The 72,089-nt window shown below is 37.7% G+C and overlaps 1 long non-coding RNA gene across 1 annotated transcript; it reads left to right on the forward strand.

The window, feature by feature from the left end:
• Positions 1-10,886: 10,886 nt before the first annotated feature.
• On the forward strand, positions 10,887-17,835 carry LOC109144117. Its single transcript, XR_002044635.3, has 2 exons — positions 10,887-11,004; positions 15,030-17,835. It is a non-coding gene; the product is annotated as an uncharacterized LOC109144117 (long non-coding RNA).
• Positions 17,836-72,089: the final 54,254 nt, after the last annotated feature.

Here is a 72,089-nt window from a genome sequence, read left to right on the forward strand (position 1 = left end):
ATGATAGCTTTTGCCTTAGCTACTTCCTAATGAACAGCAACATCTTTGTTTTCTTATTTGAAGTTTCTCTGAATATTTCACCATAATATCAAATAATTGTTGCTGAAGGGTAGTTAATGACCCAATACATAGCTATTATAGCAAAATTATGTCTGTTAAGGAAGCGGACTTTAAAAGAATAATTAAACAATTTTCATGGAGCCCTGGATGGTGGAAGTGCAGCTCCTTAGCATGATATTTATTTAAGCACATTTTAGGAGCAATTTAAGTCAGACATTTGTTTTTCTCTAATGGACACTGGAAGTTCTCCACCACTGAACAAACAGATTTTCTCAGTTCTAGTTGTTGTGTTCCTGAGCAGTGTTTCTCTTGAAAGGGTTTCCTACCAGCTGTGGACTTACAATTTATTATGTAATGGTGAAGGTCTAATGTCTTAATTAACAGACTGTTAATTATGTTAATGGTGCTTAGGAAAAGATTACTATGAAATTTAGTTAATAGTCCTTTGCAGTGCTAAACCATCGTAATATAGAGATATGAAGATATCACCATGGTGTCTCTTAGTAAAAGAGAAGATGAAGAAATGAAAAGGATACAGTGCTTACTGCTGAAACCTTACAAAAAGAAAAAGTGACATTTCAAAATAAATAATTTAATTGGAGTCATACTAGAAATCTTGCTACAGCCCATCCAGCCTCTGGTACTATTATGTTTTTCCCATTGTCACTGATAGTCTTTCAGAACATGATAGCATTCAAGGTGTAAAAACTGGGTAAGTATAGAAATAATGAGAATGAAAATCCCTGAGGTAAAGCCATATCACGACATATTTCACTACAAGGAATAACATAGGCAGGTATTTCCATGAGTAATGTGCTAATAAAGTAGTGTGTTTGTAAAACTAGATTGAATGGAGCAAACTAGAGAGGGTTTAATAAGACATATGATATTATTATAGACCTTATTTGTGCTTATTTGCAAGTCCTTGATAAATTTGCACTTGGGATATTTGGTACCTAATGGCAATTCTGGAGTCACTTGAAAGAAGTGAAAAACCCAGGTGAAGATGTCCATGAGAAAACAACAGATAGTTCCACAAGGTAAAAACCCACAGTGTTTTTTTGAGTCTTACATATACAGTGCACATCTTTATGTTGGGTAGTAAGCTGGATGATTTTAATTTGGATTTATTAATCTTTTCAATTATTCAAACTTGGCACATATACTCTGTCAATTAGAAAAATGTAGTGTTATAAAAAATGTACTTTAATAAAAATTTTCTTTAAACTAATTGTTTCAGGATTTTCAAGAAAAAGAATAAGGGCAACTAATTTCCCTGTCTTGCTACCCTTGCTCCACCTCACCTTCAGGTTTCAAACAACAAATCAGTATTAATTAGGAGTCAGTTAGTTACTGGGTATTATACTTAGCATGCTATAAACTAGGAGTTCACAGGATGGACCTCTGGATACAGAATCACAGAATGGTTTGGATTGAAAGGGACTTTAAAGATCATCTAGTTCCAACCTCCTGTCATGGGCAGGGACATCTTCCCAGGGACCAGGTTGCTCAAAGCCCCATCCAACCTGTCCTTGAACACTTCCAAGGATGGGGCATCCACAGCTTCTCTGGACAACTGTTCCAGTACCTCACTGCCCTCACAGTGAAGAATTTCTTCCTAATAGTCTAAACCTACCTCTTTCAGCTTAAACCCATTCCCCCTTGTCCTGCCACTACATGCCCCATCTCTCTCAGCTTGTCCTCATAGGAGAGGTGCTCCAGCCCTCTGATCATCCTTGTGGCACTCCCCTGTGCTTACAGCAGGATTAGTACAGAAGGTTTCTCAGAGCCATGACCAGACATCTTTTGAGTATCTCCAAGCGGGGAGATTCCAAAACATCTCTGGGCAACCTGTTCTGATGTTTGACCAACCTCATAACAAAAAGTCTCTTACTTATATTTAGATGGAATTTTCTATATTTTGTGGCCATTTCCTTTGATCCACTGGACACAACCAAGAAAAATGTGGCTTTGTCTTTTTTACACCCTCCTGTCAGGTGTATCATTGATAAGATTCCTTTGATGCTTCTCTTCTCCAGGCTGAACAGTCCCCATTCTTTGAGCATTGTCTTGTGTGAAAGATGGTCCAACCCCTTAATCACCTTTGTGTCCCTTTGCTGAATGCACTTCAGTGCATCCATGCCTGTCTTGTACTGGCAGCTCAGCAGTGGACACAATGCCTGGCTGTGTCTCCCCAGGGCTGAGCAGAGGGGAAGGATCATCTCCCCTGACCTGCTGGCAGCATTCCTAGTGCAGCCTAGGAGGCTGCTGGCCTGATTCACTGCAAGGGCATATCGCTGGTCTGTGTTCAACCTGGTGTCCACAAGGACCCCACAGCCCTTTTATGGCGAGCTGCTTTCCATCCAGTTAGCCCCATGCTGGTGCATTGAGTTATTTTTATACTTTAAATTAACTTTTTTTAAAAAAGCTAAAAGCAAATATTTCAGCCTTTCTCTTAAAAAAACCCCAAACATTTCTGCTTTTCTTTTTTTTTTTCTCCATAAAAGGGTCAGAACAGTAGCTGAGCTTCAGCAACATGGTAAAACACCCCTGAGAACACTAAAGCAGCATTATGTGTAACCTTATATATACCATAAGGAAACTTGGAATTAAAATATGCAGAAATGAAGGATTGTGATAAACAGTTGAAACTTCTAATGAGAAAAAAGACATGGATGATTGTGTACTAAAGACAGTTTAAGTTATATCTCTTACTTTTATATGAGGTTTTAGTTGTAGGTTTTGGGGTTTTTTTAGAATTACTCAAATAGCACAGCATATGTTGCTCAGTTTTCAGTATTAGACATTGTCTTTCAGGGTCAACTGAAAAAATGCAAAGGAATCAATGATATAGTCCTAGGGCCAGTTCTGGCATATTTGGAAGCAGAGATGGGGCTGCTCCTAGGAATTTTTTGAGGGCTAAATGTGCAGTTGACAACAGCTGGAAATGCATTAACTGCAGCCATTGTAATTGAGACTGCAAACAAGAAGTGGAGGAGGCATAATTTTCTTGTTTGGATTTGCCACTAACTTTGTTATGAGAAAACTTGGGCAACTAAAGGCACTACAACAATGCACCAGACATTTCACATTTTGTTGACACACTGTTGGAAACCAAAAGGCTGTCTAGCATCTCAAGCAAGATAACATTAATTATGAAAAACAATCTGATGAGAATCCATCATATCCCTGCTCAAACATTCCATTGCAATGCAAAAGATTGTAAGAGCTGAATTAATTAGTATACACTGCCAATGGCATATGCCAATGAGGATATCTAGTAGGAAATCAAGTTATGAACTTGTAAAAGCAGGTGCACTGGTAGCTCATGATAGAGAGAGATTTGGTTGGTGAAAATCTACAATTGAAAGACCAAATCTTCAACTGAAGATTATTATTTCAGGTTTTCTATATGATGTGATGGCTGAAGTATTGGCTATAAAGGCAGAGCCAGTATCTGTCAAAGGAGGTGTGCTTCTGGGCACCTGGAACAGTATGATAGAGAGTGCAAAGAACAGTTATATTGAACAGAAACATCTTGGAACTAGCAGGACAAAAGGAAGTAAAACAAGAATTAATATAGAGGATGGACTGGAGACTTTTTCATTTGGTTAGGTTTTGCTCCTAAAAGATTTGATGGCAAGGAAAGGATCTATAATCAGGATATTTGGTTTTTTGTCCTGGGCGCCTTACTGTGATTTGAATACGTGTAGTGTAGAGTGAATATGTGCATCCAGAGCGTAGACAGTTTGTTTTATGATGCCTTCTCTTTTGGCCTCAAAAACAATAAGAGTATTTCCACTGTACATTTTCAGAACTTGATGAGATTTAAAAGCATTCTTCCCATGTGAGAGCATCATATGAAGAAAGGAATTACCAAGCCAGAGCACAAAAAATTTTTTTTGCCAGATAAAACAAAAGGAATATTCACCTCTTCAACAGCATGCTTAAGAGTTTAATTTATACACAACATAATTGATCTGAATCATAACAAAACTGAATAAATACCTTGGAGATTTCAAAGAAAATGTTAGCATTATTACTCAACTCAAATACCAAGTGATGGTAATATAAAAATATTTATTTTCATAACATGTTGCAAACATGACAGCTTGATAATAGTCTTGATAATTATAGCTGACATTTTCTTTGAAAAATAATAAACAGTATGATCTCCTGGAGCAATTACACAAATGATTATCGGGAATGTGCCCTGAGATATTCACAGAGAGTGGCACTCAGAATGGGGCCAGGGTTCCTCCAAGGCTGGTGTCGTGGGTTGACAACTGCCTCCCATCTCTCAGTGAGCAAATAAGAACCTGAGCCTGAGAAGTGAGAAAAGAAGGACTTTCAGAAAAGACATAATGATTACTGAAAAAGGTTGAGAATTACTGTGCTTCAAGTAAAACACAGGAAGCCACAATGCCATTTTTTGTTCAAATAAAGCTGATCCATTATGTTACACAGAGCTCACAGAAATGTATTAAGCACTTAAGGATTCCTCAGTATGAAGAGCTGTACTGCATATCTCATCAGTTAAATATTTATTTCTGAGGACAGCTAAGGACAATACTTTTATGTGCAGAAGTGATAATGCTGTAAATGCAGACAAATGATGGTAAAATCCCTGTAGAATGGGAAAGCTTCAAGTACAACAATGTTTCACAAGAAATCTTGGAAATCTTGAATGCCTCATGTCTTGAGCAATGAGGGGAAGTCAATATAGATAATTTTTAACATACTGTACAGTGCTTTGCACATTACCAAATGTGGGTGAATGAATGTCTGTGCACAGCAACTGTAATACATTGCACAAATCTTAGGGCTGCGAGCTCATTGTTTGTTTGTAACAAAAAAAGCCATGAGTACCTATGCCACTATGCAGCATTTCTGAAGTTCAGATGCTTACTGTTATGGGGGTTAGGAACTTAAGAGCCTAATCACAAGACTTTTGTAGAAATTTTTTGAGTAATCTTCATTAATTTGCATAATTTATTTTATTAATTTATTGTATTAATTGTGTTTAATTAATCGTAAATTGATCACATAATTTATTAATTCACATTCATTTCTATCTAAATGAATACAGTTTTTTTATAAATAAATAGTCCCTTTATAAGTAGTTTCGTTTATGAACAAAACCTGATTATTAAAACCATGTATTTATGTTTGTGAAACTGCAGTTTGATGTTTAATAACTGAAAATATAATGTTGCAGTAGAGTAGTAATAATGGCTAAAACTGTCTATAAAAAGTTTTGTTGGAAGTACAGTACTATGTGGGCAATCCCTGTGCTGAAATGCATGTTTGGCCCTCCTTTTCCATCATTGAAGAGAAACTATGGAATGTAAGGGATAATATTTTGCTCTTTATATTAAACTTTTCCATTTGAGAACACGTTGGGGTTTTTTTTCCCCTCCATGACTGTTTCTGAAAATAAAAGGTGGCAAGGCCCAATTGTGTGTATGGTTTATGGTCTAGTGGTAGTTCTGCATAGGAAGAAATTGCCTGCTCGACACAATGAAAATAAGTCAGTAGAGCCCCAAGAATGTGTTGTCAGCAGCACTGTGGGGTAGTGCAGTGTCATATTCAGCCTCACACATGTAGCTTGGGGAAACATGCTGATGGAGAAAGTTGAAAACTTACATATGGAGAAGAGCATGCCTTTCACCAGCAGTCAAAAGTGTCACCATTGTCTCTTCATCACACCTGCTACAGATCACAAGGCTGTAAAGAGGATGGTTTGGGCCAAGTTGATGTAAGGACAAGAAAAAATGGGCACAAACTGAAAGACAGGAAACATTTTTTAATGTGAGGGTGACTAAGGACATTGTGGAATCTCCATCCTTAGAGATGTTAAAAAGCTGTCTGGACTTTGCCCTGGACAACTTGCATCTGGTGGCCCTGCTTGAGCAGGGGGTTGGACCAGATAACTGACAGAGGTCCTTTCCAACCTTGACCACACTCTCACTCTGCAAAGACATCCTGGAGGTCATCTATGTGGATGAAATTCAAGAAGGTACAAGAAGGTTTCTTGTACCTTCTGCTCTCAGTACAAGAAACAGTATTACAGTCAAAGGCTGTGATGTGGTCAGAATTTCTTGGCAATGCATATTTCTGTTTTGACTCCAGACCAAACATATACCTTAAAGACATGATATTTGTAAGAAAATCTTAATCTTTTTCATCAGTTCACACTCTCAGAAAATTCAGGTATTCTAATCTTCTGAGTCAGAGGAACAGATCTTTTCACCTGACTGTTTACTGGTATTATTCATGTACACTATTATAGGCAAACTTGACAATACTCGTATATAAAAAAGCACAGGTCAGACGTTTGTTGTACAGGTAATGCAAAATATTTCAGTGTAGGTGTAGTAACCACAGGAGAGCATAAAGGAGAAGGTCAGTAGTTTGCTGCTGAGTATTTAGTCTATTGAACATAATAACATTTGGGTGGACTTATTAATTGCACAGTCCAGATTTCAATTTCTCTTCTGACTGGGTGCAAAATGTGGGTACCTTTAAGTAACTAATTTGTACAGACAACTGTGATAATTATTACCTGAAAGAGAGATTGCAGAAATACCTGATCAGTTACATAAGCCACTGAACTTTCTGAACTATTAAAACTTCTTAATTTGTGAAACTGGACTGTGTAGAAAGAAGAGAATAGACAAAAGGAATTTAAATGAGCCCAGATAGATTTGCATAATGTGGGAATATCGCTACATTTTAATATCTATTATAATGTTTCTGATACTTAATAAAATCAGGTAAGTGCCAGATTTTAGTAAAGGTCATCATAGTGCATTTTCATTTTATAGCTACAACATTTCCCCATTTATTAAGATTATTTTAAACTGAATGAATTAAATGAATGAATGACATACTACAGAGGTAAATATTAAGGAAGGAGAATTATTATTTAAGTTAAAGGATGGTATTGGCAAAAGATCAAATGACTGTAAATTGGCCATGAATAAATTTAGAGGGGAAATTGGAAGAAGGCTCCTTATCTGTCCAAGAAGTATGTTTCTGGAACTGTCTGGCAAAGAGGGAGGGGACTGAGTAATCTAAACTGTTTTATAAGTAATGTGATATGCTTTGGAAAGGGATCACATAACTAAACATGAGATCTCATGGAGTGAGATTTGTCAGAGGATCCTGGGAAGTCATTTCATCCTGGGGCACAAGTTTGCAGTGACAGTTTTCAGATATGTGGTGTGTCAGTATTCCCAAAGAGGTCCCTTAGAAATGCTATTGCCAGAAATTCATATAATCATGTCCATGTTGCTGAGTTTCTATTCAGCACTGGTTAGAAATATCAGTTTCCTATCTTGATCTATATTTGGCTTTCTTTGGGTCTGCATTCACTGTCCTCTGAAGCATTGGAGGTTAGCAAGTGGACAAAGATGGCGTGAAATTGTACCTTTAATGGCTTTGCATCCTTAGGTGTCTGGTTGCTGTCCCTGATCACATAGTCCGTGTAAAACTGGCAGGTGCCAGGTACGAGCTTAAGTGAAAATTCTTTCCTGAATTTAAATTAGCAGCAGTCCTGCAGTCTGTGTCTATCTTAGGACTCTCTCTGAGTTTTATTTAGCAACTAAATCACAGGGACCTGTGGTATTAGCAAGATGCTCTCTGCTTTTACCTAGGGCATAGTTCAGGCTTGGCTTTCTGAAGGAGTGCTGGGAAGATTTTTTTTTATCCTTTACTGAGTGGTATAGATGTTTTCAGACTCTTTTCAAACCAGACAGCTGTGGCATGGCTGCCTGAAATTTGGAAAACTGGACACTGTGAAATGGCTAATTTCTCCAGTCCTTGGTTCTCAAATAAGGTAATCATCTTATTTTAAACAGAAAGTTTAGATTCCATTTCTTAACACGTAATACACATTCCTTAATTTTCTAATTCTGTAACCATTTTCTTACAGAATTTTTGCTTCTTGATCATCTTTCTTCACATTGGCAATCCCTACTTAACTATATGATTATGTGGGTGAAAGGAGACACCTGAAATGGAAGGTTTGCCTTTGATTCTGATGCAAGAGGGAAGAAAAGAGGATACAATGTAATCAGTATTTATCAGTGGTTAAGCCTTTGCTCCTAAGAACAATGATCCCATGGAAGCCAGGTTGTGAAGTCTAATGACAAAGCTGAAAAGACAAAATTGCTTTGTACTTGCTTATGACACCTGCCTTTAGCAGTGTTTTGAGCTTCAAATCTAAAAAACTAACAAAATGTCCTCCTGAATAAAGTCAGTTCTCACCCTTTTGTGAAATACTGCAGGCAGTGTCTTCAATACCACCCACTGTCTGTTCATCTGAGGCCCACAGCTAACCAGCAGCACTGCCGATACCAATATCATAACTTCCAGTTCTCATCTCTGTGTGTTATGTATTGACTGTGGTTATATCATGATGAAATTATGATTCGTAGTGTTCCTGTTTTTCATAATGTTCTCCCATTAAATACCATGAAATTGTGAGTGCAATATGAAATAATTCTGACCTTTTTTTCCTTCAGATTTGTCAAAGGACTCCAAAATGACAGGCAAAGGCTATTAACTTATGTATAGTCTTGATTAAGAGAATCTGCTATGATGGCCGCTGCTTTTCCCCCTCTAGATTTTCTTAAATCTGATCTTCTTCACCGTTCTGGCTTACAACTTCTTCAGGGTGAGGGAAAACAACTCCTCCTATTCCCTGTTGCAGAAATGAACTTTACAGTGCAAAGGCTGTCTAAACCCACATTCCAGCTGCCACTGAAAATTTTAGCATATTACAGCAAATAAACCAGTCTGCTGCTGAAAAATAAATTAGAATTAGAAGTGGTCAGAAATGCTTTGCCCTGCTCATTTGCCTATGATATATGTGATGAATTTCAGTAAAAGAGGTTTTGATCACAATTTCCATCAAAACTTCACTTTCCAACAACAACATTTGAGTAGTTTGCCAGACCTATATAGCTTCTTGATTAGGAAAAAATCTAGTTTGGACAGAGGATTGAGATATGTAGTTCTTTTAATTTGTTTTCAAGGACATGAACTATATTGTAAGGGATATGAGGGAGAAAAGTAAAAAAAGGCCTAAGGGCTCCAATACAGTAAAAAGAGTTTCAGATGGCAGAAATGAAAATTAAAGCATGCAGGAGAAATTAAACTGGAAAACATATACTAAGTGGGATGGAAAGAGAAGTAAAGCTAAAAGAGACTTTAGGGAAGAGAGAGGACAGCAAATTAGACATGAATTTGTAATCTGATATTGAAGCAAAACGAGGCAATGAAATTTGAGCTATTTATACAAAGAAGTGCATCATAAAAATACTCCAAGTAAATGAAATAAACATTTTGCATCTAGCTTTCCCTATAGTGGGTTTATAATCCCATTTTATAACTAGAATTGCAAATATAGAGTGCAAAAAGGGGGAAGGGCTGGCTGGGTCTGGTAAAATATAGGCCATGTGAGTAGTATCCATCTTGCCTGATTTTGCATGTCTAGAAGTTAATTGACATCAAAAGAGCTGCCTGTCTTAAGAGGAGACACATCACCCTTTGGATCTGTCTGTTTGTACAGAGTGTCTCAAGGGTGACCAATTTAGACAGCTGAACTTTTCCATAGCTAAGTTTTAAAGAGGTGAATCATGTATTTTTGTTTCTAAAAGTCCTGAGAGAACTGAGATGAGAATGACACGAAAGGTCTAGCATGTCTAGAAAGGCCTGCAAGGTTTGAAAAACTACTAAGACTGAAGATCTCATAGCAGTTAATAAGTATAGAAAAAAAATGAAAGCTTTGAGGAATGTGAAAAAATATTTGAGGTATAAATGTACATAACCAGTAAAAGGGGATTGAGGGGGATTTAGTAGCTTGCAGCTGGTACACGAAACACACAGTCCAGTTCAGGTGAAGGAAATGAAGAAGCTGCAGGGAGAAAGTTTGATCCTTCAGTAAGATGCTTCTTTTTTTTTCCACCTTCTCACAGCTGTGATTTAGTATTGCAGCACTGTCAAAGCCTTTCAGTCAGTTTAACTGCAAAATGGAAGGATATTCAAGTTGTTACAACTCAGAGAGCCATTTAATAGGTGCCTTCCTTAAACTGACTCACTATCTGAGTATGTGGCATCTGGGTGCCATGGTCAAACTCAGATGAGCTGCAACACTTTGCACACAAAACCAAGTTTCTCAGAAAAACACTGCTTTTATGGGAAACCATTTCCTATGTCAAAATTGTTGATTTCCTGTTCTTTTGCATTCTATTTATTACAGATACAAAGAAGATATGTTAACCCTCAGGGTTTCATGATAACTAACATTTCATAGAAAAATCTGTGTATTTTTTGTGTAAATTGTTACTTTATTTGTAACAAAATTGGAAATATATTCTTTTTATGGTAGTTTTGACAAGATGAGGTACTTTGTTTAGTTTTGCTTTTTTTTGAATTGTACATTTCCTTTTTGTTGAAGCGTAAATGATTTTATTGCTATCAATTTAATTTAGCTAGCATCTTTTTAAGCAATTCATTGCTTTTGCTTACTGAAATATCAGTTTTGTCAACTTTAAACATGTTGACTTACACTTATGATGAAGGAACTCAAATTGAGGCTGACATAATTAAGCTCTGAGGATGTCACTCCCTTGCCCTTCCATAACCCTGTGAAGCTGAACCATCCTGTCTTGTAACATGCAGCATTTTATACTGAATGAACAAAGCTGAGGTTGACACAAAATATATCCCGGAGTCAGACTTGCAAAGCTCTTAAAATTACTCACCCAGACTCAAAATCTAATTATCTTTCAGCTTTCTTCCTTTTACCATGAGAATGGTCAATAAAGTGGGTGTAAAGCCAACTCACAAATGACATTTTAGATGCTGATGGGAGGAGAGGGAAAGGAGAGAGAATTTTCCAAACCTGAAAATAACCCTTGTCTCCAAAAGTCACAGGTAAGCTTAGGCACCATCAAGCTTAAATGCAGCTTGGTACAGTTCATGTTATACTGTTTAGTATGCACTGAATGCACAGAGGGAAGAGCATGAGAGAAAAATAAATGGACTCAGTACAAAATAAATGGGTAACATAAGGCTTTTGAGACTAAGACAACATTTCACTGCCTCTTACTGTTTATTTTATTTTAGGTTGAAGTACTTTATCCTTTATATTTCCAAGTTTCTATATTTATCTGTGGAGCAGCTGGTACTATTTGTTCTGGGTGATTTAATTTATTTATTGCTATGTATTCTAAAGACATGTAGCTCTATCTTCTAATGGGTTTACTGTGTGCTCTTTAAATTGAAACAGTTGATCAGGGCTTTTTTTTGCTATACTCTCTCTTGAATTCTTTAAAAGATCAATTGTATTTCAATGCATTTTTCTTAAAAACGGAATTTAATCAAAGTGAAGGATAGATTTGAATAATGCTGTATATATTCATTAAACATGAATATCAGGATGCTCAGGATTGCATCATTAGATTTTGTTCTTTGGTTAAGATGTTCACAAAGTCTGCAAATATATTTGCAAAGTGATGTATGATATAGCAAGATCCCAAATAAAGCTACATTTCAATTGAATGTATTTGCTTTCAACAGTTTTCTCTGTCTTAATACTAGATAACATTTCCTTTTTGCTCATATCCTATTGTCAGATGCAAATAAGAATTTAGGAATCTTGTAAAAATAAATTTTTTGCATTGCTAGTATAAATGCGCCCGTCCAGAAGTATTTTTTTTTTTAATGAAAATATCAGTAAACATAACCTATCCTGATATCCATTCTGATCTGATTAGACTGAAAACACAGATCTGTTGATTGGGGAAAAATAATTTGGTAGCCATGGTAGAACTAAAAAGCAATTCAAGAAAGAAGTGAGTGATGGATCTATAATATTTTTCCTTTCTTTTACTGTGCTGCTTCAGGAATGAACGGAGCGCTGTAAGAAAGTTGTTACTGCATGCAGACTCTCTCTTTGATGACCCTTGAGAAATAAATCAGCAGTAGTTCTTTATGTAAGACTCCAAATACCAGGAGCATTGCCACAGCTGACTCACACTTGCACTGCTGATGCCATTGTTTAGCTTTTTGCCAGTGCCTAAACAATCACCAGAGGATACCATTTACATTTACTCCAGGGCAGATGAAAGAAACTGCCAGCTGAAAAGAAAATCATGTTAAAGTCTAAAAAAATAAAGATGCATGAGCATTCAGTTGGAGACTGAATGTGTTTTAGACATTCACTCTGAAATTTATTTAGACATTCACTTTTAATTCGTGTGGAAGATTTTTTGTGTGCAAACTTAGGCAATTTTTTAATGATTTTTTTTCTGATTTTGATGATTTCTTTTTTCTACATAAAATTTTTTAAATGCATGACAATTAGGAGAAGAATTATGCTTTAGAAAACTCACAAGTTTAAGAATCTCTCTATCCCAGCATAATCAGGGAGTGCATTTGAGGGAACGTTTACAGGTGCTTAATGCACTACCTCTTTGGAAGTGCAGTTTTTTTGTTGTTTTTCTTTTTTTTTTTTTTTAAGGAAAAGCAGTTTGCTGTTGACCTTTGACTTTTCCTTTTTATAAAACAGAGTAGGGGCTTAAAATCAATTTATCGTTCACATCTAGGGCTGGACTTCCAAAGCAGATCAGTTTGCTAAATAAGTCATCTGAAAATTTGACTGTTGGAGTCACATTAGGAGTAGTTGTGCCCTCTAATCACTTCTGAGAAATCTGGTTTTTGTTGGCATCCTATGGAGCACCACACATCTGATGCATCTTAAACCAATGCTCTGAGAGCAAACGTTGTGTTGCGTAGTCATTATCTGAAACCAGAAGCTGTTTTTTACAATTTATTTTGAACAACTTTATGGCTTGTGCGTGTCAATGCATTGACAGATATCACTCCAGCTGGGTTACAGTTATTTTATGTTTTTGAACAGAGGCTGTCAGTGAGGAGCAATTCTCTGTTGAACAAACACTGGAAAATCTGAAGAAGCACAAAGTATTGTGCTTTGAACTGTCATATCTCTAGGCAGAACAATACAGTAAATGATTCTCTCTGCTGTGTCAGAGCATCAACCCCTCTGAGGCATCAAATATGGCTAGAGCAAATGTTTAATATTTGTTAGAGTGTAGGGAGGGATGCCTGGCATTCAGTCCTGGCTCTGAAGTTGATGATCTGACTCCAAACTGGCCTGTAGAGAGGGGAAAATTGCTACACAAGCAGAAAAGTTTTGCTTCTCTTCCAACTGCAGTATGAAGTTTTCTTTGTTGGTGCTTTTAATCATTTTACAGTCCTTAGAAAAAAAGCACCCTATAGAAATTCAAAGTATAAAATGCCATATTAAAAAGAGTAACAGAGAAGCACAAGTGCTCATATATCTGTAAAAGCCAATAAAAGCATATTTTTATGAGTCTACAAAAACATTCCTTAAGATCCAGCCCTTGAATGATATGCTCATGCCTTTCTTACACGCTGCCCTTTGAGGAGCAGCACAGCAGAGAGCAAGATGAATCCAACTGGCTAGCTTAGAAGAGGAACTGTTTCTGTCAGAAGTGCACCAGGTTTCAGTGGTCTGGCTCTCACTGATGGGTGAAAACAGCCTGGTTGATGGTCAGAGGCTGCTCTTACCAGCAGCAGCACTGTACCAGTATACTCTCAGCCTGTTCTAAATATGCTGCTCTATGAGTCAATGCCATTTGCTTTTTACTGCTGTGCTGACACGAGTCCCTAGAGGAAAGGGAATTTAGGAGTCCCTCATGAGATCTGTGTCTGATGGCCTTTTGGTAGCTCTGGGGCTCATATCACTTTGATCCCTTCAATTCAAATAGAGTAGGATGTGTTTTCCCCTGCTCTAGGCCTGTCTATATTCCAGCTGAATAAATATATCCTTATTAATGTTCATTTGTACATAGACTTGCATTTCTGCTTGTGACTGGATCTTGAATGGCAGCCCACTGGTGTAAATTCAGCCCACTCCAAGCTCCAACCAGGCGAGCTTGCTCACTGCTGGTATCTAAAGGTATCATGTCTTCAGGGGGAGGATATAGTTCATAATCCATGACTATTTAATTGTATCCTCTCTGCTGATACTGCTGTCGAGGGCACCAATTAGTTTCAATTGTGCAGGTGGTTTTAGCAGAGCAGACAGTTGGGCTAATGGGAAACGGACTGTGATCATCTACCTCATTTCACAGAGCTAAGGAGCAACAATCTAATTTGAGCTGAGTTCAATTATTCTTGACTGGAACTTGCTTTAAACAAGCAACTTTGGTGCAAAAAGGCTGTTGGGGCCATTCAGCCTCTTGATTTCTGTTTTGCATGCACAGGTCTCTTCATCAAAAGTACTTGACAGTAACTGGCTTTGAAGCAGCCAATGAAACATTTCTGTTTGGCAACATCTAATGTATGGTTCCTCCTCTGCACAGTCATTTTAACTTTTAATACTTGAGGACTGTAGGGAAAACTCCTCCTGTTAAAATCCACACAGATAAATAATTTAATAAGAGCAATAGCACTAGAAAAATTATCAAATGACCTCTTACAGGATATTTTTTGTCAGCTCACAGATTTATGTTTTCTTGTGTGCCCCTAAGCCTGTGTGGGTAATTAACAGTGTTTATCACTGGTTTTTGTCTTCTATTCTGGTTCTGAAAACTTAAAGATGACAAAACACAGAGGGAAAAAAACCAGAATAGAAGGTAGAAAAAATTAATGCGTAAATGTAAAATGTAACTACGTGGATATGCTCACTGATAGCTGATCATTTCCCCAGGAAAAGCCAGAGAGCTTGTGAGGGCACTCAAGAAGTCAATGCATTTTTTGGTCTTAGGAAGTAGATCTTCTTGCCACACACAAGTACTTGGCTTAAAGGTCATGTAACTGCCAGTCTGTCTGATTTTCTCTTTCTGTAGCCTTTTGAAATAAGGCTGGCTCATCCTCACTATCATCTTGTTTTTCTTTCTATTTCTCTGCAGGGCTCTGGTCCTGGATGTCCACACTACAGACATATTATTTTGATCTCTGTTTATTCTTGAACAATTCAAGATCTGATGGCAGGAAATTGTGGTTGAGACAGAGAGAATAACTTTTTCCACAGGGTTCACCATGTCTCAGTCTTCCTACCTGAGAAAGCCCTCCAGCAAGAACACCTCAATAGGCCATGAAAAGGAGCTCATGACACTTCCCTAAGGGACAGAGATCATGCAAGGAAACAGCCTTTAATGAACAGGAGATAAGCACTAAGGATCAAGAGCACAGGACTAAGAGGTTGAGACAAGCTCTGAAGGCACTTTATCTCAATTCCACTACACCTCACCACCCATGAACAAGGGACATAGAGCTGGGACTGTCACTCACCACTCAGCAACAGCCCATCTGTCCCAGGTCCCCTCCCTGATGACTGAGTGTGGGATGCATCATTACTGCAGGCTCTGGATCCTGTGTGACACTCAGTAATACTGTACTGCTCTTCTGAACAGCCCTGAACCCAGTGGGACTCACGTATATGGGAACTGCTCCTCTCACCCTCAGGAAAAAGGAAAGGGGAACTACTCAGGGCTGTGGTGATGAGATGCTTGGAAACATCCCCAGCAAAGATGTCCTCCACTTTCTGCTGGTCATACAGAGTTAATTCCTCCAGCACTTAATAGCTTCTGTATGAGAATGAACTAAATGAACACAGACTCTTCTAGATGGGAAAGAGATGAGTGAGGAAGACTAGTTAGGAGGCTGTATGAAGAATGACACTGAGATGGTGGTTACTCACTGATCAAAGTCTCCTTTGATACAAGGGCTTGGGGGATTGAAATGAAGTTGGAAAATAGTAGGCCCAAAGTAAATAAAAGTCAAGCATTCTTCAAACAGCTGGTAACTAGTCTGTGAAATGCCTCTCTACAGCATCTTGTGAAAGTTAATGTCTTTCAAGAGCAGCTGGACATATTAGCAAAAAAAAAGTCAAAAGTTGTTAGATATAATCACCTTTGCCTTATGATGTTCCCTTTGTTGGAGGTGAGAAAAACATTTTTGGGAAGTGCTACTAGCTTTTAGTTTCTCACATTCTCTGGTTATATCTAGTTGTGGTCACTGTTGGAGCCAGCACTCTGGAGTTTTTCTGTATGCTGACAAGCCTTTCCATTTTACTTGAACCCTTTTCTGAAGGATGAGCCACATCATGCCAAGGCTTTCTGAACATAAGATACTTGAAAGGGGCAGCAGACAATATGTTCCAGTGATACGTGATAAAAATTGTCCATAGACCTGCATGACAGGGTGGTCATCTCACATGGGATGTGTTAAACAGATGAAAAGATATGGTCCTTATCAGAGGGGCTGCTTTTGATGAGGTGTTAAAGGTTCTGGGCTAAAAAATTCTGTGCAACTGTGTGTGCCACTTGATGCACATCATGGACATAGATGGTCCATGCCAGCAGAATAGTATGTAGTCTGTACAATGTGAATATGAGCTGGTCCCTACCAATTGACCATGGATAGATATTTGTGCCCTTAAATTGCTTTCAAAGTCTGCATGGACAAAAATAAAAAAAGCAAGTGACCAAGAGTTTTCTGATGGACTAAATACCAAAATGGTGTTGTTCAAGGATTATTTCTTCCTATATTAATAGAAATGTTATCCCAAGTAGGAAGAAAAAATTAAATTAATTGTGTTTCTCTTTCGAGTTCAAAAGTAAACAAGGCATTGAGAAAAACAAGGGAACTGTGTTGAAATTACTACTGTTGTTATTAAAAACAACTCTTTTGAGCCTGTGGCTATGCTGGAGGGAGTAATAAACATTTCAAAAATCAAGGGCTGATTTACAAGTGCTGAGCAACTGTGGTAAAAATTTCAAAGGAGCTCATGACCTGTTCAAACTATGATTAACCTATCTTTTGTTCTTAAATTTAAATGCTATCAATTTTACTTTTAGGAAATGTTACTAAAGAAAGAAGTATAGCCAAGACAATATTATTTTCCCTGTACAACATCTCTTCATGTGGTCAGGTTTCACATAGGGAAAAGGTGATTATGTTTTGCTTGCCCAATATAGAATTTTCGGAAAATGCAAACACAGATCTTTTAAATATTCAGTAGTTTCCATTCTGAATAGAAAAATGTAAATATTCTATCTGTTTTATTAAAGATGTCAACAAAGCAATCATAATCTGACAATTTAAAGGATTTGTTCATGGTTAGCATTCATTTCGGTCTTTCCTTAATCCCAGATCATGATTGAATCTAACTAACTTTTATCTGACATCATGAAGATTGGCCCTGTTCTAAGCATGTTCCCTCTGTCATTGAGAGAAAGGGATATTCTGAGCTCTGAAGGCCAATGTGAAGAGAAATAATCTTGAACCACGGCATTTGATAAACAGTATTTTTATCACCCCCCCAAAAGTAAATGGATTTGGAGATTAAGTGATGATTGCTAGAAAAAACTAGCTTAGAGGTTATTCTTTAAATGTGGTTATTATCTCAAGCCACCTGTATTCAAGCTGTCTCAGAATATAGAGAATGTGGGGTAAAATTATCCTTACAACAATGAAAAGAATTTGTTTATGTATGGCATATTCCTTAATTGTGTGAAACAATCAGGGGAATATTAATTGCCTTCTTGATGAAGAGACCAGCAGTTCAGTTACTTTTAGAAAATAGTAAAAATTACCTTCCTGATGTAGCACAGAATTCATTCAAGCCTGTGAAAATTTGTATTAATTCGATATATCATTGTTATAAAAACTGCATTGTACATAGCTTATGCAATAAAGTGTAATTTAGCACTATTATTTTCAAAGTATGTTTGTGTGTGAATTCATTCTCACATTGTAGTGCCTTCCCTTTTTTTTATGGTCACAATTAGCATAAAACAATGTTTTTCTCTCCAAGGAAAACACAATTTAATAAAATGGACATATCTGAAAAGTAGTAATTATGGAAAATAGTCCTGTAGCTGTTTGGAGATCTTTTGAACCATGCAGGTCCCAAACTGAATGTTTTTGGTGAATCTGTTTTTTCCCTGGAGAAGTCATCACATGGAGAAGTTAATAGAAATAGACCTTAATCCCAAGCATGGGAGGCCACTCATCCCAGAGCAGAAAGACTTACAGATATCAGGAGAGACTGAGACCTCAGATCAGTGGGACAAAATGAATATGGGCCCTGTGCCTGTGCTTGTGCAGTGAGGGAGCTGCAAACCTGCATGCTACATTAATCATGCCTTGATGCATAGGGAATCAAGACCCTAAATTCTGTCCAACTTGGCTTTTTCAGCTTGCTGGAAAGGCATGGAGCTCCTCCTTCACATGTAGTCACACACTAATAAAACACACAGAATGATGAAGAGAATGATTTTCCTGCAGGGGCATTGAACTGGCCAGAACTTTGAAGAGTATGCACTTAGGTGTTTCCTTCTTGTGAGCTCCCAAACAAAAGCCTTTAAGCCACCAAAGCTTGGTTGTATTAGAAATACAGGCTTAAGTAGCTTTTTAAGTAGCACAATCTCAAAGTGACTAGCAATAAAAGTGTCTTACAAAAAATTTCCTTTGCCTGCTGCAAGTCTTTGCATTCACACTTACATTCAGCTGATTCAGAAACTTTCTGTGTTGCCACAAACTCTGCTGTGACCCTTCTGGTCCTGATGAGGACTCTTGCCACTGCCTCCGAGGGCTGATGACTGGCTTCTCTGTGCATTCTCCATCTGAACACATGCACTGCACCTCAGAAAAAGGGCTATCTCCCATTCCTTTAAGAAATTTGACATCCTGTTCTTTTGAAGAACACAACGTGCAGCTGAGGACAAGCAAATCAAACATATGTGAGCATTTGTCTGGTAGGGGTTTGAAATTGTGCACAGGTCAATGCTCAATCAATCCTGGCATTGGCGGGGGGGGCTTCCCTCTCATACTGTAACAAAGAGTGCTCTATGCATACCCAAAAGATATTTCTTCCACGTTAAATCCCTGGAGGGCTTTGTGGATGAGAAGGATGTTTCCATGTATTAAAAATGATCAACTGCGCAATTCTTCTGCTTTCTGATGGAGTACAGGCTGAAGATTTCAGCTTTTTTGTTTTCACTAGTCCACAATTCATCCATATCTTTAAAACTCCAAGTGACAGAAACATTATTCTGTATTTTATTTACATTTTATTTGCATTATTATTTTTATTTTATTTGTAGACAGTCCAAAAGTGATTTTGCCTTCGTTTTTATATTTTAATGGGATGGTGGTTCTGCTGTTTCATGGGCCTAACTTGCAAAAAGATGTGGCTCCCCACGCACCAAAAATGAAACACAACATAATTGAGTATAGATATAGATAGAAATAGATATAGATGATATAGATAAAGATGATATAGATATAGATATGACAGCGGAGAGAAATATTCCATGCATTGGAACATATTTTAACTTAGTTTGTGTACTGAAGGTCAAACTCATCTCTGAAAGATGCCTACAGATTTCCACTGAAGATGCTTGAAGTTACAGGTGTTTCTCTGAGTTCAAAATATAGCCCTTAAATATTAACAGCCTTTCTCAAGAATCTGAGAATGACAAAAGTCTTGGACAACTTAAAGTAATAAGTCAAAAGTCAGTGTGAATTCTCTGTGGCAGAAGCAGTGAGGGGAAAATAGAAATATGTTCTGCAATAATTTATAGGTTTGGAAGATTAATGGAGAAAAAGGTGCAGACATACAACAGAGATAAAAAACAGTATTATCCAGGCCAACCCACACACAGAGATCAAAGTTAATTTGAAAACATAAGTGTTTAAAGAAAAAGCAAAGAACGGCTAAAGTAACGAGAGGGTAACACTGAGGAAAAGGAACAACACATTAAAAGAGATACTAGCAAATGCAGAAAAGAACAAGAACAGAAAAGCAGAAAGGCAAAAATATCTCTCTCAGGAAGTTGCTGGTATCATTAAAAAGTATCTTGATGTTAGAGATATTTCAGAAAACCGGATTATTTCTTTGGATGAAATTATGCACAACTAGAAGGGAAAGAAAATTACTAGTGGAAGCGTTAAATGTGATGCAATTGCATGAAAGTGTGGAAAAGTGAATGCTCCAAGTAATCCAGAGACAGAAATGTGACCATCAGGGAGGAACAGAAACCCCTCTCGACCATAACACTGAGTTACAGCCTTCCATTAGAAAGGCTCCTGCCATTTTCCAAACTGCATGCACTTAGGATACTTTTCCAAATGTTTTAAGAGATTATAGGGTTTGAAAAGGAAGGCTAAGAAATGGGGAAACGGAGGAGTTAGCACACTGTATCAGAAAAAGCAACACATGCTAGTTCCTCCTACTCTTGACCTTGTGTCTTCCTATACAGCCTTCTGTAAAATGCTGCTTTCTCTTCTCATAATGAATTCTCAGGATGTTGCAGCTGTTAAAAATGCTCATGGCCTTTTGATTACAAAGCAGGGAAACATCTCATAGAGATATAAGAAGATGTCATTCCTACCTTTCTGGCATTAACGAAACCCACAAAACACTGAAACACTTCAAAGGGAACTTGAGATGTTGGACAGAATTCGGAAAAAAAGCTGTAAGAACAGTATCAGTATGAGAAACTCTGCTCTGAAGAAGAGCTTAGATGAATTTGATCTTATCTTTGTCAAGGTTAAGAAGTACTTATACAAAGAAGAGGACTCAGAAGCAAAATTTTCTTAGCTCCATTTTTAAAAAGCATAGTAGGATGCCACAGCTAATCAGAAACAGGAGAACAAGTATAAATAATACTAATTCTAAGGAATTTTGTTCCTGATGTTTTTATATCTAGCTTGAAGTCTCTCAAGTAGCTACACTGCATGCTGGGAAGTTGTGGACTTGACTGGGTCAGGTTTAATGGTATACAAGAAGTCAGATTAGATGATCATAACAACGCATCTGATTTTATAATGTACATGTCTTTTCTTAAAGACTTACTATTATTGCAAAACTCTTTCTCTATCACATTGTATTACATCTGACATATTTTCTTCTTTGATAAAGTAGGCTGTTAACTCTGAATACATACAGGTTCTTGCGTTATTTAATGGACTTTCTCTGGCACCTTTTGCTGTGTTTTTGACTGCTTGGAGAAGCATTGTGAATATCTTTGATTAACACAAGTTAGTGAGAGTATTTATGCTTTCAGAGCTTTGTAGTTTGGTCATGATGACACAGTAAGAGACATTTAACTAACTGCCCAGAAGCTTTTGTGCTACTTAGAATTTAATCTGTACCCAGTCAGGCTCATATTTTCACCATACTGAAAGGAAAGAGGTTCTCTTCCAGCTTGTGTTCCTGTGCATAGACACACAGAGATATATTTTATAAAAGTGCCATGTCAACATATTTACATGCATAAAACACTTCTAAAAATAGTATTTGTGTCCATGAATGTTGAACCTAGTCATGGAAAAGCTTCCTCTTCATTGAGTGAGTAGAAAGAAATTCTGCAGAATCACAGAATATTCTGAGATGGAAGGATCATCACAAGGATCATCAAGTCCAACTGCTGACCCTGCACAGGGAAGCCCCAAGAATCATATCAAGTGCCTCTTGAACTCAGTCAGGCTTGGTGCTGTGCCCACTTTCCTGGAAAAGTGCCGTAGGCTGCTTCACATGAAATCATTAGTCAAACTGTAAGAATCCAAGACACTTTCTTGCACTTTGGAGATATTTCTCTGTGTTATTGATTTTAATGCTTCCTCTGAGGCTGTGAATCTTTGTGCTCAGTGTGATGAAGTCTACATCTTTTATAACAAGTATTCAGCAATCCAATGTTTACACTGAATAGCAAGCAACAATCCCTAGGAGCTTATTCTTTTCCTTCTATACATTCAGAGTATTGTCAGGGTCTTCCTTAGCTCACTACTATTCTGTATGTTTATTCTGCCACTTAAAGATGTAATCTGTTGAACATCTTACCAGTTTGGACACATAATATTTGCAGATGACTTGTATATCTTTAGTATTTCATCGAATTGCATTATATGCAGAGGTTTAGGGGAGAAAGGTATGACTTTAGTCCTTAAATCAGATGACCTGTTAAATATGCAGTGGACTCTCAGGCATTTCTGGAAGCAGTTTACAGCCTTTACATGTATTTTAACCCAGCCTGATTGACAACCTTAACTATAAATGTAGGTCATTAGCCATATATAGCTTATCTTTCAGACTTCTAGCTATCTGACTGCAGGAACACAACTTCCCAGTTCCCACTTGAAACTTCAGCCCACCCAGGTGTTTTTTGTTACACTGATCTGCGAAAGCTTCAGAGCTTCTTACTGTTTTTAGCAGTATCACTCATTCAGGTGTGAACCCCATTTTTTATTGTAGAGTAAAATCACCCCCTTTTTATACACTATCATTCTCCTGGATGGCCCTGAACTGATGTCAGAAATACTTCTGCTACCTCAGTAGGTTTCTCTTGAGTATTCTTTTTCTTTTCCCAGAAGATGCTCATATGTTGCCCATGAAATAATCCCAGAAAGTGGGAAGGCCCTGGCCTCTGGGGTACAGTCTGTCAGTGCTTAGGGCACAACCCATGTTTAGAAGCTGATAACATACCTTTGTTTCTTTGAGTACCATTTCATGACATTTTGAGTTGACTGGGAAACCTGATGGTTATTGAAAGTGCTACTTTTCTCCTTCTGGGATTTATTGACTATCTGATCCAAAGCCTTCAATCTCCCATAAATGTTTATTCTTTCATTTGAATTATCTCATGAGGAATTGAGAAGAATACACAGATGGTGTCACCCAGACCTTGTTCTCTGGAGCAAACAACCTGCTCTGCTCCAAGGCCAGATGAATAAGGATGCTCCAGTTGCTGATTTTTAGCTCTGGATTGGCAGTGAAGCTATGCAAGAAATTTTCCTAAGGCTGAATGGTAGAGTAGAAATTGTTTGGATTATAGGTGGCTTTGGGACCACATGGTCTCACTTAGGCACCACTACATTTGATTTGGTATGAGAGCTTTATTGCAGTCTCCTGAATCTTAAGAGACTCTCAAATTCCCCCATCTCCTGTGTTTGCTGGTGTTTCTTATTTTCTCCTGCTAAATCTGTCAGTTTCATAGGAACAGTACTTGTTAGGGAAGAGTCATTAGAACTAGAACTAGGCACTTGTCTGTGAAGAGGCAAAATTGAGTTTTAGGTTTTATTCAGCCCTTTGGAGTTCTGGGATGTTTGATGCCATGCCTTGAGCCAATGGCTCTGAGATATCCTCTGCCTGTTCTGCTGTAAGAAAACAAAGAAACTGACTCTAACTTAATAATGGGTAAGGCACTAAGCTGGGATAGGGCTTGCTTTAGAGCACCCACCTTCAGATTTCTATTCTTCAGTGAATTATCCACCATCTTTATTAGGTATTGGCATGAAGTGTCCTGGTAGGAACTATATTTTGACTGCCAGCAAAGCTTAGTAGTATGGTAAGCACACAGTACAAGGTGGAGTCTGCAACACCAACCAGATTTCATGATTTATAGAGGCTCAAGCTCTTTCACCATATGCTCCCTCAAAAGATTTTGGCCTTTGACACCCAGTGCTAAATGGTCAGTTCTTACTGCATTTTTTATGACAGTGTTGAAGGGGTCTTCATTCCTATATGGATTCTGCTGGGGGTATTGTGAATGTCTTTGACAATCTGAGCAGAATTTCAACAAATAAATGCAACTCGCAGACTGCTCTGCAGAAGTGATGAGAGGGGCCAGTAGTGTATTCTCTCTTGTGCATTTCTGAGTCTTGATCTGCTTTTGTGAGGGTCAGAGTTTAACCCCAGTCAGCAACTAAGCCTCATGCAGCCACTCACTCACTCCCCCCTAGTGGGATGGGGGAGAGGATTGAAAGGGTAAAAATAAGAAAACTCATGGGTTGAGATAAAGACAGTTTAATAGGGAAAGCAAAAGACACGCACGCAGGCAAAACAAGGAATTCATTCACTACTTCCCTTGGGCAGGCAGGAGTTCGGCCATCCCCAGGAAAGCAGTGTTTCTTCACAGGTATTGGTGACTTGGGAAGACAAACACCACCACTGAGAACATCCCCTCCTTCCTCCTCTTTCCCCAGTTTTATATGCTGAGGGTGATGTCTGGAATATCCCTTGAGTCAGTTGGGGTCAGCCATTTCGGCTGTGTCCCCTCCCAACTCCTTGTCCAAAGGACAGCCTCATACTAATTACTGTGAAGAAAATTAACTCTACCCCAGCCAAAACCAACACTTTAAGCCCTAGGACTTGAATACACAAGGGATTTGTGCAGCAGCTGTACTGTTGTTCAGGGAAGGAAAAGAGAAAAGACTGAATCTGTCTTTGAAGTTAGAATCTGCAGACCAGCTGTAAGAGCATGCATAGAGTGCAGTAATAGATCATGGGCTGTATCATCTCCTTTTTCCTCATGTTTCTACTGTGTGCTTCATACAGATATATGTGTGATAAAAGTCTGCCTGTACAGAGAACTTGTTAAATTATATATTTGCAGTAATTTATCTAAAACCGTGATACACTCTGCACCACAAATGTTAAAAGCTGTTACTGAGAAGATAGCACAATATAAAGACTCCAGTGATTTTCTAGTATTCGGGGTTGATGGTGTCTAATTCATTCTCAAATTCAGAGTAAAAATCTTAGTGGCTGTATTTTAGAAGCCTTGATAACAAAGAATAGAATGAAAAGAAAGAAAAGCAGTGAATAAGAAAAGTCAGCAACTTGGAAGACAATTTGTAGATATCAGGGTAAGTCAGAAAGATGCACATCTATCCTCCAAACTAGGTTTCCTCCTTCAGGCAGGAAAGCAACATCACTCCCTTTCTTTTTCCTCCTTCACCTCTTCTTCCTTTGACACTATACTGCTGGACTGTGCCCATTATTATAATTTTTCTGTTTTCCTTCCTCTTTTATTGAATTTCTTACAAAACAGTTGATAACGAGGATAGCTATCCTTGTCCTGGATGAAGGGACATCCAGGAATGTCCTTATCCCTCCTAAGCATACAGTTGGACCTAAAATCTGAAACACTTTCTGAACCATTTCCTGCTGCCATTCAGGCTTTTAAATTTTGTTTTTTGGGTTTTTTTCAGACAAGGCAAAATACAGAGCAAATATACAGTGAAATAAATTACTTTTGATGTCCTGAGCTAATAAGTCCTCTAGCATTGTGGAAAGATATAAAATGCTATGTGTAGACCGTGAACCATGAATTTCATATGTCCTTTTAGTTATTTTCCTGATGGCAACCTGCAGTATTTGAAACACTGACAACTCCCCTGCCCCAAATGAAGCTGTCAGTATACATTAGCACTGTTCCAGTTGTTTCCACAACTCCTCAGCCCTGGAATGTATGTCCTATCCACTGTGTAGTATATGTATTATGCCTGTCATCAATTATAACTGGATCGTGTGAGCATGTTTTCACAGATACTGTGGCATCAACATGGCCTGCAGTTGTTGAGAGGACAAATCAATCCACAGTCTTAGGGGTGCAGCTTCTAGCACCTGGGACCTGTATTCTGCACAGATCTTTTCTTTTCTAGCTCCATCAGATTTGCGCTGGTGAAGACCACAGGGGCATTTGCTCCATCCTGGTTTGCAGCAGCTTGAGAAGGGATTTGAGGGCCAGGAAATGTAGCAAGTGTTTGGTAACCAACTGGGAATGCAATCTCTTTGAACAAATGTGCCTACACTTTAGGCAGTTTCTGTTACATATATTGGCATTTCTAATCTACTAACAGAGAAAACATTTTAATTGTACCTGTCTTATCAAACCTGCATAAAACAGAATATCTGCTGAGTTCTTCAAGATGCTCCTTTGTCTTAAGCACCGAGACATTTATTGCAGTCTTTCCAGCTTTATTAATAATGTTATTAATATTCTTTTTGCACAGAGCAGTAGTGGAAAATGTCTGGTACTCGTGGGTGTTTCATTATTTAAAATGTAAATAAGAAAGGCTGCAAGAAGTTAACCATCTCAGCAGGAAAAAAGGAACAAACCTTTAGTCTCGCAGATATGGGCTTATCACTGTTTTCCTCATTACAGCATATGAAATACTTTATAGTCCTATATTTGTAACATCAACAAGAATATTTTTCTTTGTTCATCCACAGAATTATCCACCTGCCTGTTTCTTTAGGGAAGGAATCTAGATGCAAATTTTCTGAATAGCCTGTAAATTGATTTTATTTTCACAGAGTTATGAAAAAAAAACTTTCCTTGATTCATCCCTTACTTTCTCCTCGGTTGTGCTGACTGGGTAGGATAAAGGAAAAGAAAAGGTAAACATATTTCACCTGTCACCATTGGGGCCTTGGGGACGTTTGCACGTGGAACTCTCTGTGGCATGTATAAAAAGAAGGGACATCAGCTTTATTTCAGGCCTGTACACCTCAGAGGTTTTGTGCTCTTGGTGGATAGGTCCATGTCAGACTGAGTTGAGAAGGATTTGAACTGACTGGGATTTGGCAGATTTCATATCCTGGTTGCAGCCTTGCACTCAATGTGAATATCAAGTTATTAATATTACAGAAGATGTTTCTCTACAGACTCTTCGACTGAGCAGCACTGTTCTCCCACTAGTCCATGTTTGTTTTCGGGTATTCAGAAATTACAGTGAAAGTGGTCTGAGAGCAGGTCCAAGTGACATGGGTCATCCTTCTTTGTTGGAAGGTTTTGGACATTAGATACCGGTGCACCACACACAGGAACCGCAGCTGCTTTCCTGTGGTTCTTGTCACTGGTACCTGCCCCAGGGTAGGAAAGCACTACGTAGAAGGCAGCTGTGCACCTCCCAAATCTGCAACTGGTGGTTTTGTACGGCAGCAATTAATTTGGTCTAGTTACATATGTCACAACTGCTTGAGGTTTGAAAATTGCATCACACCACTGCCTGGTCTTTCATACAATCATATAATATTTTAGGTTAGAGAAGACTGGTAAGATGATTGAGTTCAACTCAATCCAGCACTTCCAAGTCCACTGAATGCCTTTTAGCCACATGTAAATGTCTTTTAAATAACTTCAGGAATGGTTAATCTACCATGTCCTGGAGCACCCTGTTCTAGAGCTTGACAGCCCTTTTAGTGAAGAAACGTTTCCTAATATCCAACCTAAATGTCCACTGCTGCAACTTGAGGCCATTTCCTCTTGTACTATTAGTTGTTACTTGGTAGAAAAAAATCACCCCCACTTGGCTACAAATTCCTTTCAGGCAGTTACAGAGAACAATAAGGTCTCTCCTGAGCCTCCTTTCCCCCAGGCTGAACACCCCTCAGCTTCCTCAGCCACTCCTCATACTTGGGCTCATAAGACAGACCCTTCACCAGCTCTGTTGCTCTTCTCTCCAGCACCTCAGTGTCCCTCTTGTCATGAGATCCCCAAAACTGGACAGAGGATTTGAGGTGTACCCTCACCAGTGCAGAGTACAGGGGGCTGAACCTCCCTAGTCCTGTTGGTTATACTTTTGCTGATACAAGCCAGGTTTCTATTGGCCTTCTTAGCCACCTGAGCACACAGTGGCTCACGCTCATCTGCTGTTGACCAGTACCCCCAGGTCCTTTTCTGCTGGGTCACTTTCCAGCCACTGTGACCCAGCCCTTAGCACTGCAGGGAATTGTTATGACAGAAGTGCAGGACGCAGCACTTGGCCTTCGTGAACCCCAAATTTTTGGCCTTCACCCATCGATGCAGCCTGTTCAGGACCCTCTGCAGAGCCTTCCTACCCTCCAGCAGATCAACACTCCCACCCAGCTTGTTGTCATCTGCAGACTGACTGAGGGTATACTTGATCCCCTTGTCTGGATATTTGCTTCTTCACTAGATATTCATCATGACTGAAAAGTGAAAATTAAAGCAAGGCAGATTACATGCAATTACTGCAGATTTCAACTATGAGTTATATTTCTTCATCCCTTAAGAGGGGCTAAGGCAGGAAGCCTTTGGAAGCCGTATACCCAATCAGGGCTCCAGAACCTCCTGAGTGAATGTAGTTGGGCAGTATTTGGATTTTACTGAGACTCTCTGCCTACTTCTCAGGTATTTGACAGCCACAGGAGATGCATCTTAAGAGTAGAATAAAAAAATCAGTGTAGCACAGAAGCCAGAGTAATTTTTGAGTCAAAAGTGTGAGAACAGAGGAGCAAGCATTAATATTCACTCTTGAACTTCAGTTTGAATAATCGCAGTCTTTAAGAATATGTATGTATAGAATGATGGTGGATTTTGTGGATTTGTGTATAGGACTAGAACAAAATAATAAAATTATTACTGTGGCAGAGTTCAACATGTGAAAAAACATTTGAACTCAAAGGTTATTTTATTACTAACAATAGGTAAGTACAGCAAGGATAATTGTCTATGTTTGCTTCTCAAAGGTTCAGCATCTTTGTCTGTAAAATAGTGTGGCCAAAAATGGTTTCCCTCTATTCACATCACATACATTTGTTTACTGGTTTTCTCCGTATGTTATGGAACGACCTAAACTGACCTCATGACAGACTTACATACTTTTTCAGCTGTGGAAACTAGAAAATAAATTATTCTCATCCTTTTATACTTCTCTTTTATTCTCTTTTTATAACTACTTTCAAAGACACTTTCCAATTGTCATACAAAATTCTGACTAAAAAGGGAAATTTTGGCTCATGCTTTTCTGAGCTTTTGGAGCTTCAGCTATTGTTGTAATTTTGAAGGAATGACTGCTTTTGAATGTTTTCCTCCTCAGCCTCTTTTACTACCTGAATTGGGAGTGGTCATATTATTCCTTTTAGCATTTATTGGTGTTGAGTGCTTAGAATCACTGGGGGAGTAAGGTGGGGAGAAGAGAAACAAAGAAAGAAAAGCTGTTAAACTGGAATTATGGAGGAAGCATGAAGTTTATAAGACAATAAAATAGTAAGAATACCAATTCTGAAGGTTAGAAAATACAAAGATAAAGCCACCTCTTCAGAAACTTCCCTGAACTATTTGATAGCCTCACATAATGAACTAGATATTGCTGACACGTTGCAGTGCTAGGTTTGGTTTAGCAAGCTGCAGCTTTCCCGGAGAGCACAGCTGGACTCCTTAGGGCCGAGCAGACATTCTGCCCTCCTGTAGTCCTTTTGGACTTCCCTGACCTCCTACTACAGCTAGCTGGGCACTACAACACAGTGATGGCAAAGAAGGCAAGAAGGGTCTCTCCATCGGGAACCTTTATTGTTTCATGTTGGTCCACTGGTTCCCACAAGCCGAGAGCCCTCCTGATCCCTCGCAGGGGGGTTTTCTCAGATCGCAGGGGCGGTACCTGGGCGGGGTTGGAGTACAGGAACCAATAGTGAGAGCCCAAGGGAGTGGCCAGGACTAGGGGCAGGGGAAAGTGGGAGGGGAACAATGTGAAAGGCATTTAATAAGTGAATCAGTGGGAAATATACCACCACATCTCCCCTTTCATATTAAATTGAAAAGGGAATGGCTTAATTTTTATACAATAGAAAAATGGTAAAATAATGCAAAAATAGAAAATGATGAGGCAGCTGGTTGCTGTTGACTTTGGAGATCGGTGCTGGTTGAGTTCTCACACAGCAGCTGCTTTTGCAGCTTATCGCGTTCTTTCTCCTGCTGGGTCTGCTAGGATGGCATCTTTTTGGTTGCTGTTTATTTCACTTCTGGTCCATGCAGCGTGGCGAATGGGGGAGGCTGCGCTGTCACTCCCATGCCATACGGTGCACGGAGCCACAGTTCCACGGCCTGCGCCAATACCACTTGGGACAGGCCAGTTCACACGGTCCCCAGGCCGGGGCTTTTCCCGGCTCAGCCGCCGCTCCCAGCCTATACTGCTTGGGGCCGGGCCTGCCCTGCACACTGACACATCACTTGCCATCTTGAAATTTATCTGCCATAGTGTCTATAAGGTATGCTATCCCTCATCCAATTTATTGTCCAACACATGTAGTTAACTATTAATGAAAGGACAAAACTGTATGGATTATTAAACAAATGATACATGGAGCTGTCTACTTAAGTGCATGATAGCTGAAAGGTAGATTAATATAGTATATGTCAATATATGGTAATCACTTGAATTATGCCACCACAGCAAAAGACCTAAATGATTCAACTTGAGTACTTAAGGTTAGAGACCTAAATCTGTACTTGGGCAACTGCTTTTCAGGGCTGTCAGGTGTTAAACATGCAGCTCACACCCTTCACTGAGCTCAGCAAAGGCTGTGATTGCTAAGCTCTCCTGAAAATAAGATCATTTGAGTTTCGTGCTACTCTGTCTAACTCTTGGCTTCAGTTTGAAAACTTTGTCCAGAGGTATCTGAGGAAGCAAGGGTTAAACATCCCTTCTGTCAGCTCGACTGAGATTTATTGTGTAACGCACTTCCTCCAAAGAAAGATGTTTAACGCTATTGATTGCAAGGCTGCCTACTTAAAATAGCATAATGTGACAAATGATGGATACCACACAGAGCAAAATTGTAAGGTAATTCAATATATGGGCATGTATGGTATGTATATCAGAATAGCAGCTTCATTTTTCAGGAGGGTGAGTTGGAAGGTCATCTATTTCACTTAAAGGCATTGAACGTTTTTGTTAGTTTGACAGCCATTATGGGCTTGATCCTGTTATTTAAGGCAGTCATTAAACTCCTATTGACCTAAAGTGGGTAGGAGAGGGGCCAAGCTTTAGGATATGCAAAGCAGAGACATTGAGATGAAAAAAAACCTGATGGATAAAATTGCAGAGTGAAAAAAGCTTTATGGTGGCTGCTATATATAAACAACAAATATCCTAAGAATTATCTGATTATTTAAAATGTTTTGTACCACAGTATTACTTCTGCTAAAAATTTTCCTGCTAAATTTTGGATTTTCTCAATATTTCAAGAAATTTATGCAACTTTGTACTGTTTCTTTGCTGCATCATAGAGCAGATTAACTGCTTACACCTTTTAAAGCTGTGTTTATTCTTAGATGTGTGTTGTGTGATAGTCTGTAAGCCTTGCAAAAATCAGTGGTTTTAATGGCATTTAGACTAATTTTTAAATTTGTACTAGGAAAATCAGGTAGGAAAAAGGCAAAGAAATGTTATGTATGTATGTTTATTAATCAAGAAGTCAGTGAAAGAGACAAATTTAGGAGAAAAAGAATATTTCTATCATTGCAATGCATTTCATGCTTCAGCACAAAACCAAAACCAAGCCTGTTATTTTCTTCTTTTTTTCAATCTGTCATGTGTCATCGATCTCTTTCCTTCTTATTTGGAGCTTCCTCTGAAACTTTGGGGTATTTTCTGCCCATGCTTAGGAGTACACAGAAAGAAACTGGGACTGGTCTGATGTAGAAATGGGCTTCTGCCCACTTGCTGATGCACATTTCAGCTTGACACATCCACCCAGATAGTTCTCATCTTCCAAGACACACTTGAAGAAGACCCAACTGCAGGGCTAGACCAAGGGACCACTCCTTGTGGACAGCTACTCTGTTATCCTGCTAAGTACTGGTCCCTGAGATATAGAAGTTCCTCAGTTGTTAGCAATGTTTCCATGGGTAGGTAGACAACACAGAATTGCTTCACTGAATGAATCTGCAGAGCCATTTAGGTAGCTCAGTGATACCTCTGACTGCACAGTGAGAATAACCCAAGATTTCATGCAGGACATGGAGAGTCATCCCGATCTTTCCCACTGAAGCCATTTTAGTGAAGTGCTTTAACATCAACCCTTCAATGCTTTGTTTTCAGGAATCAATAGCACGTTAATTAAAAAAAAAATTGTACTCAGATATAACTCAGCTTTAGTATTTCACACTTTTTCCAGTAAAAAATAATAACTTCATGATCTGAGGTAATGTGATGAAATAGTAGGTCAGGTTTAAATCCAATCTTCTCTTCCTTGAAACACCCTGGAGTTTAAACTCAGAATAAGTTTTAGAAAGAAGTTACTATGGTTTAAGCTCTGATACAATTTCAATTCAAAGAAAGGTTAAGTGAGTAAATTATCTTGTTTTTATAAGATAGCAGATGAAATGCAGAAGCTCACCAAATGTTTGCTTTGGTTTTTGCTCATTCAAGCTCAGAAAGACAGAGAAGACTGCAAACACACCTGTCATAAATCATAGATATATTAAAAAAATATCCTGCAATGTAAACGCTTTCAGTTTTACGAATTGGTATATGATGTATTACATCATTAATTTGAAAGGTTGTTTATGATGTAGCCTTATTTAAAAAATTATTTTAAATGAAAGGAGATTTTGAAGATTAAAAGCAGTAAAATCTGGAAATACAGTTTCACGTGGAGAAGTAAGTCCAAACAATGCAAATATAGTACTCTAAGGACTTACTTTGCTCCATCTTTGTTTGCAAGAATTTTAACCTTTTTACCTCTCCCAGAAGAGTCCAGGGAATTTAGCAAAGGGCATCAGATTTTCTGTAATCCTTTAATGAAGGCTTTGCTTGACTGTAGTTTGCTGTTAAGCAAGGATCAATTAATTAATTAATTAATTAAATCTCATGTTGTTGCTTTGACATTTCCAAACATAGAACAAAACGAGAAGGTCAGAGTTGTTGCCTGAAATGCTACAAACAGATGAGAAGATTGTTTCTCCCCTGTTCATTTATCAGAAAGCACTCAGTTTATCTTTAGAAAGCTTCTTTATCATATCTGATATGATATCATATCTTATTTGTCATATCATATTTATCTGTCTGAAATTCTGAGTACTGTTTTCTCTGTCTTGAGTTCCTTGTTACAAACATTTTATTGTAAGCCTGAGATTGTAACTTAGAACACTGCAGTGTGTACTTACCTGTAGTTAATTCTGATCTATTTAAACTTGCACTGTTAAACTAAGTAGAAAGATTCATTGTTTTTTAATTATACACCCCAATGAAGGTACTACAGTTGACTAAGTTTTGTCTACTAGAGAACAATTTTAGCAAGTGCTAAAAAGTGTTCTTTTGGACTTCAAGTCCATCATGTGAATTACTTGTCACCCAGAAATTCTGGAGCTCTTTGTTTATAATAATGCTTTTATTCTAATTCTAGAACTGTTTCAAAATGTGTGTCTGGACTACTTCATTATATCAAACATAAAAGTACTTATGAGGTTTTCTTACTGTCCCTTCAGTAGGTTTTGACTTTGAGATCAGAATCTCTCTGGAATCTTGAAGAGGAATACTAGAAAGGAATCCATGTTTTTAGCTGTTTCCAGTGCAATAAAATTTGTTCTATTTGAAAAGATTACAAAGATTACAAATACATTTGGTTATTTAAGAACATCCATCACTGATACTTCAATTTTTTATTTAACTAGGTGTCTACTTTCAGTCTTTCTGTCATCCTCATTCTTCCATCTTTACTTTTTCTTCGGTTGTGAACAAGACAGACAACTTGCTACTCTTTTACCAGCCCTAATGGTTTCTGAGCCACTGCTTGTAAACTGACACAGGGAAAAAAATTGCTCAAAGGACTGATGACACTTTAGAAACTGTGATGAATGACTTTCAAGGCTGCTGCTGCCTTTTCCCTTTTTTTTCTTTTCTTATTTAAAATGTGACTTATTCCTTTCCACTAATTCTTTCTGAGTTGTGAAGAAAAAAAAGGGAACATTCAAAAGGATACACAACAGACTTTAAGGATTTAATTAATTAAATTTTTGAGATGTGTTGATTAGCAGTGGGTTTAAAGCAGACCAGATGTGCTTTTCTCACAGCCCCAAACAGAAAACATAATCTGGGTTTTGGTCACTGATTTACAATCACTAAAAGTACCTAAATACAAGGTTATAACATATTGGATGCCCAGCTGGAAAACAAGATCTTTAGAAGAAGAGCTAACAGCAATGGGCAAGTAGATCAGCTGAAATGGTCAGTGTTTTGTAAAACTGGTAGTTGTTTCGGAACTCGTACAACATGTGAGTAGACCTGCACTCTCTCTGGATCTTACATGACAGGAAGAAGAGATTGGGAAGGACAGCAGTGAATCTGGAGCCTTCCTTACAACCAATGGCCAGAAAAGGAAGCTGCCCCTCTGGCAAGATCATTGTTGCTCAGAATCAAATGTTTAAATGATGGACTGCTTTCTGAAATTTATTCATTCTGCACTGGCACTGCATGTAAGTTGACATTTAAAATGCATTAACACAGTGCTACTTGATGTACTGTATTATGCAGCCTATTTGTTTTGAAATGGAGTTTAGCCTGTCAGCAAAATCCTCCTTGCTGTACTCAAATAAACTTAGTCAGCCTTGGATCAAGGTGGCTTAAGGGACCTACATAGTTTTAATGCCTCTGTCATGTTTTTTCTTTATTTTTTATTGAGGCTGTCATACTTGGGTTATATAGGATCTTTCTCCATATGTGAACATACGGACATTCCCCATTGTGTCCACAGGGCTAAAGTACTTATAAAAAATAATATAACTTTAATTCCTGTGGTTACTTGATGTCTTTCCTTATATGATCCTCCTTTATGTCTTTTACTCTTCTTTTGTACTTTGTGACTAATTTTTCAGCATTTTGCAGCGCAAGCGTTAAGTGATTTTTACCCCATACAATCAGATATTTAATTCTGTAAAAACCCATCACATATTTCAACATTGCACCTCAATAAGCATTAGAAAAAACCCATTTAAATGTTGTGTAAAACTAGGCTTCCTCAGACCTGGATAACTCCTGATGTGATCTTTGGCAAGATGTGGTGAGTAACCCAATGATTACAATAGCAAATTCAAGTAACATCATGTACAGACAACTTCCCAGGAGCAGTCAATATCTTGTTATTATAATGACTGACATGGATTTTTACAGAACAACTTTCTTTTTGCTGTGTGAAATCAAAATTCTTTACTGCTCGGGAATGAAGGACACCAAAGCCCACCTCTGAGGCATCTGCATGATATCCTGCCCTTAAATTCAGGGAGATCCTCTTTCTTCCTGTTCTTTGGTTGGCTCTTCTTGCTTCAGGGAGCATATTTTATTTTTAGTAATTGAGAGTTTTTCTGGCTAGTGATTTGGATAATTGAGATGACTCTGTATATATTAATATTTACCTGGTGCTCATAGCAATCTTTCTTCCATGACTACTTCTGTATTTCCCCATTATTTATAAGACATACATCACTAGTCTTTCATTCAGCAACATGACAGCTTCAAATCCTTCTGAGGCTCAATTGAATGAAAGGTTGTTATTCTTGTCAGTTTGTACAGGCTTCCATTCCTTCCTCAAATGTGCAAACAGTGCATGGCCCTGTCGTATTTCTTACCTCTGCAATGAAATTTCTTTCTTCCCGTACTCCAGGGGTTAATTTTCTTAAGTGGACAGTGGCAAATGTGCAATATAAGGGTTCATGCTTTGAGAATTTGGATTATTAAATCAATTCTTAACTTTCTTCCGTAAAGTCACTTTTCTAATGCTGAGACCATTGGGTATTTTTTTCATAAAGTTCATGTAAGCGAATAGCTCTTGTAGTTTTCATGTTTGTTTTATAGTCCAGCTTTTTTGATGCTACTTCATGGAGAACCAGCACTTACCCCTTCAGAGGCTTCTTCAACAGTACCAAGTAACTTTCACTGTTGCACTCTGTAATCTACTGTGCTGTTTGCTTACTGACACATTTGCCTGCTAAGAAAATAATTGCTGAGGGACTGCAGAGAAATCAAATGTATCTATTTAAAGCATGCTAAAGTCTATCTAACAAGTCTATCATAATGTTTCCTGCTGGACAATGTTCTATTCTTATTTTCTTACAAGGAGATGTTTTCAATACAGACAAAATCCTCTCAGAGGCTAGAAGGGTAGCTGTTTATTTAAAAAATTCATAAATGTAGAATTTGCTTTTGTACAAAAGCCTTTGTCTTGGGTTATCTTTTAAATGGGGCTCAAATGGCACAGGCACATAGATAAATATGTTTATTGTAGTTCATAAGGAAGGGAGCAGCAATTTCGATATTGCTGGCTTGTTTACAAGTGCTTTTGTAGACTGAGTAATCACTCACTAGATAAGTTTATCCTCTTGAGCTCTACGTTTTTAATACAAAGCATGACGCTGGGCCACACTGTTCCTGAAGCCATCATCCTTTCCATCCATGCTTCTTTCCATGGCATAACACTTGATGAAGCTAACCCTGCACTACTAATTTGATGAAGGAAACTTGGTAAGATTTCCATAATCTTTGAAACTGCAGAGGTGAGGCACAGGAACTTGCTCCCATTTCTGTGACTATTTTCCTGCATGAAAAAATTGTTTTCTCACGTACAGTAGAGATCTGAGGACACTGAGCTGAATTGGTAAAATATGTTTACCTTAATGAGACATGTAAGACTTGCGAGTTTAACTTTGCTGAACTGTTGCAGTAGCCCTTGGTAGCAGAAGGAAAGTGTTACTGGCTTTACGAGCAAGCCTCAAATGTGTTTTACTGAAATACATTGAAGGTTCTTCCTATATTTTTGTGAAAATTCAGTTACACATTCTATCCCATTTCATTCAAGCTTGCTATAAACATGAAAGTAAAAGTCAACTTATTTATAGTCTTATTGGCACTTTAGAGAAGAAATGAATGAAAATTTCCATGTCCTGTGAATCCCTTCACAACAGTAAAATATCTACGGAATTTAGCAGGATCACCATCAATATCAAGTTTTTTGTTTCCCTTTTTACACTTTCTAGTACCTCTGGTTGCTAAAGTAGTGGTCATCTATTCTGTGTTTTGTGAAGAGCTCTACCACTCCCAAGAGAGAGTGGTTTCACTTGCAAATGGTTTCATTTGCATTCAGTCCTAGACATTTCTTTTGACGTCACAATCTTCTAGACTTCCATGATTCACATATGTCAAGCTAGATTCCTCTCTTTGTTCATCTAGTGGAATGTTTGTCTAGTCTTTGTAGCCCATCTTCAACTTTTGATCTCCGTGGTTGAATTCATGTCCCTGATTTCAGAGCCACAGTGATATTTTACTGATAGCTCTGGGAAAGCGACTCATGTGTGTCTTTGGTAGGAGAAATCATTTAAGAAATGAATGTCTGCAGCTCATAGATTTTTATGAATGTCAGATTTTGTTGGGATAATATGCACACAGTAAATGCAGTCACTTTGTATGTGTACCCTATTCCATGACATGTAAATTTAATAAGGCAAAAAAATTAGCTTTGCTTTACCAGTGAACATTATTACACATTTGCATGGCTGAGAGATCAAAGAAGTTCTGTTAAGACTCATATAATTATGATGGAGATTTTTTAAACTTGCTGTTTGTTTAAAGTGTTCATCAGATTGTTTGATACCATTTTGGTTTATTTCTTGCATTTAGGCTGAATAAATATTTTCAATAGCATAGATAATATGGCAAATTCTTACTTGCAACATTAGAAAATATTAACTTTAATTTAGTTTGAATCTAATGTCTCCTGAACTAGAGTCACGTAGCTTTAGCCTTGCTGTATGAATTTGTTTGCTTTCTACTTTAGGATATTCAATTTTCACAAAAGTCCACTGTTTCTAATAATTACTATAAAAAGATGACAGTTTGTATTAGAAATGAAAAAATTGTCCTCAAAAAAATGAGTGCAGCTGAATAGGCAAAGATTTGGTTCTCCTTTAAAAGACATTCCTGGTCTGATAATTATTGCTGACATAACTCATGGACAGAATCATGTACCATCTTCAAAAGTACAGGTATTACATTTATGCATGTATGAAATATTGCTAGAACTAGGACTAGACGTATGAGAAGGGAAGGAGCCATAGCACCCAATTTTAGACACTAGGAGTTAGCTATCAAGTGAAAATTGATCATTCTAGAATTCCTCTGTAGGGCAATTAATTTTACTTATCCTTAAGTCTTATTATGAGATGACCTTTAGGAAGTGCTTACTTCTTTCTAGTAAGTACAAAAGAAGCCTAGTTTGATGAAAACCATTTAATTAGGGCAGATGAATCTCATTATCTTAGCACTAGATGATACTAATGACTTCCAGTATTCAAAAGTAGCCCTTACTTCAAGAGAAATATGTGAACTAGAAAAGAAAAATACTTTTAATCATGAAAACCTCAGTTCTTCTGAATGAGATAAATACTGGGAAAGAGTACTCCCTAGCTCCTGTGTTCTTACAAAAAGGTTTGTTTCCTCCAGTACTGAAAAATCATCAATTTAAGTTCATCCAAACACATTTGTGTCTCCCTTGGAGAGACCCTTTCCAGCTGTGCTGGGGTGAGGACATGCTCCCTGCAGAGCTGGATTCTCTGCTCTTCATAGGAGTTTCCCATTGCCCACATGAACTGTAGGAACCCTGCTACATCCCTGCACACCTCATCCTTCACTGCAGATGGGTCTCCAAGCTGAGCATACACAAACGTTTTTTGGGAAAGCACAATCTCCTGTCCCATCATTTTTTTCTGAAGTGGTTTACCCTGACCCAGACAGAAATAGCCAGAGTAATAAGTCAGCCTTCCCCTCCACTGCCCAGTTGCAGTCTTTTAGCCCAGCTTGCAACCTACAGGCTCCAACACAGTAAACTATGGAACACCAAATGCTTTAAAATCTCACCAGAAAATGGTCTCCAAGAAGTTAACGTATAAGTTTCACACGGAATTTCCCATCTTCATTCTATAATTTCCAACTTAACACTGAATTAAACACAGAATTAAAGAATTCTGATTTTTATGGCTAATGCAGATTACCATGAATAAGGTTTCATAATCATGTTAGAATTGAACGATAGAGCTGCACAGGCTGGAACTCCTGCTATTCATCACCTTTATATTGTTGGGATGTGTGTGGAAAGAAACAGGGTATACTTCAGAGTTTTGGGATTTCCAGAATTAAAACACTTAAAGTGAACAGTACTTAAAATTTGATATGCCCTACTCCCAATACTTATTATTTTCTCTTACCATCTGCTTGTAATTGCTCTGCATGAATCCTGAGGTGCCTGCCTCCTGCTTCCACTCCTAGGTGTCAGACTGTGTTATCTCAGAAATTTCATGTTCTGAAGTACCTAAGAGATCTCACTCTTCAGCACAATGATCAGAAATAAAAGAGCTTTTCTCTCCCAGTTGGCTTGGTGCCCTGGTTATTTAAGCAGATATATTAGAGATGGACCATAGCACTGCCTTCCTTTCTTCTGCCCTGCTTAAAAAGGACAACAGTGAGCTGTCTCAGCTCTTTGACAAAACAAGTGCAGGTGCTAGTCATGAAAATCACCTTCCTTGGTGGATCAATTTTCGCTCCCTATTCTCTCTCATTCTACAACCCTCCTAAGCACTTGACAGTATGTGGTTGAGTGTTCATCTGTGGGCGGAGATTCCTAAAGTTCTTGTCAAGCTCAATATCTTTCACTGGATCTAATGCTGAGTATTTGTCTGCATTACATCTTGCATTACCCCTATCAAGCTTCAGCCCATTTTGGTGCTTTCTTTGGGTATTTGAGATGGAACAGATGTAACAGATGATTCAGCTACTCTTTTGACTATGTACTCAATGTATTAGTTTTGCTTTAGATGAATGCACAATATTTTAACAACTTCTTTGGAGACACTATTTAAAAGCTAGATGTATTTCACAGTTAGGAAGACAGAATAGGCGATGTTTTCTTTTTCATGTTGTACAGGAACTAATTGTATACTACTATGATTTTATTGCTAATTTAAATTCATATAAGAATATAGATATCCCCTGAAAATTTTACTTGAGCTTTTTTATTCCTTGAAATTGCAGGTATTATGAAGAAGTAAATTGAATTCCCCAAATTTTACATTCACATTTTTACCAAAGGCATTGGCTTCTATTTCCAAAAAAAAGTGAACAGTTCTGTTGTTTATCACACAAAAATGAATTCTGTTTAATAGTTGAATGACCCTTGCATCACATCCTGTGTTCCATTTTTGAATCCTAGCAAGGGAAATGGTAATTGAGGAACATCTTATGGAGCCACTTTTATCTTCCCTTAATATTCTTTTTTCCTTGTGAAAGTCTGGCTTCTCCTTTTAATTTTATGCCAAAAAAAAGAATATTAAAATATTTCAACATAAGACAGTAGACTACCGGTAAAGACTGATAACAACATCTATCTAGGATGAGTTAAGTTCACGACTAATAGTCAAAACAGCAATTATGTAGAAAGCAGCATTGAAACCGGCATTGTAAACTCACAGAAATCAGTACTGCACACACAAAAATCAGTGTAACTATACCAGATAAAGTGTTTCTTTGAAGTTTTCCAGGTGGCTTGGTGTCTTCTTCAAACACAGAAGCTGATTTTTGTTGACAGAAATAGGTATTTTGCTGTGAAATATGTTCAGATTTTAATGTGGCAATGGTACATTTAACCTGGAGCAAATATGTGAAAATGTCATCCAGGACAATTACTTTCCAAGCAGAAGAAAATGCACTTTTTGCATGTAGCATTTCTGAAAGTTGTAAACTATGGTTCCTCACCGGCTTACAATGGGAGCTAAATAAACAACTATCAAAACCACAATAAAATTATCATATCCAAAGTGGAAAATAATTTTAACATTTTTTGTTTGCTAATAATTTTCCAATTACAGATATAAGGGTTGGTAAATAAATGTTGCAATAATTTATGTAAATGAAGAAAAATGAGCCTACTAGTTTACTGTTTCTACAGCTCCCAATTTGTCACTTGCCAGAAATGTGCCTACAGTTCTGATAAGTAGCAATGAGTCTAGAATTTCCACAAATTCAGAATGTGCATTTCTCCTCCATTTTTTTCCATTGAAGAAACTGGAACTTCACAAAATTATGTTAACTCTACTGGAATTTATGAAGTTATTTTCCTCCAAGGTGACTAATTAGAATTACAGTTAGATCCTACATGGGTTCGTTCACCTTGCATAGATGCATGTGTCTTTCTACTGGCCCCCAGGGGGAGATAAGGGTGACTGAGGTCTCAGTAGAGACTGGAACAGGATTTATTTAATTTCCATACCATACTATTGCAATTATATCCTTTGCAATGTCAGAAAATCCTTTCCAGAGTTTGGGGTCCCAGACACACAAAATTAGTCTGAAAGTAAATAAACTGACCACCAGAGATGATTTGCAGAGTATCTATTGAGAACCTGAAATCAACCATATAGATGGGAAGTGAGCCTCAGATTTTCCAGAGCCTGCTCTTTTGTTGATGAATAAAGTAGCCAGTGCTCATTTACACAGTTCACACCTCCAAATTTAGGCTTATTCCTTACTTATGCTGTATTAAAATTCAATGTCTATTGATGCTTTTTTCCATGCTATGAATTTCATCTCTGGAACTATGTGTCATAGCACATAGAGAAATGGAAAGGCCTAAATTCCATTGTGCAATGGAAAGTCAAAGTACCTTTTCCCCAGCAGTCCAACATCATTTAACTATGGATCAGTTGTAAGACAAAAAAGCTATCTCGCATAAGATGCCCTCATTTCCAGAATACAACATTTTCAGTACTGTGAGCTGTTTGCAAATCTGAAGATCAAGAGTCCAGTTGCTCACTAAGGTATAATATTGGTGCTGTAAGCACTCCTTTGGCATGTGTAGTTCTATATGCACTGCATAGGTATTGACATTGTAAAGCATGCAGTTATTTATGCTCAGTCATTTTCTGTTTGTTTTTTTTGGTTTTTTTTTTCACAGTTGAAGCATATAACTCATCTGGAATATGTCCTAACATCAGTGCATGAGTCTGTCTGCTAGTTATACATACAGAGTGTTCAGAATATGTAAATTGTTAATCTTTTCTATTCTTTGGTACCTTTGAATGAAGGTACTAACCACTATTAAGTATTCAATACTCATGGCAAATACATCCATAATTCAGAATTATTCTATCTACTTAAAACTACTGCATATATTTGTAGTATCTCAAATTCTATTACTGCCCCTGTTCCATAGGAGAACAGATTTTCTCTTAATCCATGGAGACTGTGTGGTATTAAGAAGACATTAGTGGTGAGAACAACTTTATTAAGCCTACTAAGTTATGAACATAGTTGTATATATTCATAATGGAGCTCTTTATAATAATCACTTCCACACTAATTTCTATATATCAAACCTACAATTCTAAAGAATCCAAAAGGCATTGCAAGGACCAAGAAAAAACCCACAAAACCCCCACACACGGTTATAAAGCGTAACTTTTTAGAAAGTCACATACAAGTCATGAATATGTACAGCAGCAGCAGAAGTATGCATGGGTACATTGGGAGGAAGCTGGACTCTGTGGAACAGTGCAGCTCCATCCCACCATTCTCTCCCAGCTTTGCTGACAAGCTGCTGCTGTCCTGAAGTGACCAAATCCCACTTTTTTATGTTTGAGTAAGGTCCCCGAGTGCATCTTCCTCGCCTGCCAGTGCAATCCCCTTCCCTTGGAATGTGGGGGAGGATGTTCCCATGATCCTGCCCTGCTGCCTGGCTGGGGGTAGTGAGTTCTGACCTGCTGCCTGCCTGCCTAAGGTTACTAAGAGAGATTGTCTCTTCAAAAACAAATGACAGCACCATGTTATTGAGGTTATGAGGTTATGAGACTAGTCCTGAGCTAAAGGAAAAGTTTTCAGAGCATGGCACATTGAAATGAGTTTTCAAAAGATCAACATCGGCCTTTTAGGTGATTTGATATTCCTTCTTCTTTGAAAGGAAGTCAATATAAATTATTTTTGTACTGTCAGTGTGAATCCTTTTTCATTCATAAAATTATCTTTTTCTATATTCCAAGGTAGTAAATGGGTCACATCAGGTGTGGAAGCAAATACGCTAAGATCTGAATTAGCTGTCTGATCTTGCTAAGAAGGTAACCCCCAGGAACATGACACCAATCGATTTTAGATACCTCATTTTTTTAATGCTATCCATGACACCTCACATCTGAAGTTTCCCATTTTAAATTTTGAAGAAGTTTAATCTCAGAGAAAGCTTTATTCAATCACTGTGCTTTTAGATGAACAATGTGCACTCTTTTCCCTGAAGTTTAATGCAATACAATTTTGTTTTCATGTATTTCTGCTTCACCAGTCTAGTCCATTAAGGCATTTTCAGAATCATAAATCAAAATATCTCTACCACACTGTGCATGTATTCCTTAATAAAATCTGGGAATGTCTCTGTGGAGACTTTTTTTGTTGTTTCTTTTTTAATCAGTATGTTCTGACTTTTTTTCTGAGTGAGCCTGTTGCAAAATTCCTTGAAGACTGATATCTATAACGCTGAAGTCTTGGCAGTTGTCTCATACTGCTGTATATTTTTTAGTGATTAGGGTTCTGGTTCAACAGTGTCCACCCTATGAAAGACATAAATGAACTACAGTGATGCCAGAATGCTTTGATACTCTGTACTTTCCAACATGACAGGCTGTCTTAGTATTATTACTTGGAACTCTGCATTCATAATTTTATATTTTCACTGTCAGAACATGAAATGTGAATTTGGTGGAAAATTGGGATTTGATTTTTCAAATTATTTGCTGCCTTTGGTGAAATTTAGCCTTATTGCTGCTCTTACAGATGATGATCCTCGAGTATATTTAAAAGATCTTTAGAGTAGAAACAAAAATGAATCATGGCAATTAAAATCCTCTTCCAGCTACAACAACTCTTTCATACATTCTTCTCTAAAGTAATGTTTAATATTCATAATACCTTAAAAATTAAGTGGTGAAAGCATATTCAAAAACATTTTCAAAATGCTTTCACTTTTCACCTGTAATCGAGTCATCAATATTAGCAACCATCTATGAAACTGATTTGGCTTATTGCATTACTCATCCTCATATGTTAATTATTGATTAACACTCTTACTGGCAGTGAAAGGTTCCCTTTGAAACATAATTACTGCATTGTAACACTATGCTATGACTGTCTCCAAAATTATCAGTGCCACAAATTTTCTTTATAATTAAAATAACATGTTTAAATTTGCATCTGGGCAGTCAGGCAAGTATCTTCATACTATATTCATATGTATTAAAGGACCATTTGTAACAGACAAGGGAATTAAACATCATGATATGGTTTACTTCTCCAGAAAATTAACTCAGCAGCCAAATGAGTTGGCTTTTGCCACCTGCTTAGCTTCCTTCATTGTCTGTATATCCCTTGAAAAGCTATGGTTTTTTGATTAAAATGCAGTGTCCCTGGGAAATAAAAAAGTTTTTCTAGCAACACTCTGTTAGCACCTTACATTAAGTCAATCATAACATGATGAAAATATATTAATGTCCACATGAAGTTATTATGTGTATTATTAATTTTATATTCTATTTTAATAGATCATAGCATGTGTAAGTTTGGCTAAAGGTCTTCTTCTAGTCTTGAAGAAGAATGCTTTCTATATGTTGAGTTTGAAGAGACATGATGCAAAATTTGCATGTTTTTAACAAGCTTGAGTGGTTACTTCTTAGTAGCCAAAATTCTCTGCACACTTGAAAACAATTTTTGAGCTACTGTAATGGGCTCTAAGGAACAACGTCTTGTTGGTCACAACACAGCAGCAGTTTCTTCTCTATCATCTGGGTAACTATTCCCAAAATTGCTTATATTGCGTCTGGTCATCTGTACTATTGAAATGAATCAGTTTACCTTGTCTGCATCACTTTATTTAAGCCATCAACTTAATTCAGTTTGTGTTGTATTATCCATAGCATAATGGCTTTAGGGAAGGTACTGTGAAAATAGTGTCAAGTCCACTCCCCAATAAGCAATCCAAGTTTAACAAGAGAAAGCCAAAGACCTAGGCTAGAACTGAGTCAGTTATGGAGCCCAGAAAATAGGTTGGAACATACCTAAATCTGACTAGAACAAGAGGAAATCTGTGGTTGTGAAAAGCACATCTAGTAAGCAGTGACAAGCAAGTGGGATAAGATGGCTCCTGGGAGGCTGGAGAGAGCTTGAATTGTCGAGGACTCTGTGTAGTCAGTGGTATCAAGATGTGTTTGTACTGTAGAAGCAGGAGGGGAAGATGTTGAAAATTGAGTTAGGAAATGAGTAAGCCAGTGTGTAAGCATGGGAAGGATGCAGTCACTGGGGCAGCCTGAGAAGTTAGGGAATGTATGGCTCCTTGATTGGAAGTGCTGTCACAAGGGACTGTTGTAAGCCAGACAAGGTAATTTTTTTATTGTTTATTTTCTCCCTATAAAATCTGTTTCCACTGTTTTCTTATTTATGTTGCTCTTCATGAATTGCTTCTTTACAAAAGTAGTCAATAGTCAGTGATAGAAGTAGATTGGGGATAATCAATGTGTAGAATTGTCTGATTGTCTTAATCAGAAAATTTTATTGCCCCTTCCTGTCAGAAATTATTCTTTTTCACTCTGTGTGTCTTCTGTTTTGTGTCCTCCTTCACATCTGGAAATTTCTTAATACATAAATTACATTTTTCTGTAGTTTTAATATTATTAGACTAATTAGCATCTCCACTTTTAAGGATCGATAAATCACATTTGATTATAGTGATATTTCAGATTTTGAAAATTAGAGAGGCAGATGTCAGCAAAGTAGTTTTAAGCCCAGTTTCTTTTGAGATGTAGGGAATGATGAGATCCAACCAAAGATATTAAACTGAGACATATCAGCCCATCTTGTAGTCACTCACAAAAATCTTGTCCTTTCCTTTCTCTCAGTGTATTCCCCCAAAATTACCGATCTTTTAAAATTTAAGAAAAGTTAGGTGCATGAAACAGTTTAATTAAAGGACTCTGCTTTGCTTAACCCTATTCGCAACTCAGACAGTGTTAGAGATCCAAACTTCCAAACAATGTACATTCTCACCTGGCAAAATATGTGAATAAAGAGATCTTTGAATTTCTGCAGCTGGTCCATGTCTCAGGCTTCCTGTCATCCTCCATCCCGACAACTAATTACTTTTATGCAATTTCCCTATGTGATTTAAAAGTTGTGCAATGTTTATAGAATGGCATTTGTAGCCCATAAACTGATAATCAGCCCAGGGTGCCAGCTGAAAAACTGTGTTTGTGGTGCTCTGGAGAGCAGGGATTTTTCTGTCCAACTATAACAGCAAAGAAAATCATAGCATCACAGAATGGCTTGGGATGGTAATGATCTTAAAGGTCATCTAGATCCAACCCCCCTGCCATGGGCAAGGACACCTTCCACTAGATCGGGTTGCTCAGAGCTCCGTCCTTGAACATTTCCAGGGATGGGGCATTCACAACTCTGCACAACCTGTTCCAGTGTCTCACCACCCTCACAGCCAAGGATTTCTTTGTAATACCCAATCTGAAAGTACCCTTATTCAGTTTGAAGCCATTCCCCCTTGTCCTATCAGTATATGCCTTTGTCAAAAGTCCCTCTCCAGCTTTGTTATAGCGCCCCTTTAGGTCAAATATACTGCATGGATCACCTCTAACACTTCCTTAACCTGTCCTGTTGGATTACAGAAGAAAGCTGTGTAGATTCCATGGAGATGATAGAATAGATTTTAAAACTAACAAGTTTCCTTTCAGGTTTTTTGAGGTTTCATACATTGCTTAAGAATGAAATGATCCTCAATACTTTGAATAGATATTAATTTTATTTAATAACTTAAATTTATAGCAATGTTTTCATGAGTGTGGGCCTACATTGAAATGAAGTGCAAAAAAATTAATCAGAACAAATATAAGCCTTTTTTGAATATCACTTTCAGGTCCTACAAATTTAAAACGCCTATTCTATGAACACATTTTTTCCTTTAGAGGGGTCTCTTTGAGTCCAGTTTCTGTAAAGTTTACCATTTCAATTCTGTTATTAAAATAGCTGCAATGTTAAACATTCAACAATCAATAGTTGCTTAGTTATTTCATTCATAGTATTAGGTGCTTTCAAGCACTATTGCTGCAAATTATAATATTCAAAGTACACATGCAATTGATCATTTACTTGTTGAATAACTCATTCTCAGTTATTTTCCATTGCTACTGCTGATAGGAATCTTTGGAAGGATGATTAATGTGTTCTAGATAGCATGCTAAAGCCACAAGATTTGCAGCTGCACACTTGCCAAAAGAGAGAAAATACTTCTGCTCTGTAGTGCATGTAATTAAGCATCCAGCTGTTGAAAATGTTATAAAATAATGAAGCATAATTGGAGAACTTTTAAGCAGGATTTCTGCTCTGTCTCATAGCAGCTGGTACAAATGGAAAAGCCTAGTAAACAAAAAGTGACACTGCTTCTTCCAGTCATGATTTAACAAGAAATTGGTATACGCATACCCCTAAGAAAAAGGAAAGTCAAGAGAGTAACTGAAGTAAATAAAAGTGGGGAAGGGATCGTCAGAACTATTGACTGTGAATAAACCACTAAGAGCACATACACATAAGAAAAGAAGTAATTTCCTATGACATTACCTGCTAAGCAATGGCTTACCAACAGTAAACCTTACAGACAATGATACGCCCTTTCCTTGCATGCACAGTGATTAATGGCAAATGAAGTGCATTTTTGAAAGCCTCTTCATACTTTCGCAAGAGGCAACAATAGCATAGCTTTACACCTCTGCTGGTGTAAATCAGTGTGTCTCCAAGGAAGTCACCAACATGTTGCTCATATTTATTTGGTGAGAATCTAAGCCAAAGGAAGGAAGCTGAAATCAAAGAACCATCCTTAGTCATGTGCACAGTTCCACAAATACCAAATACACGTGGATATAGCCGTGCTATTAACCTTGTGGAACTAAGAAAGGGCCAGTACATGGAAAACAGGCAACTGTAAACTTTTCACTTGAGCAGCCTACAAAATGATACCTGCTCTGAGCAGGCCAAAAGATGGAATGGGTCATCTGTGTCACTGAATCTGTTTCAGCTGTCATATAAAATGTTATGTAACACATATATAATGATTTGTTTCCTAAAGCAGGTGCACTCCATGTTCAAAGTATTTATATATTTTCCATACTACTTTCAGTTAGAAAGCTGTCTTAGCACTGTACTTTTGCAAAGCTTGGATGAAAACCTCTCATTTAACGATGTATTTATTTATGACTGCTATACTTACATGCATTGTACCAATGGGAATGGTTTAATGGGATCTCAAATCACACAAAAAATGCTACTCTGGTCCATGCAATTTGGATTGAAAATTATCGTTTATTGTAGTAATATTAGAAGGGATTGTGATCTAACTGGTCACAAATAGAAAGCACTAGAGCACTGGAGACCATCTTCACAGAGAAAACTTAGGGAGAATGGTTTATAGGATAGTTTTGGAATGTATTTCACTATATCTTGATTTGACATGATTGCAGTATCTGCTTTCATCCATATATTTCATTCATCCACCCATGCTTTAGTAGGATGACACTACTTTTCTTTGAAAAGCAAGATTTCTAGAATGAAGCAATCCTGTTGCTTTTGTTAAAGGCAAAATCCAGGGCTGGTGGATAGGTAATCTGCCTGAACACCCAGAAGCACTGTTTTAGCTTTGTAGTCTGACAGATTGCTGGCAGTTTTCACAATTCTTTAACTGTTTCTGTCTAATTCCTGACATCTGTGTAAGCAAGAATGGGATTTATTTAACTATTAGCATTTCTGCCTGCTAGTTTTCTTCAGACTGTTCCAAATCTCTCAAAAGCTGTTTAGCAGTTTTATAAATCATGCTTGGCAAGGCAAATTTTTAGTAGTAGATTATATTTGCTCTTTTCAAATTTCTCCTGACTTTCTTAACCTCCATCATCTGTGAAATACAGACAGATTAAGTACATTGAACATTACTAGACAATTCAGTTTCAACTTGTATTTAATATTCTTGTGCTTTTCAATAGGAATTTTTATTTTTCATGCTGCTTTACTTCCTTCTATCATAGCAAGAATAAATGAATGTAGCATATTTCTGGACCTGAAGTTTCTGTGCCAGTAATACTCAAGTGATCATACTTTAGGTACTGTTTTATATAGTGTAATTGTTTTAAAGCAAATGCTGTAGATTCTAAGTGCGAGCAGCCTTGAAAAGGGATATAAAATATATAATTTTTGTCATATTTGAAATGATAACATTAATCTTACCTTTGAAGCACATGCTTTTGTTTTTAAAAGCACATGCTTTTTTAATACTTTCTCAGTGAGGATTTGCATTTGTGAGTAGTCAATTGGTAGCTAACATAGCAAATATATGCAGACACAGGATAAAACTAAATAGCCTGAAAGTTGGTAGTGAAAAACTAATTTGTTAGGGACCTACTTTTATTCTCCTATTTATTTTTCCCCATTATTTTTCTAAGCTTTTGGTTTTTTTGTAAGAAGTTATCTTGACCCAACTGACGTTATCTTGACCTGAACCTCATAACTTTGTTTTTAAAGGTGCAGTTTATATGTACAGTACATCTGCAGAAAATAGTTGAGGTATTGCTGCTTTGACTGCTCCTATTATTCCTTCTTGCACAATAGTGCACTATTCAGTGCAATTTGAAGGAACTTGTGTAGTGAGGAACAAGATATTTTGTAATAGCTGTCCATCTAATGTGAGGGAGAGTCAAGGGTGAGGACTCTCAGAGTGGAATTCCTTCCACCTTTCTTTTCCCAAATGCCATTTAGGTAAATAATCTAAAATTCCTCTATTGACTCTTTCCATAATCATTTGACACTGAAACACCTGTACAGTTGATTAAATTTATCTAGTCTAAAGAGTTAGCTGGTTATGATGAATCATTCTCTTGGGGTGTCTACCTTTTCCTATTTAGTGTAGGAAGACCAAGATGACTTTTTTAGGCTAGACATCTTCTTTTCAGATGAGTGGATTCAGAGATGTGAATCCTACCGCCATAGCCAAGTGGAATCTAGAAATCAAGATCCCCAGTCACCTTCTTTCAGGCATTCTGTAGACTCAGACAGACATGTCCCAAGTAACTTTACACAGTTCCTTAATTTAAAGGTTTCGGTATAATCAGAAGCGTGAGGGACAACTGCACGTGCTGAATCTTCTGTAAAGACAGATGTGCTATTGAGTGAATATATGACAAATTTTACTTTCTTGCAAATATCCCTTCTTTTGCAAGAATGTATTTTTATGTAGAAATACATTCTTTCTATACATTTCAAATAAAACAAGAGATTCAATCACTTGTTTGCAATTACCTTGCTAAAGTGAAAACATATGAATAAATTAGTGGAACTTAACCCTAGGATTATAGCATGAAAGAATACACTTTTTGAATAACCCAAGAACATTACAATCCTAGCTTGCTTAAAAAGTCTATTTATGTTCTTACTTTTATGTATATCTATGAAAGGCACATTCAGTGATATTGAAGGTCATGAATGCACTTGAACTGGATAATACCTTGTTATAAAAATCTTATTGTATTTCTGCTGTTTCTGCACATGTATAAGATGTATTTCCTGAGCCACAGAATGCACTAACATACTTTAACTCAATATGTCCTGAGAAAAAAATGCTACTCAGAAGCTGCTGGATGAAAAAATAAAGTAGGAGTGTTAGCTTTAAAGTACACAGTTACAATGCTAAACCACAGCAATCCTAGTTGAGTTGATCTGTGGTGCATATGGTATCTTAGGGAAGCGTTGCAAAGAGGGTGCTCATAGTGCTGTCAGACACCTAAGTGTTTGCTTTAATGGTTTAAATTTGCCTTGACTATAAGATATCTCTAAACTGGAGGCCAAGTAATCACAGCTGTCTTTCTGCAGCCTTCTGGATCAAGGTCACTGCTTTTCTTTTGTGTTCAAACTCATACATTTTTGCTGGGTCTACAAAATGGAGGGTGTGAATTTTGGACTATCTGAATAGTGTTACTGGGAAACTATTATCACCAGCTTAAAATGAACGCTTTATTGCAGCTATGGTCAATTAGCCTATTCTAGTCTATGACTAACCAAATGTAGGAATCTATACTGAAGCTAGCAATACATGAATCCTAAATCATCAGTAGAAAGAGTTTTCATACCATTCAAAAATCTTAGGGTGGCTTGTTCAGGTGAACATCTCTGTACAGCAGCCACACAACATTAGGTCAGATGAATCCCACCCTAAAATATTAAATATAGCCCACTTCATGTTATTGCATAACAAATATTACTTTTTAATGTTGTATCTTACAAATAGTCCAAGAATAATCTTAACTGTTGCTCATATTTGCCACTACAATGAGTCCTAACTAAATACTTAAACAGTCAGGTTAGATTACAGTTTTGTTCAGTTCTTTTTCTTTATCCTCCTTATTCACAACAGGTACATAGTCAAGGTCAAGTTTCCTATTAGTATGCTAAAACACACAGCTCTTGCTCAGGAGTTAGTCTAATAACTTATGTGTGTTAGAGTTGTAAATCACTGGTACATTTAAAATTTGGCTTCTTGGTGTTAAGCAAGGCAGTGCACAGCCTTGACTTTGCTTTGTTTTGCTTGTATGATTAGAGGGGAGCTTTTTATCTCTCTTCTACGTTGGAGAGCTGATGTTATCATATCTAAAAGTCGTATTTCTGAAGCAGAAAGTGTTTCGGATTTCAGAATCTTCTGGGGAAATTTTCCAGATCCTCTCTGTTGGCAGCATGGCCTTAGTGCCAATTTGTCCTAGATATATGAAGTACTGGAACTCATGGAACAGTAATTCATGACGAGGAGCTAATGTTCAACATTTAGTTTTGGTTTTATACCTATACGGGATGTCAAAAGCAGAGGTGTTCATCCAGTGTAGTCAATATACTCCTGAAACCAGTCATTTGTCCAGTCCTCAGTTCCAATTCATACACCCAGCATTATTAGAAAGTGGTGAGGAAGGAATCCTCCCAGATCTTTGCACCTTTTCTTCTGTAGTTTTCACTCAGAAGCCTGCAAAACCCTCAAGGAATAAGAGCCCAGAATCTCTCCCTATCACTTGTGAAGACTTTCACATTAAACTTTAAGACTAAAATGTTGCAAATAGCCAAGAAAACCTTTCAGTTTCTTCATACCAGTCTTTCCAACTTAAAAATCTTTCTTTCTTCCATGATTTAACTTCCATTACAATCAAGCATACCTAGGCCTTAGAGTCACAAAAAGTCTTTGAAAAGATAAACTCAGCACAATTTAGTACATTAGACATGCCTGCCAGTATGTGCAGAAAGCCTGGGGCAATGATATATACCAGGAAGTGTGTCTATTTTTCAGATATTGTGAAATTATGAGCATGATACCGTCACTTGTTAATTGTTGTTTTGTTTTGTAGAGCATGTTAAAAGCCACACCTAATGTACAGGTGTGTACAATTAGTTTGTGTGGCCTTTCATTTTTTCCACTATTGAGTAGACCAAGCACCTTTTTATGTCTATATAGGACCACCATTTATTTATTCTGAGAAGAATCTAAGAATTTCAGGTCTGGAGGATTCACTTAGTGGGTGAGTCTTTGTCTGCACAGCTCTTAATATTCTCTTATACTCTTAAGGACACTTGCATTCAACTACTCCTTTGCATTTTTTTCTTGTTTTGTTATTTACATTATTTTGGTAAATAACAAGAAAAGGAAAAGGCTATGTCAGAAAGAGATTGAGAGATTTTCTTCTTGATCTTCAAGTTTTGTTTGTATTTAATGTATTTCTTAGCTTAGTCTCCTAGATTTCTTGAAGCATTCAAAAATTTCACATTGTTTAATTCCTTGACTAAATGCACTGTGAAGATGAAATTTTTCCTCTTTAGCTTAAACAGGTGGTGAGTTTCCCCTGGAGGTCATTGCCTTTTTAAAAAGAAAAATTAAAGGAATGATCATCAATTGGATTAACACAAATTTGACTTATTATTAAGTTGTGAAAGGTGAACATTAAGCACACTGTTTACTACATTTTTCATCATGCTATTCTTCCTCTTAAATTATTCATACAGCATAAAGGTGTCTGGTTAACATTCAAGCTCAAATTGAATTTTATTTTGTTAATCTTATAGTTTTCTGCTAAGTAACTTGTGAGGGAATGTGATTTTAAATGGAAGAGGTTCACTTCTCTTTCTGAAGAAATAAAAATCTTAAAATTAGTGACACAGATATAAAAACCCAACAAGACTACTAAACCAGCACTGTGATGTACAAGGTAAGTGGCACTGTGGAAACGGTGGCTGTAAAAAAAAGGTGAAATACATTCTGTATTACCCAAGTTCACAGTCTTATAAAAACCCACAGCATTGCAGACCAAGAGACATGATTCCATTGGATCTATTCTGTAGGAAGTTTGTAATGAAGTATCTAATATCTGCTGGAAGGCCAGCAGCACAGATCACAGGTAATCCAGGTGTGTGCATTGGTGTGATAAATTCATGACATGGATGACAGTGTTGTTGATAAAGGACATGCTCTGCTGGACCTGATCCTTAAAAGAAAGGAAGAACTTCTTGAGAATTTTGGCTGTTGGCTGCAGTGGCCATGAGATGGTGAAGTTCAGGATACCGAGAGAAGGGATGAAGGCAAACAGCAGGATTCTAACCTTGGACTCCAGGAGTGTGAACATGTTAAGGCTGTGCTTGCAAGAATCCCATGGGAGCCCACACTGGAGAGAGGGGAGTTCCAGGGCAGATGGTTGGTTTCAAACATTATCTCCTCCAACCTCAAGGAGGGTCCATTCCAATGAGCAGGAAATCAAGCCATTGTGACAGGACAAAGACACAGTTGAACAAATTGCTCCTGATTCAGCTCAGGCATGAAAAAAACACATGTAAGAGGTGAAAGCCCAGTCAGGTGACCCAGGAGGAATGCAAAATCCCAGAATTACAGTGATGCCTTTTTGCTGGTCCTAAAATCATGAGCCAGACACAGTTAGGTGATAGAAAGGATCCTTAGGTGCACAACTTGCTAGGTGGAAAGCGCCTGAAGATGCACACGTAACATAAAGCAAATTTTTATATGTTTAGCAAATTAGCATAACTGACAAGAATCCCCAGTTAGAGACATAAGTCATGAGGTAATTCCTCCCTGGTTCAACCCTTTCTGAATCCCCTCCCTTAGATAGGAACTAAACTTTGTTTGTGAAAATGTGTCTCAGAGATCTAGTTTAAACCTTGGTTTCCCAGAAAACCTAACCTTGGACCCCCAGCTTGGAGCCACTGGGGAATTTATTTTCTCTTTCTGTCTAATAGAGTAGGTAAAAGACTAGCTACGAATACTATAATAGGCCACCGAGCTACAAATGTATATGTAAAGAATATAGAGAATATCTAAAAGCAAAAAAGGCAAAAATCAATTCAGCATCAGCAGTACAGCTAAAATCAACTGGCACCTTTGGGTATCATTTACTCCAAGTCTCCCACTCAAAACATGGTCATCTGTAGAAAACGGCACGAGTCCATGTTCAGCTGAGTTTTGAATATGTACAAGGATGGACACTGTACAACTTCTCTGTGCAGCCTGTTTCTGTGTTCAGTCACCCTAAGTCAATGCCCACAGTCAGAGACCTATGCTAAATGGTCAAATATTTTAAAATGTTTATTTAATTTTAGAAAAACCAACAAGACCAACAAACAAAACAAAACAAAAAAACCCCCAGAAAAATAAAAAAGAAAAGAAAAGAAGTATGCTTTTCCTGATAGCCAAGAGAGGGATCTAATCTGTATAGCACAGATATCTTTTTTCACATCTCCTTTACTAGGAGTAAAAAAGTGGTGCCTAGATTCTTGTTCCAGTTTGGCCAAAATTAGAAATATACCCTCTGAGAGAAGGCACAACCATCCCTCCCCCACCAGGTTCGGGAAAAATAAATTTTCCTCGAAAGAAAGTGAAGGAGATAAAACTATTTATTTAACAAACACACGGGAAAAGGAAAATAATGCTAAATAATAAAATCTTTCGCTGTGGAGGAAAAAACCTGGGAAAGTGTTAGAGTCCTCACTTCGGTCTCCTTGGAGCTGGGGCTTGGGCCAGGGCCAGGCCCTCTGTGCCCAGTGGAAAGTCCTCCCAATGTGTTCTGATGTTACAGAAATCAAGCAGTCCAGTAGAAAAGGGAGAAAATCCGAAATTCCAGGGAAGGAAAAATTCAACTCTCAGTCTCTCTCTGGAGAAAAAGCAGCTGAACCACTGACCAAAAAAAAAACTGTCCTGGGAGCAGCAAGCTGGGTGCTTCCTCGCTCCCTTGTCACAGCTGAAAAAAAAGTCCCTTTCTCTATGTGACCTTGAACAAGCTGCAAACTGCTTTGAGAAATTTTTGCTCAGTTTTCCTTTCCCCTCTCAGGCTCAGTTTAAAGGCATAGAAAGGCACAAGAATTAATTTCTGGGCATAGGGCAGCGATATGGGATACACATCACAGTCACCCCAAGACACTTCTGTGTATAGAAAATGGTGAACAGTAGGTATCTTTGAATGCCTCTAGAGAGACTTCCTGTCTGCCCAGTTTTAGGTGCTTAAATTAGGTAGACTGATGCTGTCTCAGTGTGTGTCAACTGTTAGAAATGGACCAATGCAGAAGAAGGCAGTGAGGAAATGAATCTGGGAAGACACAGCTTATTTCCCTTCCAACAGAAATTTCTTTAAAAGAATGTGAATATTATGTAAGTTCAATAATAAGTTTCATTGAATAAATCAGTTTGTTCATTCTATCCCCCACAAATATCTATAAACCAAAAAGGCTATAATTTTTTACTACACACATCTACTTAGATGCATGGCTGAGCTACTGCACTGGTTTAAAAATCTTGACACATGATGATCTAATCTTTTGCTTGAAAGGTGAATAGTTCTACAAGCCCCTTCTGCCATTATTATTCTGTTAAAAGCTGAACTCCATTGATTCCAATTTGTTGTTACCTCAGAAAAGTCATCAGCATGCACTCATGGAACTGCTGCAGAACTAATTGCTCTCAGGTCCACACTCTGAGTGTGATACACTCTGAGTATGAATGCCCAGGCATAACATCTCATGCCTTAAAGGCATAGTAAGAAAGGTAAGAAAGCACCCTGCCCTTTCACAGGGCTGCTGGTGTCCATGCCCTGTGCTTTGGTGATGCTTACCCCATATATCTGACTAAGAAACATTTACCTCCTGGAGGCCATGCCTAAAACCAGTTATGAATACAGTAACTGGACAACCTTCTTAAATGAAAATATAACTTAATCTTATTGGTAGCAATAAAACTGAGTGTAAATAAACCATTATAATCTGAGCTAATCTCAACAGTGATGCAAATCGATACAGTTGTCTACATCCTATATTTTTACTGTGTTTGCCTGCCTATGAGAAAGTAGCTTTCAAGTAAACTTGGTAACTGTGAGTCTTTCTTCCCAGTGAAGGAATAAGAACCCAAGGGGGACTGGAAGCTTCAGGGATGACTGCAAAAGGGGAAAGTTTTTGTTACAAAGGTTGGTGGTAAGCAGAAGCCCATCAGAACCTAGTTTTCGTCTGAGCTTTTTTAAAAAGGAACTTGCCATACTCACTTTAGAAAAAATATGACTTTTTTTTATTAGCTTTTTTCTACATTTTATTAAATCTTCCTTATCCAGTGAATCAGTAAGAATGGTTTACACTGTTATTGCATGCATCCTCTGTGTGTAAAGAAAATTATATCCTTGGTATGAAGTACAAGTAAGGATTACATCATTTGCCCGGTAGTACTCACCATGGTACAATAAATCCATCATACTAGGTAACATCCATGGAATAGAAGTCCACAGCCTAGAGGGAAGTGCCTTTTTCAGTAATTATTTATTAGAGATTCACTTTCTTTGACATTCAAAATGGGATTTAAAATGGCAAAAAGCCTGTAATTTTGATTGTTTCTGCCTACTTGGAGACATGGTTTAGGTGTGCAACTTGGCAGTGTTGGGTAAATGGTTGGACTCGATCTTAAAGGTATTTTCTAACCTAAATGATTCTGTAATTGTACTGTTCTATAATTCTCACTTCTGTTTCCTGCCATCAGTCTCTACTACTTCTCAACAGCAGCTTTTTCACCCCTTGGGAACTGTGTCTATCTTACTGTTAAATGCTGATGTGCTGTTTCCCTACAAGGGTAAAATGAGATTAGAAACTTGGCTGTGTGAGATGATAGGAACTTGTCTGAAAATAACACTGTCATCCCATTTTAATCACCCTGAAATGTTTATCAAAAATTTTCTTTTTGTGGTTTATCTTTCTCTTTCTTATTTTTTGAGCCTTCTGCTGTTATACTTTAATAATACATTCATATGATGAATATCCAAGTAATTTTGTCACACATGATACAAAAATGGTTTCACAGAGCAGAGCCACATTAATCTCAGAGCATGCATCTCAGACTGAAAAAAATGCTGTTGTAAGGAGACATATGGTGTAAGGATAAGCTACTCATTTCCACTGCCTTTGCTATCTATGGAGAGAGTGACTACTTAATCCTTCCTATTTTAGAGACTTATTTAAAAAAAAAAAATTGGATGGGATAAGTTGCTTTCAGTATGTTCCTAACATTTTATGTTGACTATATAATAATCTTATAATGACCCTTAAGTTAGATACCCAACTTTTTAAGTGTCTAATGAATATTAATGAATTGCACCCTAATGAAACCAATAAATCTTACTTGAATGAACCCTATACTTGAACCTTGCTGAATGTTTCAACTTTACTCATGCTGCTTCTCTTTCCCTTGGCTTTGTATGAAATGACTGAATATTTCGAGTTTCCCTTTGCACATAAAGCACAGACCACAAATAATGTTACTTCTTCACTAAGGTACCATTTAAAATTTTAAATGCTAAATGTAGTGCAAAAAACTAATATTAGATATGGTCCTGTTTTATTAGTTTTGACAAGTGTTTTTTATCATTTGAACTTTCTGTCTGCCGTACTTAGAAAATGGATTCATTTTTCCTTTAAAGGTTATCATACCTTAAATTCAAGCAGTTTAGGGTGATCTTTTCTAATCAGTATGCTAGCTGCATTAAAAATGGCCTTTGATTAAAGGTATTAAATCCTTCTGCTTGCAAGTTGAAAAATTTGTACTTTGTTAGATATGCTATTATTCCCCATTCTTGCCACCAGACTCAAATCTATTCATTACATATTAAAAGCCAGTAACCACATGATTGTTAAAACCTATGAGATGGAAATTATGTTCCTCTTTTTTCGCCTGTGGTAGGAAATTGCCACAGCTTTGGTCTCCAGTAGAAAGCCATCTCAAAAAAATTGAGTCACAAGCCAAATAAGTACCAGGGAAATAATTAGGGGTTTATTTTTGTTTGCAAATTCAGCATTTACTCAGTGAACTCAGGCGGTGTGTTCACTAATTTATTTCTATACTTTTTTCTTTTTTCTTCTTTCTGTGGATACATACCCACAAACCCATGGATTCATATATTCACAAAGTAGACAGTGAGAGCTTGCCGTATGCAAGTATGCTGATTAAGGTTAAAACCACAAAATTTATTTTCTTTTCTCCTTGTCACTGCATACAAAATACCATTCATTCTTATAATGGGAACAATATTAAGTGGAAGTTCATTGTATTAACTCTTTCAAAAATCTGACTGAGATTAATGATAAAACTTCCTATTATCTAGTGGCCCCAGGATATGACCTATATTTTAAAAACATTTTTAAAATCATATTTTTTCTCGCTTTTTATTTTAAATCCTCAAAGGTCTCATTTAATTCAGATATGCAGAAATCTCCATGTCTCCCAAAGCTGATTTTTTATGTCCAGCAGTTAAAGCCATATGCACATGTATGCACAATAAATAAGACTAATTTACTTTTTTGTTGTTTTTATATTTTTCTCAATGACATATCTAAGTTTGACAAGTACTATATGTGATTGCATTTACAGATTCTTATAAATAGCTATAAAATCTTTGTTTGACAGGTTACTTATGTCAGCTTATTGTTCCTCTCTGTTTTAGTGACAGAGAAGAAGTAACTAAAATTTCGCAGTAAATTTTGCTTACTGATTCACTGATGGAAACCAGTGTTGATATGGTGCACTGAAATGTGGGTTCAAGTGAAGAGGTACCTTGCAACAGATAATTTATTCTCAATAGTGTCACTCAATCTAGACACCAGGTTGGAAGCACTTTTGGTCCAGACTGCCAGTAAAAACAAGCAATGTGAGTGCACTTGGCACTTGCTGTGTGTTCATACGGTACTTGTAAAGACAGATCTGGGGGTGAAAGGAGAGAAAGGAAGAAAATAAAAAAAGGATAATTTGTGTCTTCAGAGGAATTTTTGGATTATTTGGAAAAGTTTTGGATTTGTATTATGGATTTTTTAGTTGGACTCATCAGTCAGACTACATAACAAGTAAAACTGTGTTCCCTAAGTGCAATGTCTTCCTGAAACCAAATCTTATAAAAGGGATAAGAATAGCAAAGCTAAAGTAATCTGACTAACATATTTTTATGTGTTCATGTATATTAACATTACCTTTTTTCTTTAGAAAGGTATTATTAAGCATGCAAAGTATATTAGAAGGAAGACATCTTTTTCACCCTATTTATCAGCTCAGGTGAAGTATATCAATAAAGCATCAGGAAAAGTGCAGTAACTAAAGAAGTGATTTATTGATAGTTTAGGCTTGTTAAAACAGGTTAATGTCAATGCAATTAACTTCTGGATCAATTCAGTCCACTGCAAAGTGCAAGCTGACAGAATGGCTTTAAAAGCACATCCCAAACAAAATGAGAGCATCAATGAGCATCAGGCCTCAGAGGAAGAACCTGCCAGTGATAAGGCTGACCCTCTTTCAGTAAAAAAAAAGGTTTCTTTTGTAGGTAACTGTTCAAGTATTAGGTCAGTGAGCTGCATACTGATCAAATGGCTTCAGACCTGTATAAAGAAAAGGAAGATGGGATAACAAGGCAGTGTATAGAAATTAGAAGTTGGACAAAGTTGGAAGTAACAGTACTGCATGATCAGCAAGTGGCCAGGTTACAGGATGTCAGCTTCACTTGCAAAATATTAGATGCTAATTACATTGATTGGATAAAATTCTGCTGGGAAAATGAATAAATTCTTCATAATTTAGTCAATTATGTAATGCCATTATAAATTAACAAAGAAGTTTTTTAAGATCTTCAAACTGCTTCTTAAACTGAAAGTTAAAGTGTATGTAAACCATGGGAGGTAAAAATTTACATCAAGAAAATTTAGAACTGTGAAAATGAGCTATAAAGGAAAGGCAGATAATAAAAAAACCTCTCATATTTCAGACATTTAAATAGATTTCCATGTGTAAAACACCATATCACATATTTAAAAGCAGCTTTTCTGTTTCAGTGTTTCATCATGATATTGCAACAGCAATTGAATTCAGTCATATATATTTTATACTTGATAAGTCACTGCTCCTCGTGTAAGTGGTGGCCCACACAGTTTCAACCATTTCCATTTATTTGCTGCCCATGGTTAGTGGAAGCTGCCCTGTAGGATCCCGGCCTGTGCTACCAGTGATGTAGAAGAGCTTTATGAAACTGTGAAGTAGAGCTTCCACTCTCACTGAAGTGAGAGCATGGGAACAAGAGAAAGGATCCTGAATTAACTTCCCCAATCCCTACAACAGGAGGCACAGTGGGATCAGGAGGTACAGGCTACAGGGCTGTCCTTCTTTTGATAACAGTAGCACTTAAATAGATTAGTTTGTGCTAAAGGAGTGCTTCCACAAAGAGATACAAGACACCCTCCTTCTTGTGTCAGCTTCCAAATCAGTTAAACAAGCATTGATCTTAAAGCATCAATAATTGCATATGTAGTTTTTATACTGTAGTTTTTAACAAGCTCCTCAAATACTAAGAACAGTTAAGCTGGCAAGAGCCAACAAAGGCTTGTTAAATGATGGCTCCATGAGTAAGAACCTTCCAGAGTCAGAAGGTTTTTGTATTTATTTCTCTTATGGGATAGTTCTCTTATTATGGATAATGGAGACTTGTAGTATTTGCTTGGTTATCAGTCTTACAGGAAGTATTGAAAACTACCAAACTTGTGACTTAACTTTTAATTTAGTATTTCTATGAATTCTATCTTTCAGTAATTAATTCCAAACTGTAACTTCCTAGATGTTTAGTGACATGAGAAGAGTTTTAGTAAAGCTGAGGTGTTGCACTGCTATAGCTTTCCCCTTCCAGTAAAACCTATCAGGTTACACATCAAAGAAGAAAATGAAATCTTTGAAACATAGAATAACATAGGTTGCAAGAGACCTCCAGAGGTCATCTAATCCAGCCTCCTGTTCAAAAAGGATAAGGTTACTCATGACAATTTCCAGTCAAGTTTTGCACATTCCTAAGGATGGAGATTCTACAGCCTTTTAGAGACCCTGTTTCACCAAAGTAAAAAGAAAAATTTGTGCATGCAGAGAAAAGTCTTTCCTAGAGTTATATGACTTTCATTCAGGGTGTTGTAATCGCGTTATTTTATAGATTTCAGAATCACCGCAGGAAGTTTGTTTGGAATTTGAAGTTTTTATCCCTAAGATTATTTTTTCTTATGAGGAATCTGAAGCAGTGACAACTTCTTGAGTATGTTATCACTGAAGAAACCTGTCTTTTAGAATTAGGCTAGTGTTTTATGAGGATGAACAGAATAGTTGAGGCAAGGGGCATGTCCTGGGCCCTCTGCAAAGAGAACCAACAGAACATGAATGTGGATTCTCCAGCAGCCTCTCTGATGCTGTCTGGGAAAAGAGAGGAAGAGGTGTTGGGAAAGGAACTACTCCAGACTGCGTGGCTCTGTGGTCATCTCCTGTCTGGAGCAAATAGGCCTGTTCATCAGGCCTGATGATGTTTCTCAAGTATTGCTTTGAACAACTTAGAATAAGATTTTCATCATGTGTTTCTCTTGTTCTGTTTTGCTTCAAATGTCTTCCTGAAGCACATCAGAAATATCTGGGGGCACGCTTGAAAAAGTTCACCATACATGTAACAGACTACAGGCTGAGGATTCTATGTTCACATTTTTTATTCAACATGGGAAAATGCCAGTCTGTGAAACTGATAATAGTCAGGGACCAAGAAGACAAGGGTTTTTTAGCCCAGGTTGCTCTCACTTGTATTTTAAAGAGATCTCAAAACACACAAGGATTAATTATTTTTAAAATACATATTTTGTGACATAGCATATGCTCCCCAAGGGACGCATATTAGCCAGTCCTCAATCAACACTGCTCTGGGCCTCTGTTACAACACTGTCTGGCTTTTCCATGCAACAGCTGGCAGACATCTGGGCCAATAAGGAAAATTCTAGCTGAAGATGACTTACCCACTGATTTGGAAGTTAATTATAAAACTAGATTATTTTAAATTATATGTTCTATATAATCACAGAATCATTGTTTGTAAAAGACATCTAAGATCACTGAATCCAACCATTAACCCAGTACTGCCATGCTCACCACTATACCACACATGCCATATCCACACATCTTTTGAACACTTCCAGGGATGTATTATCACCACTTACCTGGGCAGCCTATTCCAACCAATGCCTGACCACCTTTTCAGTGAAGAATTCTTTCCTAATATCCAATCTAAGCCTCCCTTGACACAACTTGAGGTCATTTCCTCTGGTCCTGTTACTTGCTACCTGGGAGAAGAGATAAACAAGTTGCTACAACCTCCTTTCAGGGAGTTGGAGAGAGTTATAAGGTCCCCGCTTTAAAGATTTAGTGGTACTTAAAATACAATTTCTGTAATCTAAAATCATGACAAAACCAGAAAAAATGTATGGGTCAGACATAATTAGAAATTGTTTCACCTGAATGAGCTTGTTGTATTGTCTTCAATAATATAAGTATTGAAATATATGCTCCCTCTCAGAGATTCTGAGGGAATTTATACTATACTCAGTCTACTTTATATGGCCACTGGATGTAACCATTATTCTTCCAAAGCCAAGCTTCTGATGTATATTTTCTGGCAATATATCAGCTGGTTATGAGAAAGCAAATGTACACATTTGAGTAATCGCTAGTAATTTTCATTTGTTTTTATATTTCATATGGCATGTTATCAATACCTCCAATGGTAATAGGCACCCACTTTTACGTGTGCCCGCTGCTTCTGTTTGTGTTATGCTTGCTTAGTTCAACAGCTTCTATCTTCATGAATCTTGCTTTGCTTTTTCCAGGAAAATGCCTGACTTTAGGAGTTGCTAAGAACTTACTGAGACTTATTGCTCTCACAGTTATCAAATATCTGTTCTACTCTGTATGTATCCCAAATGTATAATTTATAGCAGAATAGAGGTAAATTGCCTGTAACATGTTGTCATGATAATTATTTGTTAGCTTCATTCATATTGTATCAATTCTCATATAATTTTGTCAAATATTTTCAATTTTTAGTTTTTGTGTTTCTATAAGCAAAGAAGGTCAGCCACATATATACACCAGTGTGAGAGAAGTTTAGTTAAGAATCCTAGAAGTATGATTTATATATTTTGTATTTGCCACCCCTTCACTGTTGAAAGGTACTTGTTTCCTAAAAATGCAATAAATACTGTAAGGAATTAATATGGATTAATACTGTAAGGAGAAGACGCCACTTCTAGTTCATACTTCTGCTTGTTTAAATATCCTTTGATATAAGTTATCTGATGGTATAGTAATTGTAAGGTAATATATGGCTTTCAACTGATTCTTTTTGTTGAAGGTACTGGCATGTTTTGGCTTGGTCTAAAATTTCTTCTTGTCCTCTTGGTTTAGACATTACGGATGAATCCTTATATTTTTTGGAAGCAGATATTAACAACAAAAATTTCTGGACGGATAAGTTAACTCACACGATTTTGATACTAACTGTTGGCCTGTTTGAACAGAATTTAATCCATTAAATTGAAGTGATTGACTAGTATAATCTCTTCAATGTGACAAGAGAAAAAAAACCTCTACAACTCCAAAACCAACAAATGAAGTTTACTGGCCTGCTGAATAGTATTTTATTCTGTGTCCATTGCACCTGTACTTTCTTTAAATAATAAGGAAATGTTAAACAGTATATGGACACTGTCTGAAATCTTATAGGAATTTGCATTTCAGGAAGTTTAAAGTTTGTAGCATGAAACCTGGTTGTGCAAATGAATTAAATTACAGTAGTCTAACAGATGGAGAAAGTGTTTTTCATGTGACAAGATAATGCAAACAAAGTATTCAGGGAATTTGTTATTTCTTGTTTTATCTCTGTATTTGAGTGCACATAGCAATCCTCATCTTTTTTATCCTGTTTCAATAAATTGTCCATCCATCTATTCTGCGGTTTTCTTATGATAAATATTAATATAATTTATATTTAAGCTTTATGAGAAATGGATTTTAAATGAAATAGATAATTCATACTGACTTCCTACTGATTGCTTTCTTTACTTCCTTCCTTCCTTCCTGTTAGAGAAAAGTTGCAAGAAATATTCTTCAAATAATTATAAAATAAAACCAGGTCAGTCTAGGTGAAAGAAGAATATATAATAAATCTTATGCTGCAAAGGGAAATCCTCAGGGATTCAAGTTCTTGACCACTGCATAACTGCAAAAAGATCAGGGTCTTCACATGTCACTACCAGAAAACTGATAATGCCCTTGGAAAAAAATGTGCAACCTCTCAAAGGTTACTTTTAGGCAAAAAAATCATAAATTTCAAATTATGCCATCCAGTCTTTTGGCAATTAACTTTGCTGCTTTGTCAGTAGTTCATGTACTCTTCTTCCACACAAGTTATTGCATTTTATAATATAGCGAGTTGGAAGGGACCAAGAGTGTTCACATTGAATGACTACCAACAGTACATGTAACCTGGGATGGTTAGTAATCCAAGATCTCTCTTAGTGATTGTGCTTCATAAGAGAAGATTAACAAATTCAACAAACATAATAGTAAATGTGTAAGTAGCAGCATTATGTTTGCAGGACATTCTTATTAGGTGATTTCCATTATCACATATATCACTTTTCATATTGCTTTCAATATGCCTTGTCAGCTCACATTCCTAAACGCCCTCCTCTGATTATTAAATGGCGAGCTATTAAACCAATAATTTTGAATCTGAAGTATTAAAAGAAAAGTACCTCAATATGCTATTATTAATGGATGTAAGTGTTTGCATGATTAAGCCTATAATTGTGAGTTGTCTTGTGGCTGAACCTGTATTATTTTCTGCAATTGCATTACACCAAAATAACAGGGACCAGTCCCTGACTTTAATACCTAGTTTTAGTGCATAAAAATAGATGAACAATTCTGTAATTCTTTTGCTAAACTGCCGTCAGTTAATCATTTTTCAGGGTATGAGTCCATTGGTTATTTGATTTAGAAAATGTCTGTGTCTGCTCTTTAATCTACCACTTGCTGGTGTATTACCATTAAAACTATGGGAATGACACCATGGCTCTTTGAGGAATGGCCTGTAACCTTCTGTTATATAACCTGGAATCACATTCACTTTTTCATGCTTGCATGGCATTGGTGGCTCATAGATATTCTATGACTGATTAATAGATCCAGCTGCTTTTACTTCTTTATTGTTTCCAACTGAGAAGCTCCTGGATTATAGAAGAAATTCTCATTATTGGTCCCTGCATGAATGACCTTTACTTTCTGCAGTTGAATTTCATCCATATTTGTATTCCATTCCTTAATGTCACGGAGTCCTTCCATTACAAGGATCTGATCTTTCCCATGCTCACAGGGTTGCCAATTTTGTGTTAGCAAGTGAAATACCTTTGCGGTTTTCTTTCCAAGGGTAATAATGAAGATATTAAATGGGTGTTGATTAGTGCTTCATTGTCTACTTGGAGCTCGATATTCTCTCACAGATTCTTGAAATTTCCTTTTGAGTCTGTCTTTATATGTTTTGCTGTTCACATTCTAGTTCTCTTCTGTCCCATTACCATTAATAATGTCCAATATGATCCTGAGTGGCACCACTATCTTATCTTATGAAAGTACATGTTTATATTGTATACCATAGACTATAGTGTATATTTTTATATTACAAAATACACTTTTTGCACTTAGTGCAAGAAATTATTTTAAATATCGGATGAGTTTTTTGTAATCTACCTCTGAGAAGCAGTCCTAGAGGAGAATGACCACGTCTAGATTCCTTCCCCAGTAGTTGGAACAATTCTGTTGGATATCACCTGAGGCAGTTGTGTCTCTCAGTAGCTACCCTAGTTTGGAGTAATTCCCTTGGTCTGTTCCATTTGAAATCTAGGGTGTGTCCCTGTTGTAATCGCTAGATTTAGCTTAGCAGGCTGTAGCTTCCTGAGAGCTCAGCGGGGATGCTTAGGGCAATGCGACCCAGTTGCATCCCATAGTCCATTTTTGGATGGCCCTGCGATCTTGCTCCGGCAGCCAGCAGCGCTACAACCAGTGATGGTGAAGGAAGCGAGAGGGTCTCCCTTGACAGTTTGAGAGGACTTTAATCACACCTTATCCCCATGATCCCCAGAGGCAGAGAGATCTTGTCGTCTGGGTGCAGGGGGGTTTTGTCAGGGGCTCGGGCGTGGTCCCTGGGTGGGGTTGGGGTACAGGAGCCAATAAGGAGAGCCCGAGGGAGTGGCCAGGGCTAAGGGCAGGGGGGAGACGGAGGGGGAACATGGCATCACAAAAGCAGTGGGTTAACAGATTACCACATGTCCCAGCATGGAAAGTGATCAATGTCTGTATATTTCCCCTGTTACAGTGGGGATACTGCAACACGTGTATCAGACAATGAGGCCCGTGGAAAAGAAATATATATATATGGGCCAATTCTTCATAGATGTTTCAGAGATGTTTATTTCTCCAGCCGCATGGCCGAGGATCTGCCGAGGAACTGAGGCAATCACGGGACCTGAGGGTCCTTGCCCGCACAGGGGAGCACAAAACAACCAATGGGGAATGGGGCTGAGCAGGGGCTAAGGAAACCCCGTGTCTCCCCTCCGGGGCCCCTCTCCCAGGACCACATGGCAGGGGGGAAGGGACCCTGACATTTCACCCGTTTATTTTTAACTAAAAGAGATTTAAAACTTAACATTGAAAGCAACTGGATAAACATGAGATAACAAAGACAGTTTCAAAACAAAACGAGCCACCTTTCTGAGTCTTTAAATGTCCAAACAGATTCTCTGGAACATCTTAAGGCTGACAGAAGGGAGACAGGACTCTCTGAGCATGCTTTGTGGGGAAACTGAGGCAGGAGAGGGTTTCTTCCATTTGTACCTGTTGGAACTCTAAACAACAAGAGTTAATTTCTTCCCTCCCCCTCTTCATCCCCCACTTGGCATTGGAAAGGGATTTTTGGGGAAACAATTGGTAAAGGCATGCTTTTGTGAGGGAAACCATGGGGTGTAAAACGGATTAGGGATAAATTGGGGATGGGGTAAACTTAGGAAAGGGTTCATATTGGGTATAGGGTAAAAGGGAAAGGTGGGATTAGGAAAGGGAGACTTTATAATGCGGATGTTGTCTAATATGACTACGATTTTTAGCATATATACTGCCTTTTACAGAAACACCATCAGGCCCAGTGACCTCTGCTGCTTGTAACCCTTTTCTACCTTACACAATTTTGAACTCTACTACTTCTCCATCTCCTAAACTTGGGATGTATTTTTCAGGGTTATTCTTTTTAATAGCAGTTTTATGAACGAATATGTCTTGCTGGTTGTCACATCTTGTTATAAAACCATAATTTTGTTTAACATTATGCCATTTTACTATTCCTAAAACCTTAGCTACGATGATTATTTCCTTTTTCCATGTGGCTGCTGTTTTCTGTCTCGCTGCGTTTTTGCTTTCACTTTCGCTCACTCCCGTGTTGGAACGGCCAGGGCTGCTGGGGCTGGCGGGGCTGCTCGTGCCTGCACACTCTCGCCGTGGGGTTTCAGCTTCCCGGGGTTGCATTTGGGGATGCGCGGGCCAGGCCGGGCTGCGCCGCTCAGCTCCCCGCATGCCGCCACCTCCTCTGGTCGCAGCTGTGCTGCTGCTGCCTGGGGCTGTGCCCACGTCTCAGCCGGGCCCCTGAGTGACCCCCCCGTGCCCTGCTCCAGCACGCGTTTTGGCTAGGTGCGGCTCCACTCCGCAGCCATTGCCGCTGCCCGCGTGCTGCTCCTCTCATGGGGCTTGCTCCACCATGCGCTGTGCGGGGCCAGGCGGGCATCGCTGGGTCGTGCCGCTCTGGCTGCACCTCACTCCACTGCCGACACTGCAGCTCACATTGCTCTGCCCGTGCGCGGGAGCTGCCTCGCTGCTGCTCGGAGAGGGCTTGGTCCACATGGCCTGGGTTGCACGGTCCCTGAAGCAGTTTTAACTTTGCAAGGACACAGCTGACATTGTTCAACAGTCTCGGTAATTAAATAATATTAAATATTCTTCCATCGGCATATATTTTGACTCAGAAATTAACTGTGTCCAAACAGTCTTCCAAAAGTCTTTGGTAAGAATCAAATCCCAAGAAACATAGAAAAAGTTCTTAAACAACCATGAAAGGAAATGTTTCAGTTCCTTTTGAGCTTGAATTAAGCTGAAATTTACAAACCGTTGTTCAAGAATCTTTTCAAGTTTAAGATAAATGTCCATATGTGGCTCCGAGAGCCAAGAGTCTTTCCACAGTTCCTCCATAGTTTAGAGATGGAACAGCAAAATGAAAAAAAGAAGAGAAATCCAGAGTTTACTCACAAATCAGTCACTGTCCTTATGGATCGGGGATTGTTCTGCTCTCATCATCCACCATTTGTTACAGTGTGGATACTGCAACACGCGTATCAATCAACGAGGCCCGTGGAAAGAAATATATATGGACCGATTCTTGATAGATGTTTCAGAGAGATGTTTCTTTTCCCAGTCGCATGGCCGAGGATCTGCCCAGGAGCTGCTCAATCACGAGACCCGAGGGTCCTTTTGACCCCACAGGGGAACACAAAACAACCAATGGGGAACGGGGCTGACCAGGGGCAGGGAAACCCTGTGTCTCCCCTCCAGGGCCCCTCTCCCAGGACCACATGGCGGGGGGAAGGGACCCCAACATTCCCCCTGTTTCTTTCAAAATTCCTTTTATCCCTGACCTCACAGTGTTCATGTTTATTCCTGGCAGACTTTATACTGACTTTCTTCTGGATCTTTTGTAGTGGCAGGTCTGTTAGTCCTCACCAAGGACTCTCCAGTCACAAAAAAACTGCCTCTCATTGTTGGGCTTCCTCCCCCCTGGTGTGGGGTCCGAGGAGAGGGGACCCTGGAGTAGAGGCATGACCTATGGGGTCTCCCTGCTCCCTGGTCACATGTACCCTAATCCTGTTCCCCATTGGTTGTTTTGTGTTCCCCTGCCCAGGAAGGACCCTGGTTGTCCTGTGATTGCTCAGTTCTTTGGAGTTGTCCGGCCATGTGGCTGGAGAATAAAGATCTCTGAAACATCTACCAAGAATTGGTCCCTATTTCTTTTCCACGGGCCTCACTGTCTATACATGTTGCAGAAATCCCCACTGCAACACTCATCTTAAAGCTCTATTCTGAGTTATTTCTCCTGTCTGTTGACTATCCTGCCTTCTCTTCTGTATAATATCTTTGTTTATACTTGGGCAATTTCTCAAAGCTATCTCCATTGCCTCTTCTCTTTTGGGACTAGCAGCTTCTCTCTTCTGTCATCCTATCTTCTCTTTCAGCATGTTTCTCCTCATTGCTTCCCAGTGCAGCATAGCTGTTCCTAAACTGGTGCTTAATCCTCCTGCCATGTTCTTACAGTTGTTCTTTTTTTGGTTTATTGATCTGCCATTCAGCTTCTGTTGTTCAGTAAATGTGGGCCGTCAGTTTTTTATGCCGCCTTCTCTCTTCCATTTATCTTGACATTCCTGTCTAGACTTCTGTTTTCCTAGTCCATGTCCAGTCCTCATTTCTTCTTCTCCATGAGCCCCATGGGGAAAACTTCTCACAAACCCGGGTTCTATCTATCACTTGCTCAGGAAGAATGCACTTCTCACAAGTTTGTTTTGGTTTGGTTTTTTTTTTTTTTTGTTTGTTTGTTTTTTTTTTTTTTGTTTGTTTGGTTTTTTTTTTTTTGGTTAGGTTTTTTTTCATCTTTATCTTCCCTTTTTGGTGTTCACTGTTTGGTTTCACTGTTACTCGTTGCCTGAGTAACTGCTTGCACTCCTTACCTTAACTTTAAAAATAATCATGGGTGGGTTAAAATTGCTTTACACAAACTCAGTGTTTTCTGTCATATGTTGGGCTTGATAGTCAGTGATCTCCATGTTACAGTCAGACTTTTATGGCTGGGAGTTTACAATCTATATGACAACTCAAAATATAGGAACAAAAATTGAATTAAACAGGATTTTTTTTTTTTCAAGTAATTCCACTGCTTTTTAGCTCAAGACCATTGTAACATAAGGGTAGCCAATGAAGCATTTTTTTAGAAAATATTTGCTGTTCCTCTTCTGCTCTGAATCAAAAACATCCATATATATGCATGTTTGTCTCCTATTTATCAGCAGAGGTGTCCTAGCAAATGCTTGCTGTTCAATGTTTCTCCATATCTGTCAGATGCAATTCTCTACAGAACACCTGGAGAAGAATGTTGTAAAAGTAAATCACTGGAGACAAGGTGAAGTGTGTACTCTGTTTTTATAATGCATTTCACTGCCCTGTTCTTTCTCAAAGCATAAAGCTGTAATCCAACAGATCTAACTGATGAAAAGGCAAAATACTCTGCTCCTTTTAAGAAAATTTCTATTCCTTTTTCTATGAAAACTTCTCTTGGAGACTGAATCTGACAACTATATTTCTTTAGTAGAGAATTTAAAAGTAGGAGTCAGAGGTTGAAGAACGTGGTTTCTCCTTTTTGGGGCTCATAATGAATTATTTAATAAAAAAGGTTTAAATTCTATTGCACTCTTCAAAAGTACATGTGTATTTATACTAATTTGGTACAAAGTTACTGAAATTAAAATTGTACTAAAATCTAAACAGTTTAGAATTCTGAAGAAATAGCAATCTTCAAGATCATATGAACCTTAAACTTCCTTTACAACTGGCTAAGAAGAATCCTGTTCCCTGAAAATATCTTCCAACTCTGGTGGTTGGGGAAAGAAGACACCTATTTTCTTAGCATGAAAAAAAAAAATTATCACTGTTTCACCTAAGGTCTGTTGACATCTATGTTTTCTATCAAAATGAATATAGGAGAAAAACCATAGAGAGATAAAGCAAGATGACTTTCACAAGCATTAATTGCGGTCTATAAAATTACTATACTGTTAGATCCTGTAGTTTAAACTGGTACACTTTTAACAGCTTTTAACACTCCTGACATATTTCTCTTCTGACGAGAATATAGATGATATATAGGACCGGATCTTTACAGTCATTCAAATAAAGTAAAATTTGAAAAGAAAGTGTACTTAAAAGTACACACTACGCATATTATTCACATTGAAGACCTGGTTTTCACGTACAATTGGAGGGACGGTAATTAGACAAACTAGACTACAATTCTTTGCTATCATACCCTGAAAAGTACAAGGCTTTTCTTTCTTATTTTGTCACTAGGAATCTGTTTCAAATGGATTAGTGACTTTTTTTTCTACTAAATGCTTTAAATTCTTTAGAAGCTCTTTTGTCTAGTAGCCTAATAGTACTTTCTGTAAAAAATTGAGTGCAACTGCATTGTTGGATGAAGATTATGAAGATAAGTTGCAAACTCTTTGATTATTTCCTAAGTTTTCTGCTGTATAATATGTAACCCAGGAGGGGTTTTTACATTTTTATCAAAAAAGCCTGAGTTTCAAATAGCTTTGTAAGTTCAATTCTCTTTCCATGCACTTTGAAGATGCAATACAATCAAGACACTTTGGGATGAATTTTAAGAATTATGCATGAAAAATAATCACATACAGTTTGAGCATAAATAAAGGGGGGGTTGTGTGTATTTCCTACAGATTGCTTTGAAAGTTTACCGTTTTAGAAGTTCATAAGCTGCAGCAAAGAAAGGTCTTAAGGGTCAGACAGGAGTTCTAAAATTTTTTAAATGGTTTCTATAACACACTCATTTTAAATTTCTGTAGGCGTGACCCAAAGTCTGTCAATGTAAATGCAGTTGTTTCACTTCTTTCCAGTAAATTTTAGACCAAAAAAAAAAAATCAATTTTCTAAGAGAAAGAAAGAATATGTTTGTAAGATTTGGACTCCACTTCTGAGAAATAATTAAGATAATTGCAATGAAATTTCTTTTCATCACATGAGTTGGGCATTTAAA

Source organism: Corvus cornix, chromosome 1A (genome assembly GCF_000738735.6).
Source record: "Corvus cornix cornix isolate S_Up_H32 chromosome 1A, ASM73873v5, whole genome shotgun sequence".
Classification (NCBI taxonomy): Eukaryota; Metazoa; Chordata; class Aves; order Passeriformes; family Corvidae; genus Corvus; species Corvus cornix.